This window comes from Pistacia vera, unplaced genomic scaffold (genome assembly GCF_008641045.1).
Source record: "Pistacia vera cultivar Batoury unplaced genomic scaffold, PisVer_v2 Contig896, whole genome shotgun sequence".
NCBI lineage: Eukaryota > Viridiplantae > Streptophyta > Magnoliopsida > Sapindales > Anacardiaceae > Pistacia > Pistacia vera.
In genome coordinates this window covers 64,394-136,482 of record NW_022196774.1, presented here as the reverse complement: position 1 = coordinate 136,482, position 72,089 = coordinate 64,394, and the positions used below count along the sequence as shown (strand labels likewise).

General features: G+C 38.0%; 4 protein-coding genes across 4 annotated transcripts; 3 read left to right on the top strand and 1 right to left on the bottom strand.

Moving 5' to 3' along the window:
• Positions 1–34,025: 34,025 nt before the first annotated feature.
• LOC116119551 (pentatricopeptide repeat-containing protein At4g14170-like) lies at positions 34,026–35,485 on the top strand. Its single transcript, XM_031405489.1, has one exon. The coding sequence runs from the start codon at positions 34,091–34,093 to the stop codon at positions 35,483–35,485; it is 1,395 nt and encodes a 464-aa protein (XP_031261349.1). The 5' UTR covers positions 34,026–34,090.
• A 10,623-nt stretch (positions 35,486–46,108) lies between these two features.
• Positions 46,109–49,469, top strand: LOC116119588. The gene is made up of 4 exons (XM_031405532.1): positions 46,109–46,265; positions 47,237–47,451; positions 47,525–47,641; positions 49,224–49,469. The coding sequence occupies exons 1-4, from the start codon at positions 46,157–46,159 to the stop codon at positions 49,299–49,301; spliced, it is 519 nt and encodes a 172-aa protein (XP_031261392.1). The 5' UTR covers positions 46,109–46,156; the 3' UTR covers positions 49,302–49,469.
• A 1,382-nt stretch (positions 49,470–50,851) lies between these two features.
• Positions 50,852–51,479, top strand: LOC116119550. Its single transcript, XM_031405488.1, has 2 exons — positions 50,852–51,223; positions 51,297–51,479. The coding sequence occupies exons 1-2, from the start codon at positions 50,900–50,902 to the stop codon at positions 51,477–51,479; spliced, it is 507 nt and encodes a 168-aa protein (XP_031261348.1). The 5' UTR covers positions 50,852–50,899.
• Positions 51,480–60,583: 9,104 nt separating this feature from the next.
• LOC116119549 (BAHD acyltransferase At5g47980-like) lies at positions 60,584–61,908 on the bottom strand. The gene has a single exon (XM_031405486.1). The coding sequence runs from the start codon at positions 61,906–61,908 to the stop codon at positions 60,598–60,600; it is 1,311 nt and encodes a 436-aa protein (XP_031261346.1). The 3' UTR covers positions 60,584–60,597.
• Positions 61,909–72,089: the final 10,181 nt, after the last annotated feature.

Sequence of the window (72,089 nt, the reverse complement as noted above, 5' to 3'; positions counted from 1 at the left end):
AAATTCAGTGGTGGCGCTCCACCGTCGTGACCCCGATGCTTCAGGCAGTGTGTCTGGTCGAGGGGAGAGTAGGAGAGTTGATCGTAGATGGGCTGCTAACTATCAACGAAAAGGAAAGAAGCCGCGCTATGAGCCCAGAAAGTCTTATGCTCCTGTTCCTCATCGTGAACGCAACAGAAATTAGTATACGCCTTTGAATGCATCGGTATCGGCTATCCTCGACAAATCAGAAGAAGCCAGCCTGCTCGGAGAGCCTGAGCCAATGAAAAATCCCCCGTTAGTGAGAAATAGTAAAAAGTATTGTCGCTTTCATCGGGACAATGGGCATCACACTGATGAGTGCTGAGATCTCAAGCAGGCAATCGAAGACCTCATCAAGAAAGGGTATTTCAAAGAGTATATTGATGATTCCACTCCCGCCCAAAAGAACAATCAAAGGGAACCGGGAAAGAACCGACGTGATCACCAAGGCATATGCAGCGTCAATATGATCTTTGGCGGACTGCACCTCGTAGGAAACTCGCGGGGTGCCTAGGAAAGATATGCTCACACAGCCGATCATGACCTAATTAGTGTAATGAGCACGATGCAGCGACTGTAAAAGATTCGCAGGGAAGAGGGAATTACCTTCTCCGAAAAGGATGCATCATCCCTACGACGACGCTCTTGTAATCACGCCCCTCATAGGGCGCCATAACATCCACAGAATGTTGGTGGATAACGAAAGTACTGTGACTATCTTATTCCAAACAGCTTTCAAAAGAATGAACTTGGACGAGGCCGACCTGAAGCCCACCTCGATCCCCTTATATGGTTTTACAGGGGACCACTTGATCCCCAAAGGAACGATCTTGCTTCCAGTCACGCTGGGTGACTTTGCGAAGTGACAAAGGTAACTGAATTCTTTGTAGTGGATTGCCCATCCGCTTTTAATGGTATCTTAGGGCGACCTCTGCTGAGAAACTTCAAAGCAGTCACTTCGATATACCATCTAAAGATGAAGTTCCCCACCTCGACGGAGATAGGGGAAGTTAGTGGGTCTCAGCGCGTAACTCACGACTGTTATGTGAAAGCAGTACAAATGGCGTGCAAAGGGAAAGGTATCTCACATGGTATTCCTCGACAGGTAATGGCGATCAGTCGGATCGAGCCAGAGCCTGGCCCAGTCGAGGATAATATAGATCCTCGTATTCAGGGATGCCCTTCCAGTGGGCTAGTTGAGGATCTAACTGAAGTATTGGTCGACCAGAGCGAACTGAGCAGAGTGTTAAAGATTGGGAGCAATCTTAACCCCCAGCTCGCTACCGAGCTGACCAATTACCTTAGAGAAAACATCAATGTGTTCGCACGCAGATATAGTCGGGATCAACCCGGATTTTATTTGCCATGAATTAAACATCGACAGCGAAGCCAAGCCGGTTCGCCAAAAAAGAAGAGCGATAGATCCGAAGCGATATACTACCTTAAAACTAGAGGTGGATAACCTCCTTTGAAACGGATCCATCCGAGAAGCGCTCTACCCGACCTGGGTTGCAAACCCGATTCTAGTAAAGAAGCCCAACGACAAATGGAAAACCTGTGTCGACATCACCGACCTCAACAAAGCATGCCCGAAAGATAGCTTTCCCCTGCCTAGAATTGACCACCTCGTGGGTGCTGCCTCGAGGCACGAGCTGCTAAGCTTTATGGATACGTACTTGGGATATAATCAAATTATGATAAACGCACTAGACGAAGAGCATACATCCTTTGTTACAGATCGGGGATTGTACTACTACAGAGTTATGCCCTTCGGCCTCAAGAACACTGGCACGACCTACCAGCGGTTGGTTAACCAGATGTTCTCCGAATAGATCAGAAAATCAATGGAGGTCTATGTAAATGACATGCTGGTCAAATCCCATTTCACTTCAAATCGCATAGCGCATCTTGCTGAGATGTTTGATATCCTCCAGCTATACAGAATGAAGCTAAACCCCCTCAAGTGCTCGTTTAGAGTATCCTCAGGAAAATTCCTAGAATACATGGTTAACCAACGGGGAATAGAGATCAACCCTGAGAAAATCCAAGCTCTCCTCAATATGGAAAGTTCGACCAGTAAAAAGCAAGTCATGAGCCTTAATGGGCGAATAGTAGCGCTAAGTCGCTTCATATCGAGGTTAACAGATCGCTGCTTGCCATTCTTCAATGTTCTGAAGCCAATAAAAAGTTCGAGTGGACTCCCAAGTGCGAACAGGCGTTCCAAAGTATTAAAGAACACCTCGGGAAGCCACCTCTCATGTCCAAGCCTCTCCCGCAAGAAATCCTCCTCCTGTATATGTCCATCTCTCAGTTCGCAGTTAGTGCAACCATAGTTTGGGAAGAGGACAAGGTCCAATGGCTAGTGTATTACGCGAGCAAGCTCTGTTAGATGCCGAGATGCGGTATCCGAAAATGGAACGGTTAGCCTATGCCCTACTGATCGCTTTCAAAAAATTGCGACCTTATTTTCACGCCCATATGATCCATGTAATGACTAATTACCCACTCAGGCAGGTCCTCCAGAAGCCAAAGGCGTCGGGTAAATTAGTTAAATGGGCCATGGAATTAAGTCAGTTCGATCTGAAGTACAGACCGAAACCAACTATCAAAGGGCAGGTTGTTGTCGACTTTATATCAGAATTCTCATATCTTCCGACGAGTGAGTCGGAAAAACAGCCTAGTGAAGTCATTCAGGAAATCGCTCAAAGCCTATCAACTTGGAGCCTCTACGTCGATGGATCATCGAATAGAAAAAGGGCCGGTGTAGGTCTTCTCCTCCTGAGTCCTGAAGGGGCTCGCATTCATGGCATTCTCTGGTTCGGGTTCAAGTCAACCAACAATGAGGCTAAGTATAAAGCTCTGCTTGCTGGACTACGGTTGGCCAGGGAAATGGGTGCAACCGCGATCAGCATCCACAGCGACTCCATGCTGGTCGTTAACCAGCTTTTGGGAGAATACCAAGCCAAAGAAGAAAATATGATCCGCTATTTGAAGAAAGCTAAGGCCGCACTCGAGCCATTCAAGTACTTCACGATCACTTAGATTCCTAGAGATAGCAACTCTGTGGCAGATACCTTGGCAAGGATAGCCTCATCATTGGACTCAGATGCACCGGATAACATTCATGTTCGATTCATCGAGACCCCCAGTATCAGCTCAATCGAACAGGCCGTGAATGTAAGACAATCAGATTCCTGGATAACCCCTATCATTCGGTACCTCAAGGATGGGACTAGAGGTGGAAAAAATGGGCCGGGTTAGGGGGGCCAACCCTAACCCGGCCCGTAAAAAAGAGGGCTCAAACCGGCCCGCCATTAAGGCGGGCCGGGTTGAGCCCAACCCGCCAGCAACCCCCGGGCGGGCCGGGTTACACAATGGTAACCCGGCGGCCCGCGGGTTGCTAATTTGTCCTCTTTGCAAGAGGCCCGCAACCCAGCGGGTTGCTGGCGGGTTGGCCCAAAAAAAAAAAAATTGTAAATCTTTTTTATTTTTTTTAATTACACTTTTACCCTTGAAATATAGCCGTTTTATAGCCGTTGGAGGGGTCTTTTTCGTCATTTTCTTTCCCTATTTTTTTCTATAAATTGGCCCTAAACTCTCATATTTTTCTCACAACTCAAATTCTCTCATTTTCTCATATTCTCTATTCTAATCTCTATTCTCTCAACTCTCAAGTCTCAATTATTCATTTATTCTCTTAATATTTTTGTTATCAATTTGCTCTTATTTTAATTTTTATTAGGTTTTGCAATTTTCAATTCATATTTCCAATTTCCATATTCCAAATCTCTTTCTTTAATTTTTATTTCTTCTACATCATTTTTTTTTTCAACTACAAGTCTACAATGGATAGATATTTCTCTCCCATCAATTTCAATGAGGAAGAAAACTATTATCCTAGTCCTAGTCCCGCTGATTTTACTATGAATGCAGGAGATTCAAATAGTCCCGCTGTCCCAATCCCAGTCTCAGAATCCGATACACCTCAAAATATGCCGTCGATTCCAACAGCGCCCGGTGGTTCTAGAAGTCGTCCTCGTAATCGTCGTCCTCGTCCAACTTCATCTCAAGCTGAGGCGGGATCATCAACTGCCGTCGAAAGCGAAAACAGACACACATCAGACGTTTGGGCGCATTTCGACAAGTTTTACGAGACAGAAAATGGCGTTCAAGTCAAGAAAGCAAGATGCAAATATTGTGCAAATGTTTATAAAGCTGATTCAGGTAATGGTACTAGTACTTTAAAAAGGCATGCTAATAAACATATTAATCAACATGGAAATAGAGAAAGCAATCAAACTCAAATAACTAATATGGGTACTACTTGGCGTTATAATTCTGATGTATATAGGGAACAGTTAGCTTTATATATTGCTGCATCTGATCAACCTATTAATATGGCAGAAGATAAATATTTTGAAAGATTTGTTCAAAATTCATTTTTTCCAGGATTTAAAAGTTATTCTAAAACTGCAACTAGAAATGATTTAATAAAATTGTTTAAAAAAATGAAATTAGAATTAAAAAATAAATTTCATACTTGTCATATTAGTGTGGCTTTAACTGCTGATATTTGGAGTGGTAGAGCTAAACAAGATTATATTTGTGTGACTAGTCATTATTTTGATAATGAATTTAAATTAAATAAATCTTTATTAGGATTTAGATTAATGGATGTGGATCATAGTGGTTTAGAAATCTATAATAAAATTATTGAAGTTTTAGAAGATTATGATATTATTGATAAAGTGATAAGTTTAACTTTAGATAATGCAAGTTCTAATAGTAAAGCTATAGAATTTTTTCAAAATAATTATCTTTTATATAATAATTTGAAGTTTTTTCACCAACGTTGTGCATGTCATGTTATTAATTTAATTGTGAAAAGTGGTATGAAAACAATTAAAAAAAATATTGATAGAATTAGGGAATCTTTAGCTTGGATTACTAGTAGTAATAAAAGAAATGCTGAATTTCAAGAAGCTTGTATAAAATCAAATATGTCTCCTAGAACTTTTGCATTAGATATGCCTGTTAGATGGAATAGTACTTATTTAATGCTTGATTCATGTTTACCTTATGCTAATATAATTAGTTATTTTGTAGCAAATAATAGAGGTCCTCATCATTTGGTAGAAAATGATTGGAAGATAGCTAAAGTATTTCATTCTTTTCTCAAATGTTTTTACCAAGCCACTTTACAACTTTCTGGTGTGTATTATCCTACTAGTCCATTGGTAATACATGCAATTATAAAAATTTCCGAGTTATTTACAAAAAACAAAGACAATGAAATTTTACATGCACCAATAAAGGCAATGGAAAATTTTTTTTTGAAATATTGGAAACCCGTTCCTTTTCTTTATTGTTTAGGTGCTATATTTGATCCTAGAATTAAATTAGCACGTTTAGAAAATGGTTTTGACAATTTAAGTGAAAATTTACAAACCGAATCATATGTCAATCAAATAGGAGAGGTAAAAAATAGTCTTTTCAAAGTATATTTCCAATATGAAAACAGGTATGGGAACCCGCAGTCGCAAAGAGGCGAAATATCCAGAGAAGCTGTAGCAGAAGAAACAAATGAAGACTTATTCTCTTGGAATGCACTGAATAGGCCGAAGAGGACCCGAGTCCGAAGCACAGCCTCCTCTTCAGAAGCACCACCACCAACAACAACAACAACTAATATGCTGTCCTCCATGGAGTCGCAGAGTAATGAACTTCAACAATATTTGGCAACCCCCGAAATGTTTTCAACAGGTCACTTTGATCTCTTAGAGTATTGGAGAGCCAGAAAATGTATTTTTCCGGTATTATCAAGACTTGCCTTGGATGTTTTCGCTGTTCCTGTCTCAACCGTCTCATCCGAACAAACATTTAGTGCAAGTGGAAGGATTTTAAATGAAAGGAGGACTAAACTTGCTCCAAAAATGATTGAAGTCCTCACATGTCTTCGAGATTGGGAACGATCGCGCCATCAAGATCAATACGAGGTTATCGACAATGCTTTAGTAGAATCATTTCAATTTTGTAATATAGATGATACAGATGAGGGAGGTCCTAGTGAACCACCCCCAATTTAGTTGTTTTGTAAAATGTAATTTGTAAATTAATTGTCAATTATTGCACTCTTTTTTCTTTACCAAGTTTTTCTCCCATTGGGTTTTTCTTGGTGAGGTTTTTAACGAGGCAATAATTGTTGTAATTTCTTATTTTATTTTTTGATAAATGAATAAGTCTAATTTTTCTTATATTACAATTTTATTGTATTAAAATTGAATTAATATTTGAAATGTTAACAAAAAAAAAAAATTGAATTGAATTGAATTATTGATATTTGAAAAGTTAACTAAAAACAATTATATTTATAATTATTTATTTGAATAGTTAAATTAAAAAAACAAAAAAAAAACAAAAAAAACACAAAAAAAAAAAGAAAATCGAGCTAACCCGGCCCAGACCGTGCCTAACCCGGCGTGTTAGGGCTGGCGGGCCGGGCTGGGCCAGCCACTCTCCCTAAATTGGCGGGGCGAGCGGGTTAAGCCCAGCCCGCCAAAGCATGTAACCCGCCGCAGGCCGGGCCGGGCCGGGCCGGGCGGGTTACTTTTCCACCTTTAGACGAGACCTTGCTTGACGATAAGGTCGAGGCAAGGACTTTGCGAACAAGATCTGCTCGTTATACCCTCATCAGAGACTAGCTGTATAGGCGAGGATTTAGCGCCCCCCTTCTCCGATGTGTAACCGGCGAAGAAGCAGATTAGGTCATGAGGGAAATACATGAAGGGATCTGCGGTAACCACACCGCCGTACGATCCCTCGCTAACAAAGTTGTTCGTCAAGGGTACTACTGGCCCCGAATCCAAGAAGACACCTATAACTTTGTCAAAAGGTGTGACAAGTGCTAGCGGTTCGCGAACATACAGCGAGCTCCTTCCCACCAGCTGATAACCATGACCAGCCCCTGGCCATTCTCCATGTGGGGAATTGATCTCATTGGTCCTATACCGGTCGGTAAAGGGGGAGTCAAGTATGTCGTGGTCGTAGTAGATTACTTCACCAAATGGGTAGAAGCCGAGCCACTAGCCGCAATCACGACCAAAAACTTAAAGACTTCGTTTTCAAAAACATTGTGTGCTGCTATGGGATTCCCTATACCCTCATCTCAAATAATGGTAAACAGTTCGACAACGAGGAGTTCAAGCAGTTTTGCGACAAGCTGGGTATTCATAAAAAATTGGCCTTAGTCGCAAGACCGTAAGCAAATGGTCAAGTTGAAGCTGTCAACAAAACCATTAAGCACACTCTGAAGGCCAAACTTGGCGCAGCCAAGGGGAATTGGGCCGACGACCTTCCCAAAGTCCTATAGGCATATAGGATAACTCCGAGAACCCCTACCTCAGAAATCCCTTTTTCGCTAGCATATGGCTGCGAAGCAATGATCCTTGTGGAGGTAGGAACCGGTTCTCTACAGAGGGACTTGTACAAGGAAGCCGACAATGAAGCGCTTATACGAGCAAGTCTGGACCTTGTTGAAGAACACCATAACAAGGCTCTGCTAAGAATAGTAGCCTATCAGCAACGCGCGAAAAGATTCTTCGATTCTAAGGTCAGACAAAGAGACTTTCAGGTCAGCGACCTTGTATTGAAGGAAGTTCTTCTCAGTACTCGAGAACCAAGTACGAGAGTTTTGGGACCGAACTGGGAGGGCCCATACCACATCGCCAAAGTGATAAGATCGGGGACTTACCAACTAAAAAGGTTAAATGGTTCCGTAGTACTGTGAGCTTGGAATGCTGAACACCTTCGACCTTACTATCAGTAATTCCGAACTCATTTCTTCCTTGTAAAGCATTTATTTTATAACCCTTGTAAATAACGGATGTAATTCTATTCTTTTGTAATCACTTTACATGTATAATTCTGTTCACATAGAATGTGTAATTATGTTCGCATAGACTTATTCTAGTTATAAAGTTACTATGCGATCTCATATGTACTGGAGGTTACCAAAAGTTAAGTACTCATAAAAAATTACCAAAAACGATCTTTATTTATTTGTAATAAAAGGGAATACATAATCAAGCAAGAGCGAAGACTACGAAGATGGATCACTGATCTTCGCTCCCGGGTCCCGGAGGGGTGACCTCGACATCCCCAGACTGGTCGCCGATTTCCTTTTTGGGTACCACCTCTGGAACGTACTCTGGATGTTCTTCCAAATTAGGTCCCCGAGCCATTTCCTCAGCCTCGGCCTTGGCCTACGCCAAAGCAGCCAGTTCGTCCCGGTACTCGCCAGGAAGATCGGACAAATCCATCTCAGGATTCGCCTGAAGAGCAAAAATGGACCTGATCGTCCAATCCGCAGCCCTGTTCTCCATCTCCACTTCCCGCTGTTGCATCTCCGCAGTTAGTGAGGCAATGCGACCCTGTGCAAAGTGGAGCGCGGCCTCAAGCTCTATTCACTGCTTTTCAGTAGCCTCCCACAGATTGCCCCTTTCCTGCTCAACTCGTACGACCCATTCGGAGGTATTCTGCAGCACTTGATCCTTCTCTCCAGCTTCCCTGGAAAGTCAAGTCACGGTCCGCTGGAGCTTCTTCACCTCCTCGCTGCGTTTGTCTAGCTCGACCTTTTGAAAGTCTATTGTACAACGAACAGCGTCCCATTCAGACATGTATTGGTCTGCCTAAGTGATGGACGAGTCTCTGTCTACTCGTGCGGCCTCCAACTCCTGCATAAGCTGCGTATTCTCCTCCCGTAGCTCGACCAACTTCTCAGAAAACCCCAGCTGGGCCTTCTGCTGAGACATGTGCAGGGAAAGCAAAGCCTGTACAATGAGTAAAAAGTTAGTCTACTTCCCTCAAAAAAGCAAACGAAGGTCCTCATTCAGGACAGCTCATTTACCTGGCTAAAGAGTTGGAACGATGTGGACAGCAGTTCGAACGACTTCGCGAGTCCACATTCCAACAACGTCAAGACCACCGGCTACAAATAGTCTGGGAGTTGGGCCAGTGAGTCTAGCACAGGCGCTCCAACGCCCTCGGCAGGTAGAGCTTGACCCGCGGGCTCTTTGCCTGGCCTTCTCCCGGGAACTATGGCTGCAGGTTACGTCGACTGACTGGTGGAAATGCCGGTCGCGCCTCTGAGCAGCTGAATGCTCGGTAAGGCTGCGACCTCTCAGGCTGAAAGCCTAAACCTTCCTCTTCGAACTTCGTTTCCTCGGTCCGAATTTGCCACCTCTTCTTAGGCCTCGAGGCCGAAGTCTTTTGCTTCTGACGAGCAGTCAAAGATGGAGGAACTTCCACAGGTCGGGTCAAGGTACCCGCCTGTGTCCCTCCAACCAGGGGACCACTAGGAGTAGCTCTAGCTGGTCCGATGATATGCCTCTAGGGAAAAGAGAATTGTCTTGATCGTGGCAACTTGGACACCCGAGAAGGCATGGTCGCTGCACGTGAACACCGTTAATAAAACAATTCGCTACAGGAAAAATTATAAAGGACAGTCTAGAAACTTACTTGGTGGGGACTCTAAGGCTGCGTACTCGTTGAAGAAGTCGTACCTCCGTAAGTTCTCAGTTGTCATGAGCAACCTCGCGTCGCGGCTCTCCTTGGACAGAAAACCGAATGAAACAATTATGTCCGAGTCCACGAGCAAGTTCAGACTGGTCGTTCTATTAACTGCCAGAAAACAAACAGCTCGTTAGCGAAGAACGGAAATCGAGTAAGTTCGGAAGGGAAGAGAACCTACTCGGATCCTGAAAGCAGTCGATGCCATCATAACGAAAGAAGAAAAATTTTGTGTCGTATGGCCCCACATTGCTCAGATAGCTATGTATCCCCGCTTGTATTGAGTTTCACCTGGACAAGTACCAAGAATCCTTGTCCTTGCTCTTTTTTAAGACATATGAGCAACCAAGCTCAATCGCAGTTAGCTCGCCGAGTCGGTTCTCCTGACACGCAATGTACATAGCAATGGCGATCATGTACGCATTCGGGGTGAGCTGCATTAGTGCTATCCCGAAGTGATCAAGGACTGACCTGGTGAAAGGGTGGAAGGGGATCAACCCCCCACCCTTGAAGATATCCTCCGAGATCGCGGCCATCCCACGTGGCAGATCTTGGGTAGTATGCACCCTATCGCGGAAAACCTCCACGCTGACAGCGAACTGGTTAACCACCCTTTGCAGCTCGTCGACAGTAAGCGCCGAGTAAATTTCTCGAGGGGGGCCCACAGGATCATCCTCTATGGGCGAGCTGGCTCCTTCATGGGGGTCTATTTTGCAATCTGTAAAAGTGACAAAATGTTACCATTCAGTCTTCGTACATTTTTGTACGATGACGTGGAGGAAATATTTTCCTCCCTAAACCCATAAAAACCCTAACAGTATACTTTAAAGAGCCACCACCAATGGCTCCAACCCAACGGAGAGTATTTCATCTCCAGTGAGCTACAGACAGACAGCTATCACATGATGACTGTCAAAAGCTAAAAACATTGAAGATAAGAGAAGAGAATCATCTTTACCTCTTGGGATGAGAAAGGTTGGCTCTTCTGTTCCAAATATCAAGCGAACACCACTCCGAAAGGCAAAGGATCAAGACTGGCAAAAGTTTCTTGCTTCCTGAAGAATGAAAATACTGTGACTTTGCCTGAAAAGCGCTTGGGGTTTTTATAGTGAAGGAAATGGCGCTTTGGTTTCCCAAAATCAAACGACGTTTGGGCGAAAAATGCATCTGACCGTTGATCGCGACCACATGTCACGAATCAACTAGGACAAGTTACCGTCATGCCTCAAGAAACCAGATCGTCACCCCCTTCCGTTGAAACGCTCAAGCGACGGCACGATTTTCCCCTCTCCGCATTTAATGCGCCCACAGCCACATTTAATGCTCTGATAAGGAATGTCGTTTCAGCATGGCTTGCATTTAATGCGCGTAGCTGGCACTTATTGCGCATAAGACACGTCTGTCAGGGCAAAGAACATTTCATTTAATGCGCCCGCTGCAAAAGGTGCAACGGATAACATCCGAAGAAATCGTTACCAGAAACACTCTTCATCGTCAGTCGCGATGTGACATGACTCTTCGAACTTCTCATCAGTCGTGAAGCGATGTGATTGGTCGACTCCATCTCACGTCAATCGCGAAGCGATGTGACGGACTACTAAGTGATGCGTGTTTCCTACAACATGCAATATGTAGCAAGTATACTAGTCGCACAAGTAATAGAGTGATGAGTGAGTATCGTTCCCACAAGGATAGTGTTACTAAGTGCCAAATTCTCTAGTTTAAGTCCTAATTGAAGCAACAATAAATTGGATTGATGGAAAATTAACAAACTAAATACAAATTAATAAAATATAAATGAATGATAATGAAATTAAAGCAAAACCCAACAACTTAACTAATTAAACAATGCTAACAAATGCTAGGGTGTTGATTTCACCTAGATACGCTAACCCAATTCATAGAATCTATTACCCAAGTTCTAATTCCTTGATTGAAAATCAAATTCCCTAAGTTGTAAAACATACCTTCTCAGGCTACATTTCCCTACTTATCCCTATTAAGCTTCCGCACCCATCAAAATGAAGATTAATAGTTCAAAGTCTTTTACGCTTTATGGAATTCTATCTAGATTTCATAGATCGCTAAACCTATCTCTAGCGTTTGCTTAATCTATGGTATTTATCCCAAGAGGCACAATCACAAATCACTTCTCAGTCTCATTATGAACAACACATATTTGAATGGTGATCAAGCATCCAAAAGTCATTAAGGAAAGAGATAAACACTCAATCATGAAATTAAAACTCAAAGTAAATCAATTCATATAAATTTGAATCATTATATCAAGATTACATCAAACCCTAGCTAAACAACTCAGTTCATACTCAAAAACGAATTAAAATAACAAAAACAAACTGAATCAAGATTCATCATTGAAAAACAAGCAAAAGATAGAGAAATCTTCTCTAATTTGAAGCCCAAATCTTCAATAATCTTCTCCTTCCATGAGCTGCCTCCCAAATGACGAACCAAGACTGTTTTCTCTTCCTTTTCGCTCTAATTTATACCTCTCTCACTTAAGGATGAAGCCCTAGCAAGCCAAAACGCATCGTTTTATTTTTACATCTGATGCAGGTTTTGCCGCGGCGAAGCTTTTTCCTCGCCGCGGTGAATAATTTCGGGCCAAATTTGAGTATGATAGAGTCTTAATCTGGAATAGTGTTAAACATATTAATTGTAGCCCTTTAAATTATCTTTCTGGTCGTTCAAGAATCAGCACAATCCAAGGTCTTCATCACAAGTTATGGCAGAAATACTAAAGAACGTCCAAAGACGTTTTTCTTCAGTTCCCAGCGTACTTTTTACAACTTCAAGCCAAGTTTTCACCCTTGTCCAGTCATAATTGGGAAAACCCAAAAACATGAAAGTTGTAGCTCTTCTTCTTAGCTTTCCAAAGCTTCTAAATTCAGGTCATTCCGAGTTTTCAAGCTCAAGTTACACAATTTACGCTCAAAACTGTCATTTATGCTCAAAATCATCGTTTAGGCCTGCAAAGACAAATTAATAGAATTAGGTAGCAATTATGGTCCAAATTGTATCAAAAGTATCCTAAATCCTATCAAAATTCAATGCAAAATCATAGTGTAAAATATGATTGTCACTAAGCGGCATGACCACTTGTCCTAAAAAGTTGCCAAGTGAGAGCAGGTCGGGATCATCACTGGTACTGGGTAACTGTGACCAGGTCGTTGATCCTGAGGTCGCGGATCATCCTAGGTCGCTTATGGGAAGATGTCCCTGCGATCTCTTTTACAATCACGTCGAATCAGCCGACATCTCTTCAGTCACATCAGATCAAGGCGTTTATAGTTTCCAAGGTTCGATTCTCAAACCTTAAAAACTAGGGGACTTCTACTATGCCTGAAAAACATAGGGCTGACGCAAGGCTCAGTCAGCATAAAAGGTCAAGAGCTTGAGTAGGCCCGTAGCCAGTTAGAAGCAGCCACGTCACGTGGTGACCTAAGTAGCCCACTCCTGTCAGTAAAGTGGATGCGCGCCAGGCCAACCAGAAGCCATAGTGATTCCATGTGTCCAATCCCTGCACCAAATCGCGTAAATCACTCTGGAAAGTGGGCAATGTGACATAAAGAAGGATTTGCACGGATAATCCCACCAACTCACAGATTTAGTAATAATAACATTAATCTATCCCACTATAAAGAGACATGGAAGACGCCATGTATGTGGGCCGTAGGGGGAAGATTTATTCGATAAGCCACTTGACCCACTTTTTTGGTGATCGTATAAGGACCATAAAATCTAGGGCTAAGCTTTTCATTGACTCTACGTGCCAAGGATTTGAGGCAATAGGGCTAAATTTTCAGATAAACGATGTCCCCGATATCATAATGGATTTCTCACCTGTGTCCATCAGCGTAACGCTTCATACTTTCCTGGGCTTTGGACAAGTTGGCCTTCAATTCTTCCAAAATGAGATTTCATTCCGTTAACTGCTGGTCAACCTCATTGATGGCAGAAGTGTTCTCATTGTATTTGAGGATGACGGGAGGGTCTCAACCATATAGGGCTTGGAAGGGGGTCATGCCTGAGGAGAAATTGTATGTGGTGTTAAACCAGTATTCTACCCATGCCAACCATTTGGGCCAGTCTTGTTGTTGGTGTCCTGCAAAATAGCGCAAGTAGGTTTCCACACAACGGTTGATGACCTCTGATTGTCCGTCGGTTTGTGGATGGTATGTTGTGCTCATGTGAAGCTGTGTTCCTGATTGTTTGAACATATCACCCCAAAAGATGCTCATGAATACCCGATCCCGATCCAAAACTATAGTGCGAGGGAACCCATGTAACCGGACTATCTCCCAGAGGACTATGTTAGCCACGTCCTTAGTAGTGTAAGGATGCCGCAAGGGAAGGAAGTGACTATACTTGGTGAGGCGGTCCACAACTACTAAAATAGTATCTACCTGATGAGATTTTGGAAGACCGACTATGAAGTTCATGGAAATGTCTTCCCAAACTTGGGAGGGGATAGGAAGTGGTTGTAACAATCCAGCAGGTTAGAGGGCTTCATACTTATTCTGTTGGCAGGTAGGGCAAGCTTTTACAAAATCTTGGATGGCGCATTTCATTCCTTCCCAGTATACTACGTTTGCTAGCCGTTTGTAGGTGCAGAAGAACCCGAAGTGACCCCCCAGAAGGGATGAATGAAATTCTTGTAGAAGTTGTTAGGTTTGAGGGCTAGACTGTAGGAGCACCAAGCGATCATCGTAGTATAGTTGATGGCCAATAAGCTTAAAATGCAGATGACTGTCAGGATCCAGAATCAAATATTAGCAAATTTTCCTCAACTTAGTGTCTTATCGAATAACCTCCTCCCATTCTTCTCTTTTGGAAAAGAAACAAACAGATAAGGCATGGTACTTTACTGGCTCCTCTCATCTGGATAAGGCATATGCCCCTTGTTTTCTAATCCTGGTTTATACTATATTTCATAACTGAGCCCTAGCAACTTGATAATCCATTTTTGTTGTTCCTCCCCGTGTAACCGCTGCTCATTCAAATAGTGTAGACTGTGTTGATCGGTCTAAATGATGAAATGTCTTCCCAGCAAATAGTGTCGCCATTTTTGTACGGCTAGTACAATGGCCATTAACTCCCTTTCATAAATTGATTTTAGCCTCGATCGTGTAGAGAGCCCCTGATTGAGGAATGCTAAGGGTCGACCCTCCTGCATAAGAACATCTTTGATTCCCTGTCCTAAGGCATCTGTCGCAATAACAAATGTCTTACCGAAGTTAGGCATGGCTAAGACTGGTACTATGGTCATGGCTCGTTTGAGTGCTTCAAAGGCTGTTTGAGATGATTCTGTCCATACGAAGGCGTCCTTGCAGAGAAGATTGGTCAAGGGTAGTGCGATTTTACCATATCCACAGACAAACTTTCTATAATAACCAGTCAGACCAAGAAAACCACAAAGTGCTTTGACGTCTTTCAGAACATGCCACTTCAGTATACACTCCACTTTAGAGGGGTCAACTGCAACACCTTGAGCGGAAATAAGATGGTCCAAATAGTCTAACTACACCTGGGCGAATTTGCATTTCTTCTTATTTACCACCAATTGATGTTTCAAAAGTACCTGAAAGGTGATTCAAAGGTGGTGTAAATGTGTTTCCATATCAGCGCTATAGATTAAAATATCATCAAAAAACACCAATATGAATTTCCGCAAGTAAGGTTTGAAGATGTCATTCATGAGCACTTGGAAGGTGGAAGGGACGTTTGATAACCTGAAGGGCATGACAAGGAACTCGCAGTGCCCTTCGTGACTTCGGAACGCGATTTTATGGGTGTTCCCCTCCCGAACTCTGATTTGATGGTATCTCGATTTGAGATCAAGTTTTGAAAATATGGTGGTTCCTCCCAGCTCATTGAACAATTCGTCTACGATTGGCATGGGAAACTTGTTCGGAATGGTGATCTTATTGAGTGCTCGGTAGTCAACGCAAAAACACCATCCTTCATCTTTCTTTTGTACTAATAAGAATGAGCTAGAGAACGGGCGGACCCTTGGTTTGATAATTCCAGAAGCCATCATTTCCTGCACTATTTTTTCTATTTCATTTTTCTGATAATACGAGCACCGGTAGGGTTGAATGTTGGGTACTGGCATGCCTTGTTCAATCCTGATGGTGTGGTCATTTGCCCTGGTTGGTGGGAGTCCCTACAGAGGTTCAAATAACACCAAATGGTCCTATAACAGTTGGTTAATGGGACTGTCTGCTTCTGTCTTGTCTTCTTCCTGTACTTGCAAGTTCCCAAACTCCACTAAATACCCTTCTCCTTTACTTTGCAGTGTCTTAATCATGCCCTTGAATGACACCATCATCTTACTCAGCAAGGGATCCCCGGCAAGAGTCACCATTCTGTGATCCATATTGAATTTCATGATGGATTTTTTCCAGTTTGTCATGGTTTCTCCCAATGTCTCTAACCGTGCAATTCCCAAAATCACGTCAACGCTGCTCATGTTGAAAGGAAAAAAAAATTTGAACCAGCGTGATATCCTATAGCCTTAGACTCACATCTCAGCACTCTCCCTAGCATCGTACATTAAACCCATCTCCTACTCGGACTCCGAAAGCTTTTGTTTGAACCACTAGAATTTTTAACCTTTCAACAATTTCTCTGTTGATGAAATTATGTGAGGCTCCACTGTCAATGAGCACAATGATCTCCTTATTCCCAATTTTCCCTTTCAATTTTAACATTTTCGGTCCCTGTATCCCAATTACAGAATTGATTGAGAGTTCAATTGTGCTTGGGGCTTCTTCTTTCGTTCGACTTCTTTGCTGCAATTATTTTGTTCACCTCTGGATCCTCCTCATTGATTATCAGCACCTGGAACATCTTATTGCTGCACTAGTGACAAAGAGAATACTTGGCATTGCACCGGAAACACAGCCATTTTTCCTTCTTCCGTTGGATCTCGGATTCGGTCATCCTTTTGTAAGGGTATTCTCGTTGGAAAAAACTCAGTTGGAAATTGATAGAAGACGATAAGTTGGGGGCTGACTGAATGTCGTTAGAGTTTCGTAGGAAATGGGATGGGTTTGGCATTGGTGCCAGGTCGGTTCAAGTGGGTTTGGTTTAGGGTTTTCGGGTCGGGTTAGTTGTGGGTAGGATTTAGGCCCAGTGTTTGGTGAAGCCCATTTTCCTTGGCGGCCTGGTCCAGATATGGCCTATTCCACTGCAGCATTTCTCTCTTCTACTCTTTGGGCTAAATGGGTCACTTGGATCAGAGAGTTGGGCCTGAATAGAATTTCGGGTTGTTACAAATGGATCTCCGCCTTGATCTCGGGTTTTAGTCCATTCAGGAACGCAACGGTAAGGACCTCCTCTCTTTCACTACCTGTTAAGGCTGCCACTTCTTTAAACCGACGGCAATACTCCAACACTATCCATGTTTGTCACATCGCCGTAAGTAATTCCAGTGGGCTAACCTCTTAACCTCTACTAAAGCACTAGCAAAGAGAAACCTTTAAATCTGCCCACGTCGTCATTGCTCCCCACGTTTCCATCCACTGATACCAATAGAGGGCCTCCCCCTCCATACATAGTGCCACCGCCGACACTCTCTGATCATCGGAGATTTGATTGATTGAAAAGTACCGCTCTGCATGAAAGATCCAGCCATGCAGGTCTTCTCCGATGAAAACCGGTAACTCCAGTTTTCAGCCCCCCCACTCGCGATGACCCCATGCTTCTCCGTTTTGGTGTATGGTGTCCTAGTGGGACTCACGTTTAGTTCGTCCAGCACCGTGGTCTCCTCTAGTGTCTTCCTGTCGTTCTGGTTTGTTTTGACCTTCCTTGCCTCTGTTCGAAGTCCCAGATAAGTTTCTCATTCGTTCCTCTTCTTCCTCGTCTTTTTTTCACATCCAGTTCTAGATGTCCATCAGTATTTCACCCATCAAGTTCATCGTTTTCGTTACTCTGGCCACATCTTTCTCAACATTGTCTATCTTGACCTCCATCCTTGTACCAACCATGCCTTACACTCACCGAGCTCTAATACCAATTGATTAACCCAACCACCAGATTTACGTTTGACAATGGAAAATAAGAGAAAATAAACATACACTCAACGAAACCACTCAACAAGAAACGGAAATAAAACTTATATTAAATGAAATGTGTTAACACTTGATTGAAAGTAATAAAGCAGAAACGAAATGTGTTTGTAACACTTGATTACAAACAATAAACAGAAATTAAAAAGGACTTGACACAATGCTGAACTTCAAGGGTCAGCTCCTCCTAATTACTCTCCACTAATTCTCCATGTTCAACACAGCCTACTGTTCCCCTTTTATCTTTGCTCCAGATTCCTTTCGTAACAAATTCCAAACACCCGTCATTCTTTCATTATGCCAACCAGCTGATTCGTAATAGACTCATAACAAATTGCTCACACCTGTCACGCTTCCATTGAGCCAGCCATCAGTCCTTCCTTGCTGCCATCTATCAACATTTTGTTGTGCCACTTTGCCACCTGTCCAGTCTTGCCTTTTCCCTTATGCTTTGTTCTGACAAACCATTTGGTAACCGGATGTCTATCAGATAGAAGCATTTCTATACATGTACTTGAGTATTTCTTACAACATTTTATTGGAACAAGAATTTGGGCTATAGTGTTGGTCTAAGGTGGTTGAGTTATGGTGATTGGGCTTACTTATTCTGTGGTTGCTTGATGTAAGGATTGAAGTTTGCAATTAAATTAATGGACCTGTAGAAAAAATCTCCTTTTAGCCCAATTTCCTCTGGTTTCCATAAAAGCCATACTAAGCAATAAATACCTTTTACAGCTTAGTCTGCTATAGTACCTCGACTAATCCCAGGTCCAATAGTAGCAAGTCGAACAACCAATCCAAGAGCTATAACAAAAGCGGCAAAAATCAATAGACTCATGCAAGTTCCTTGCACTAAAATAAAGAAATAATTAACAGTAATACTACACTCACAAACTGTTCTCACTAATTTTCTCTCACAAACGCAACGTGACGGCTCGTAATTGATTAGCTCACAATGAGTCACGTTTGACCAAATGCGAATTGACCAATTGTGAGCTATCACATCAGCGTTTGTGAGAGAAATTTGTAAGAAGTGTTTGTCTACTTATCTTTATTCAATAGTTAATGATACAATCGTCAAATGAATTTTTATTTTTTGTTCTCTCATTTCTTTTTTGAACCTTTTCTTGAACTCTTTAGTTCGCTAGTTGTCTTTATTTTATCCAGTCAATTTATAGTCAAAGAAAAAAGAAAAGAATTTCTATTGGAATGCTTGTCTAAATTAAGAATAGTAAGGATGTCTCAAGAACTTCTTCTTGGTTGAAAAAACCCTTTTGGAAGAGTCAAGTGACTGGTGTTATTTGTATTTCAAATATCAACATTTTTATTTATCCTTGAAATGTCTAAATACTCAAGAAGTAAAGCTTGGAACTCTATTTCCCAAATATTAGAGTATGTTCCAACAAAAAATTAAATAAAAAAAATTAAATCATATGTTTTATGAATAAATTATTTTATTTAGCATTCTAATTAAGGCCAAGGTTGATTTTTAACAGTATCTATGGTACTCCCTTCGCTGATTTTTGATAAAAACAAAAAAGGAAAAGTTTTAGGTCCTGTATATGAAGAAAATGCTGCATAATTTGGATTAATTAGAGACGACTTTAGTTTCTAAAACCCTAAGGGTTGGCCCGGCGGTTAAGAAGGTTTGCTCCCTTCATTAACTTCCTAGGTTTGAACCACCTTGTGGCTTACCCTTATAGGGTGTTCAATGAGATCTGGAGATTAATTGAGATGCGCGCAAGCTAGTCCGAACTCCCTAGTTATAAAAAAAAAAAAAAAAAATAGTTTCTAAATGGCCATGGAGCTGCAAAAAGTAGCATGCCTATCACAAAAAAATATTACTACAACACAATTTAGTTAATGCATAGTCAATAATCTTTCATTTGAAAGATGTCTACTGTGAACGATAAAATTTATAATTAAATTTGTAGGGACAAGATCTTGTGAGGTGAGCTATTAACAATCTTGATGGACCTGTGGAGGGTGCTCTTGCAATTGAGGGGGTTTTAGTAACTTCTGGATGTCTTGGGAATATGCCAAGAGCTTAGGGGTGAGAATACTAGAACTTTAAGGTGATTTCTGAATATCTAATGAGAGGGTTTGCCTCTGTTTATATAGTGAACCCGAGGGGTCCGAATTCTAGTAGGATTTTGAGTCCTACTTAGTAGGAGAGTTCTCCTTCTGGAAGGAGATTGGATTTCTGCCTTTATTAGTTCAGGCTTTTCTCTTTGGGTGAGATCTGGGATCTCGTCAAAAGAGGAAATTGACTAGGATTCTGATCCTTATTGTGGGCTAGTGTGGGCGAATGGGTCGAACCCAACTCAGCTTAACTTGTAGAGTAGCCCAACTCATTGAGCAGGCATTTCACAAGGCAGTTTAAGCATGGGCCCAATCGGAATTGGGCTAAAGCCTTTGGGTCGTGACATTATCATTTTGTTATTGGACCTCGTCATGTCCAATACAATTTTTAGCCCATACAGTTTGTCCTCCACTCTCTAAGTTAAAGGGTATTTAGCTTAGAGAGTAGATTCATTTACTTGTATTCAGGATACGGATAGGTCACTAGTCCTAGGAGGAGGACTCGATCGTTATGGGTGCCCTTGGGATACGGTCAACTCGGTTTAGTCTCAATGGTCAAACCGAACGGATCAGAGATCACAGGGATCTCGTCTAAGGTGACTCCAAAGAGTCACACTGATGTTCACCTGGTTCGGTGGTGTTTTGCGAGAGGATTGCATCGACTGAGCCGAACGGGATGCGACTAAATTTGGTTGATTTAAACAAGCGAGACCTTTTGTTATTGCTTCGATCATGGAATGACCATAGGTCATGAGGATGGAAAACAAGGGAATGATGATGCAACTCAGCAACTGTTCCCCTTTGGTGATTCGGGTGAACGTGATTGAGGACCCATACCGTTCTATCTTGGGTGTTGTGGAGAATCTATTGTTCAAAACCGAGCCAACTAAAGGTGTTGTTGGCTTCTCTAATTCGCATAGATATGGAGATGTGGGGCTTAACTTCCCAATGAGGCACTTTATCTTGTACATCTGAGTCGAGCCGAGTTGACATTGTGAGTGAGTTCTTAAGCAACGTGGCGAGCATGTCCACATGTCCCGCTTCGTGTGAACCACACGTGTGAGATGCAGGAGGTAGGAAATGAAAAGTTTCCGCCTTTTGGTTGCCAATGACGTTCTGCCACCTGTCTTTCGCAGACTAAGTCCCCTTAAATGTGACATCCCTTCGTTTTTTAGCTCAATTTTACCATTTGAGTCTGTTTCAAGAGAAAGAAAGCGTAGGTGACATTTTTCTCAGAAAAATCTGTTTTTCGACTACTTGTCACAGTAAATCTTCGCTTTTTTCGTCCATTTTCTTTGTTTTTTTTTTTTGTTTTCTTCGTGTTGGTGAGTGAAAAAAAAAGTGTTTTAGAGACCTATTTGGAGGGATTTGGGTTTATTTTGAGTTTGGGTTTTGAGTTTTTGGAAAAAAGTGGTTTTGTGGAGTTTTTTGGTTAGTTTCAAGAGGTGAAGTGGTTTCTAGATTTGTTGTGAAGAAAGGGACAAAGGCAAAGGGTTTTTTGGGGAAGGCTGAGTTGAGTTTGATTAAGCCGAGCCGAACGATGAGTGAGACTTAAGACTCTTTCGATAAATAGGTAGTGCCGAGCGATAGGTATGGTTTGGAGTTTATGAAGATCAGAGCCAAACAGTGATGTCTGGGGGAAACGAATACGAAAATGCACTAACCATGGTGGTACTGCCTGAAGGTGATGAGACGATTCTAACTGGAGGGGTGAACTTTACCTTTCTATGGGATATGTACCAAATGGCCATGGCATAAAGTTGAGCGAAGTTGGCTTAAGCAGCGAAAGTTTAGATAGTGAGTCTAAATCAAAAGGCACTGCCAACCCGGATCACGTAAATGGGAGCAAAGCTCCTTTGACCAGTGGTGGTCATAGGGACGAGCAAAGCCATCCCAAAGCTGGGATGTTAGCTGACAACCTGCCATTTAGGCTTGAGCCGGTGATGAAGCTTAGGTATCTTTACAAGAAACCTGGTTCTATAGAGATAAGGGTGCCAACTAGACACGAGAGAGTGGATTAGTCTATGCTAGGTTGGATCAGTATATATGAGCACAGCCTGGTAGAAATGATGCTTTTTCTTATCCCTCGGTTGGTGTGTGAAGTGTTAAGCAACTACGGCATTGCCCCGAGCCAACTAATACCAAACATGTGGCAACTACTCATGTCCATTGAGTGTCTATGTGCATGGCTCTGCATAGAATTCAGAGCTATAGATCTGCTTTATTGGTATTATTTGAAGGAGCATGACAAGGAGAGAGGTAGATACCTCTCTATGCTACGGCACGACCAGAAACATTTGGTGATAGAGTTGAAAACTTATGACAAGAAATGGAAGGACGGCTACTTCTTAGTGAAGGGTGACTTCGTTTTCAAGGAAGGTGGAGTCGAGGGCATTTCGTTCTTCTGGAAAATGACAAGTGAGAAGATTTTATATTTGCTAAGTGTTGGTATACTAAATCTCATTGTTTCTTTTTTTGCAAACTTGAACTACAATAAAGCGCTGCCAAGACTCCGTGCTGAAAAGAATAGTTAAGCTATCCTAGCTTTATTAGAAAAAGAGAGAAATTACCGCCAAGTGTTAGACGAGATGAATCTGCGAATGAGCCATTTGTGGGAGGACATCTCCAAGGTGCAACAAGGTACCTTACTTCTGCTTGGGACCATGTTGTTATACGTCCTATTGGTCCGGTATAGCAACCTTGTCGTATTTGTTAGATCTATTCGTCATCCGCTAACCACTGAGGAATTGTACTTTGCAGAAGAGAAGATGTTGAGCAAGTTCAAGGTTCTGACTGTCAAGGAGATCAAGGAGTGGCACCGAACTGAGTCAACTAAGAAGCGAAAGAGGATAGAATTGGGTGGAACTTCCTCGACAACAGTTGATGCAAGTCCAGGCCATACATCTTTACCTACTCAAAAGGCGGCGTCGACTCCAATGGTTGTGGTACCGGATGACGATAGTTTGAAGATCATCATCCCGTCTGATACTTCGACACTTCTTTTGTCGGAGCCATGTTGGACTCTTTCCCACTGCTAAAAGATGAGTGCCAGCTTGGGAGGATTGATCGACACTGTGCAAACGACCAAGTGGACAATGACTCGTCTCTTCCAGGTATATGAAAGTTTGCTTTGCTCCATCGTTTTTTGCTTTTATACTTGGTTTAATTTGTTGCCCTCTCCTTGGTTGCATGCTTTTTCGGGGGTGCCTACTTTGGAAGTTGGTCACCTCGCAAGAAAAGAGGAACAAGGATGTGGAGAGGCGAGTCAAGGAGTTGACTGATTCTAACTCTGAGTTGGAGGGGAATTTACGGCTCGGTCAGGAGAATGAGAAAGAGTCTGAAAAGGTTTGTGCGGATCTTACACACCAACTACAGAATGTCAGAGCCAAATGGGAGGTCAAAAGGGCCTCTTTAATCAGAAGGTTGGAGACTATCTCCATTAAGGCGGTTTTGAACACTTTCTCCGAGCTGATGGAGGAGTTCAAGGAAGGAAGGTAGGGTGAGTGGAAGCCGATGAAGACATTACAGAGTACAAGGCCTTTCTTGCCGAGCACGGACTTAGACCCAAGCTGGACGGTTGCAAAGATGGACTCATTACTTCTGAAACTCGAATCGGGGAGTTGGGTGATGGATTGAAGGAGATGATCGAGGGGGCAATCGCTCCAGGGGCTCAGCCAATTGGGGATGTTATCGGATTAAGTGACAATACGACTGAAGATGTTTTAGTTTAAGTTAAAACTAATTTTGATTTTGAGAGCACTGGATGGTAAAGAACGTAGCCCTTGGGGCTTTTTACTTTTCTTTTTATGATATGGGCTCAGCTCCATTATCTCCTTTCTTGATGTCTGGAATTTATTCTTTACTTGCAAAGTGTTGTGGATGTCTAACTGTTTGAGGTTTTTACTACATGTGAAGGGAATGCCCCCTATAGCCCTTGGGGCGTTTATTGTGAAATACTTAAACATTTTGTATGACTGAATAATACCTCGATTTATTGAATAGTGAAAAACAACATCAACTAGAGAAAAATTGTCTAACGAACTGGGGGGAGTGGACAGCCCCACCTTGTCCCCCATTGTAAAAAATTCCTAGGTGCTACGGGTGATAGAGATTAGCCGAATAGTTTCAGAAATGGTAGGCCTTCAAATGGATCGCATTCCAACTATTAGTGATGTTCTTGCCTTCCGGTGTTTGCAATTGATAGGCTCTTTTTTTGACAACCTTGGTGATTTTGTAAGGGTCTTCCCATGTGGGATCAAGTTTGCCGGTTCCTAATACTTGGCACAAAACCCAATCACTGACTTTGAAGATTCTGGTTCAAACATTCTTGTTGTAGTGCCGAGCCATCTTTTACTAGTAGACGGCTTCCCTCAGTTCATTAGCATCATTAAGGTTATGGCAGAGTTGCTACTCGTTGGTATTTTCATCTATCTACTAGAGTCGAGCCAAGGGAATCGCCACTTCTATTGGAATAACAACTTCCAAGCTATAAGCCAAGGAGAAAGGTGTTTCTCCTGTGGATGACCGCACTGTGATGTGGTAAGACTATAGTATCCTAGGGAGCTCATCTACCCAAGCTCCCTTCGCCTTTTGTAGTCTCTTCTTCAACGTTTGAAGGATGGTTTTGTTGGAGGACTTGGCTTATCCATTTGCCCGAGGATGGCGCGGCATGGAGAAGCTTAACTTGATCCCCCCACATTTTGCAGAAATCTTGGAAGCTGGAGTTGATGAATTGGGAGCCATTATCGGTGACTATCTCTTTTGGCAAGCTGAACTGACAGATGACATTCTTCCACACAAGACTCTTTACTTCACGATCCCTGACTTGAGCGAAGGCTTCTGCCTCTATCCACTTGGTGAAGTAGTTAATAATCACGAGCATGTATACCCTTTGGCCCAGTGCAATTGGCAACTTGCCTATAATATTCGTCCCCTACTTCATGAATGGCCAAGTTGTGAGGATAGAGCTAAGCCGTTCAAGAGAGAGGTGTGATACCTTGGCGAAGCATTGGCAAATGTCACACTTCTTAGAAAACTTAGTTGAGTTGGAGCGCATGGTGGGGAAGTAGTAGTCGGCTATCAATGCTCTATTGGCGAGGCTGCGTCCCCCAGCATGATTGTCGCACTTGCCTTCATGGAGTTTTGCGAACACGCATTTTGCCTCCTCAAGGGTGATGCATTTGAGGTATGGTCTTGGAAACAATCTTCTAAGTAGGCGGTCCTCATGGATGGTGAACCGTGCTACTTTAGCTTTCAATCGCTGTGCCTCATTCTTGTCTACTGGGATTTTGTTGCTTTTTAGGTAATGAAGGATGAGTGTCATTCATGACTCATCTAGGCCAACTAGTGCAACTTTGGTCGAGCTAGCAGTGATTGTTGATGCTTGTAGATGTACTGGAGGGATCGTTGTAGGGTGCTAGATCTTCAGAGCCGAATCGAGATTTGCAAGAGCATCTGCATAGGAATTTTTGGTCCTTTAGACCTAGGTAATTGTGATCTCTTTGAATGATGATAGGAGCTCTTTGGCCAAGTTTAGATACGAAGTCATCTTGGTGTCCCGTGCTTGATATGAGCCTTAGACTTGGTTCACCACTAGCTATGAGTCGGATTTGACTTCTAACTTTTTGATCCCCATTCCTTTTGCAAGTGAGAGTCCAGGGATCAGCACCTCGTATTCGGCCTCGTTATTGGTTGCATTGAAGTCGCACCATATGGCTTATTACAAAATATCTCCTTCTGGGGAGATGAGGACCACTCCTAATCCGCTACTATTGATGTTGGTTGAGCTATCCACATAGAACCCACTTGGAGGGTGCATGATTTGTCAAACATAGGAGCTCCCTCTCCGCCTGAATAGAAGTGCTAGATGCAAAGTCGACAATGAAGTCAACTAGCACTTGAGACTTGATTACGATACGAGGTTGAAAGGAGACATCAAACTCGCTTAGTTCAACTGCCCATTGAATGAGCCGACCCGAGAGATTCGGCTTGTGGAGTATCTTCTTGAAGGGATAGGAGGTCAAGACTATGATCAAGTGGCATTGAAAGTATGTCATGGCTCCTGTGTGGCTGTGATTAGAGCAAGTTCCAGTTTTTCAATTTGATTGTATCGTGTGTCTGCGTCGAAAAAGGACCTGTTGGTGTAGTAGACTGGCAACTGCTTTCCTTTTTCCTCTCGGATCAGCATGACCGATATGGCGAATTCGGATACTACCAAATAAATGAAGAGTTGTTCCCCTGTCTTCAGCTTGGAAAGTAAAGGAGGCAATGTTAAGTATCGTTTCAGATGAATCAATGTCTCTTCGCATGCTAGAGTCCATTCAAACTTCTTTGATTTCCTAAAGGCGGCAAAAAAGAAATGGCATTTCTCCGCTGACTTGGAGATGAACCAACTCAACGCGGCTACTCTCCCTATGAGGTGCTGCACATCTTTTATGCAAGTGGGGGATGGGATGCCCAAGACTATCCTGATCTGATCTGGATTGGCCTTGATGTCGTGCTGTGTCACCATGTAACCTAGGAACTTGCCGGATGAGATGCTGAATAAGCACTTGGCTGGGTTCAACTTCACATTGTATTTTCACAGCACCTCAAAAGCTTGCTGAATGTGGTCAAGGTGATACTTGGTGATCAGAGACTTTACCAGCATATCATCAATGTATACTTCCATGGAGTCCTCTAGCAAGTTAGAGAACACTTTATTCACAAGTCACTGATAGGTGGCACCAGTATTCTTTAGACTAAACGACATCACTTTGTAGTAGTAGGTGCCTCATTCAGTAATGAAGGCGTTTTTTTCCTGGTCGTCCGGGTGTATCAATATCTGGTTGTAGCCTGAGAAGCATCCATGAAGCTTAATAGCTCATGCCCGATAGTGACATCTACTAACATGTCTATGTGGGGAAGTGGGAAGGAGTTCTTGGGGCAAGCTTTGTTTAGGTTGGTAAAGTCAATGCAGACTCTCCACTTCCTATTCTTCTTCTTGACTACTACTACATTTGCCAACCAATCCAGGTAATGGACTTCCCAAACTGAGTCGTTGCTAAGTACTTTTTCCACCTCCTCATTGATCACCTTATTTCTCTCAAGAGCAAACCTTCTTTTCTTCTTCTTTTCTATCTTATAGGGGGGAAGGGGGGGTAGTCCGAATCTGCATTCAATCGGTGCATCATAGCTTCGGGGCTAATCCTCATCATGTCAGAGTGAGACCAAGCAAAGCAATCTTGGTTTTTCTTGAGGAAATTGATAAGCTTTCTTTGGTTGTTAGGGGAAAGTTGGGCTTCAACTTGTGTCTTTCAGTTTGGAAAGTCTAGGTGAATTTGGATCTCATCTAGCTCTACCATAGCTAGTTGGTTCGGCTTTACACTTCAAATTAGATAGGTTTGTAATTGCTACATGGTGCCTCGCTTTATCTTGAAGGCATTCTAGTAACAATCTCTAAAGGCCTTATAATCTCCCTTTATCTCTTTGATGCCTCACTTGGTGGGGAATCGGATAGTCTGGTAGAAAGTGGAAGGGGTAGCCCAAATGCCATGAATCCACGGTTAGCCAAGGATCATGTTGTAAGGGGAGAAGGTGTCTAATATCATGAAGGTGGTCTAATGGTTGATTCTTTCGGCTTAGACTGGCAAAGTAATCTCCTTAATGGTGTACTTTTTCTTTGAGTTGAATCCTATGAGGAGAGTTGGACGACGATTGATACTAGACTCATCTAGTCCCATCACCTTGAATGCTTCAAGGAACATGATGTTTGCTAAGAGTCGGGGTCTACCAAGTTTCTCCTGACAGTGATGTTAACGATTTGGGGAGTAATCACGAGTGCGTCGTGGTGGGGATCAAAAGCATCATTGCTTCGTTTTCCACGAACTCTATGGTCAAGTTGGTGGCTTTCTATAATATCGGTCTAGAGTTGTGGGTTAGTCGCGGCTCGAGCATGTCGCTTTGCTAATCATTAGTAGTTTACCCTACTTGCTTCTGATCCGTCTGAAATAACACCACACATTCTATCAGTCGATGGAGCTTTTGGTGGGGGAGTAACTTGGCGATCGCTGTTTGCCACAGTGTTTTTCCCTTTATCTGTCAAATATTCACGGAGGTGATCCCTTTTTAGATGTTCGGCTACTTCAAGGTAAAGGGCGATATAGTCGGCGATAACGTGGCCGTGGTCCCCATGAAATTCACACCATTTGGTGGTTCTTACTTCGCTCTAGGGTGTTTCAATTTCGCCAGCCATCTAACTACATTCCCCATCTCCTTCATCACTGTTACTACTTCCACCAGCTCGATGTTTAGGTTGTAATTGGGTCTCTTATATCTAGGCGGTGTGTTGGAGTTACCCTCGCTATGCTGAGTCGGATGGCATTCTAATTGTCGCATGTTGTCACGTACCAAAACTCTTCTTATTGGATACGGCTCAGTTAGTCTTATGTCATGGCGTCTATCAAGGCGACGGAAGCAGCGATCATCACAGGCGTTCTACTTGGTCTGTGAACTTCGTCTTCCTCCCACCTTATTTCAATCCAAGTGCGGGCCAGCATATCTTCCATGATGTTGCAGTTGTACTTGGTGAGTTCCTTATACAACTTACTATCTAGAATGAGGCCTTTCCTAAAGGCATCAACCACGGTCTCTTGGTTACAGTATGGAATCGAGACCTTCTCGCGGTTGAAGCGTCTCACATAGTCTCGAAGCGGCTCATTGTGGTGTTACCGAATTCGATAGAGATTGCCAGATAGTTTTTCCAGTTTTTTGCTGCTAGTAAATTGCTCCACGAAAGTGTCCGTGAGCTGAGAAAATGACGCAATAGAGTGATTGGGGAGGTTAGTGTACCACTGGAATGTTGGTCTTCCTAGACTAGAGCCAAAGCTTTTACATATGCATGCCTCACAAAGATCTCTGGGTATGGCAGCAACGAACATTCTTTACTTGTAAAAGGCTATATGGTCATCTGGGTCGGTGGTTCCATCATACAGCTTCATGTTGAGGAAGGTGAATTTGTGGGGCATATCTACTAGGGCAATGTTGTCTACAAACGGTGACTCGGTGTAGCTTTGTGGTTAGCTCTTTTTTAGGGGTGCTGGTACGTTTGGGATGCGCTAGATCATGGCCTCCATCTCGGCTAACCTCTTAGTAAGTGTTTGTTCAAGGGGTGTGGGCACAGGAGCATAGAGGTTGTTTAGGAATTAGGGTAACACTCTGGAATTGACATGTATCGTCGAGCCATGTGGGAAGCTTTGCTAGGCTATGTTAGGTTCCATGTTCATGGGATGTGTTTGGTGGGCAAAAGTGGCATTCAGCCGGGGGTAAGGTGGCTTGTGTAAGTGTTTTGGAGGCCGAGTGGGTGATGGGTGGAGTGGTGATGAATTGGGTCGGCTCGGCCATTGGTATAGTTGTTGTTGGGGCCGCAGCATGAGGGTGATTGGCTGAAACGCCATTATCCGGGGTCAGGAAGAGTTGTCTAGGTTGAATGGGATGCCAAAAGAAAGATACATGATGCTAGTTAAGAGACTAGTCTAAAGAGTAAAACTGGGTTACCTTATCTTGGAGTGCTTGATTCTCCATAAAGATGGCAACACTCTGAGCCTCCAAGGCCTGATGTTTGTTGTTGTTTTCCTTTACCAATGCAGTGAGAGCTGCAATCTATGCCGCAACATCAGGCACCGAAGTATCAGTGTCATTGGTCATGGTAACCGAATAGGGAAGAGGAGAAGCAACTTAAGCAAGTCGTTTTAGGTCGAAAAATTGCTAGGGCGCCACGGTGGGCGCCAAATTATGAACAATTAAATTTGTAGAGACAAGATCTTGTGAGGTGAGCCACTGACAATCTTGATGGACCTGCGGAGTGTGCACTTACGGTTGAGGGAGATTTTATAATTTATGGATGTCGTCTGAATATGCCAAGAGCTTGGGGGTGAGAATACTAGAACTTTGGGATGATTTCTAAATATCTAATGAAAAGGTTTCCCTCTGTTTATGTAGTGAACCTAAGGGGTCCGAATCCTAGTAGGATTTTGAGTCTTACTTATTAGGAGAGTTCTCCTTTTGGAAGGAGATTGGATTTCTTGCCTTTATCGGTTCAGGCTTTCCTCTTTGGGTGAGATTTGTGATCTCGTCAGAAAAGGAAATTGACTGGGATTCTGATCCTTATTGTGAACCGTTGTGGGCGAATGGGCCGAACCCAGTCCAACTTAACTCGTAGAGTAGCCCAACTCATTAAGCAGGCATTTCACAAGATAGTTTAAGCGTGGGCCTAAACGAAATTGGACTAAGGCCTTTGGACCGTGACATTGTCATCTTGTTATTGGACCTCATAAGGTCTAATATAATTTTTGGCCCATACATCTACTAAGTGTTAGAATAGATGCCCTAGAGCCAATCAATTATTGTAGAATTGTCCTTTTGTAATAATGTTCATTAATCTATAAAAGGCATTTTATTCTATATCGCGTAAATCATTATTATTGCAATATGTATTGATATATGTCCTTAGAATAGTACAACCATGACAAGGGTATCAAGTGTTTCAAATCTTGATGGTGAGAACCCTACGAGCACATATGGTGGCCATTCTAGAAACGTCTATAGCCTGAGTATTATTCTGAAGTAAGGGCACAAATAATACGGTAAGGCTATCATAGTGTTGAACGACCCTGTCGAGAGGCAGTGACTGATCTCACTTGTCAAGGTTGTTTGGTGACAACCTGGTGCAACACATGGGTGCTTGCTATAGGCGGATATACCACAGCAAGTTCACTAGACTGACCTACCAGAGGATTCTATATGGATGGTAACCCTAGTGTCTATGGAACAAATCCGCTAACGAATGGTGGTGCATGTGATCCTAAGACTTGAGATCACCGGAGCGCCTTGTGTACCGATTGGTGCAGTTTGATACTAGCCTAACGCAATTCTATTCAGAGCTGTCAATATAGTGGTGATTGGCTGCATCAAGGAGTGTACCAAGACTATGGTGGACAGACAGAGGATTCATCATTCCCGGGTACGGGAGAAGTTATCTCACAGCGCAATTCAGTATATGGCAATGATACTAAAACTGTGGCCATAGTGGGATTGAGTTGTTGCTTTATCTGGATTATAATACAGGTGATTGTTCCAGAAACTGAATACATAATATCGAGAGTAACCGAAGGTTGACACTATTTCTATGACTTCGTCTCGTCGAGATAACATATGATGAAAGGATCGAATTGTACGGTAACCATATCGTTGACAGGTAGCTACTTTGCTAAATCCGAATCTATCGGGTGGCCATGATGCCTTGCTAGGGGTCAATCTTGGTCTGTGTATTAGTGAGACGATTAATTGGTGTTAATAGCGATACTATACACTACCGGTATGATGAGGAGCCTATAGGTCACACACATAGAAGATAATTTAAGAGCCAAGAAGAAAGAATAGCGTTTTCGTCTTTTTAGGCGAAAGGGTATTTTGATAATTTCACAGTGCAATTAAATTTGCTGAGGTCGTAGCCTTTATTTAATTTATTAGAAAAATTAAATAAGTGAAATTACGTTTAAATATGTGTTCGCATATATTTAATTAAATCATCATTATTGTTAAATGTTAATATATAGATTAAATATATATTAATTGATTTTAATTGAGATAATGATGAAATAAAATAAATATCTAATGGGAGTGTTTGATAACATGGGGTGTTTGCGTTGGAGTCCAAGTCTATTCCGTATGGGAATAGGGTAACTAAGTTTTCAATATAAAAGAAAGGTTATTTGTAAAATGGGAGAGTTAATCATTATTTACATTTTCTTTGAAAAACAAAGACACAGCCCCATACATCTCTCCCATGGCAGATTTGTTTTCGATTGAAAACAAAACATTTCTTTTCTTCTTTAATCTTAAAGCTAAAGAGGATCTAACAAATCCTTCTTTAGTTCTTTGTGATTGTCTTCGTGTGGACTACATTGATTCAATCCTACATTTGGGTCGGTAGCAAAACTTCAAGATAATTGGAGGACCCCAAACGTGCTATGGTTTCTAAACTCAAGAATAATTTTTCTGTAGATTTCTACTTGTATAAACTGTAAAATTATACCTTGATCTTGGCTCTATGGGAACGATCCTTGTATTATTATTTTTGTTTTCTGCTAAGTACATCCCGTATCCTAACACTAAGAGAATCTGAAACTTAAAAACCTAACTAAAACTCTATTTGATAATCATGTGAGATGTGACAGTTTTATTGTTTATTAGGTTGACAATAATAAATGCCATTTTGGATTACAATTAATTAGATATTATAAACAGTTTCATTTCAATAAATAGAGTTCAATATTGAAGTCAATTTTACTGCTAATGATCACATTACTATTGCTTGGTGTGAGAAAATAAAGACTCGGGCGCCCATGCATTTCTTATATAACCATTTTCTAGAATTAACATTATTACTGTCATTTGTAATCCTACAAATAATTCTCTTACATCTTCATGTGTGGGCAGTGAACTATACATCAATCACAATGGAATATGAATCATAAGAGGAAGAATTTGAACAATTATGGAACAAGCTTGCTCGATGGAAAATCAATGGAGTGGTAACTTGATGACTGAAGGATCGAACTAGGTTTGTTTTGGTTATCTCCTATGTAGCAGGCAAGTTCAAGATGTCATGAATTTGTTTTCTTGTCGCATTTTCTCTATCTGAGCTTACTGAAACCACGCAATTTTGCCTCTGAACGTTGTATCATCCTGGAAAAACTTGACAAACCTAGAAATTTCTTGCATACCTATGTCTGTACTTCTTAAAGGTCGTAACCTCACTTTCCTTACCAATTTCTGATAAATGTTTCAGTGCCTTTTTCTTTATAATAGGCAAGCAATTTTCTATTTGTAGTTTCGAATTTCAACAACTATTTATTGTCTTAAAGTGACTTTTGTTCGTGGAAGAGAGGAAGAAGGTATTCAAAGACAGTCGAAAGACTCGATTAATATATACAGACTTAATGGTTGTTTTATGCATTCCACTACAATCTTTCTTCTTTCTTCAGTACAGGTTTTCATGTTTAAACAGAAAGCATCGCAACTATTAATCTTTAACGTGAAGAACTGATTTACTATGTGAGCTCCATATGCTAAGAATTTATAATTTCTGTCAGTGATCACCAGAGGGAGTGTTCAAGGGAAAGCAATGACAGAAACTTCATGAGGCAGTACTTGCAACAAAACCCAATTGGCCTAATGAAATAAGTGTTGAATCTTTGGTTTTCAACTTTTGTTGGCTGAGCTAGCCTCTGATCTGTATCCTTGCTTTTGAATAGAACAACTATTATTTATAACAGCCCAATTAGATTATGTATTTCTACCCTTTTGTAGTATTGCCATCATCATTTCATTTGTAATTCTACAATGATAGTTGCATGCATTTTCATATGTTACAGTATAGCTTTTGGCATCAAATGTTCATGCCTCATGGAATGTGAGTTGATGAAGACAAGAGTTCAACATAGTTAATGGTTCAAGCATGGTAATGGGGACTCGTAGAAGATATAAATTAAAGCAACTTATGATGAGTTGTGAGATCTAAATTTCATATATTTTTAGTTGTTTGAGATAGTAGTTCCAGGGTACTGGCTTACATATCTTGGAAAATATCTTTCTATTAATGCGCATTTGCTTTCCAGAATCAAGTAAATTTTTATTTATATTTTTTTTTTTTTTTAATAATAGATGCATATTTTTATACAAGGTAAACAAGTGAAAAACTTAAATTAGGTTTTCACTCTTCTATACTCCAAAGTCCAAACTTCAACTTCAAATCTCTCAATTTTCGAGTTCAAACTGCTTTACATCTTATTCCAACTCTTCAAATTGATCATTTTGAGCTCTCTAATTGCTATGTTTTCGGAATCAACTTCACTTATATAACTATTCTAATTGTTTTTGAAATATTATTTTTAGATAAATATGTTGAAAACTTTTTCAATTTTTTTGTATTTTTCAAAAGAAATTTTAAATGATGACAATTTAAGTATTGAATTAGATAATAATAATGATGTTACGTGTTACATACCTCAACTAACCTCTCTAAGATTTATTAAACTTCTTATAAGCCTATTATCTTAAGGGTATGTAATAGGTGATCCAAGATAATTTGAAGTAATAAAATGAACAAACATTGTTTGCCACCATGCCAATTCCTCCGGGTTTGAACCAGCAATTAAAATGCAATAATATCCTTGGCAAATGAAATTTCAAATAATCTAATAAGTTGAGCCATGCAATTATTGACCAAAGAAAAACAAATTCAACATGGATGATTAGTGTTTCAATCTCTTCCCCGAGTATCATCCATGCATAGAACCAAATCCAACCTCATTTCCTACTACTTTTCACTTCTTCATTCTTCCCCTCACCTTTCACATCTCCGCCACCTCCATGCTCGCTTGCTTCGTACCTCTCTTTACAACAATGTCATCCTAACTACCAAGCTCGTTTTGATGTACTCTAAACACCACCAACTCCATTCTCACTCTCTCTCCCTCTTCTTTCACATGCCCCACAGGAACATCTTCTCTTGGAATATAATTCTCCGCGAGTTTTCTCGCTCTAATTTCCCCCACAAATCCCTTCAATTGTTTCACCATATGTGGGAACAATCAAATGTTCGACCCGATGACTTCACTCTCCCGCTTGTTTTAAGAGCATGTGCCATTTTAGGAGACCTAAAACTCGGCCTTTCGGTTCATGGGTTGTGTCACAAATTGGGTTTCGAAAGGAGTTTGTTTGTTGCTTCTGCTTTGGTCTTTTTCTATGTTACTTTTGGGAGGATTTTTTACGCGAGAGAAGTGTTCGATGAAATGCCTGATAAAGATTCGGTTCTTTGGACTGCCATGTTGGCTGGGTATGCTCAACATGCGGAACCCATTTTGGCTTTACAAGTTTTCCGGGAGATGGTTGGTTCAGAAGTTGAGCTCGATGACGTGGTTATGGTGAGCTTGCTTCTGGCGTGTACTCAATCGGGATGGTTGAAACATGGGAAGAGTGTTCATGCTTGGTGTTTGAGGAGGTTCTCTTTAGGATTGGGATTGAATTTAGGCAATGCTGTGATTGATATGTATGTAAAATGTTCGAAATTATGTTATGGGAATATAGTTTTTGATAATATGGATGAAAAAGATGTGATTTCTTGGAGCTCTTTGATTTTGGGGTACGGATTGAGTGGAAGTGTAAATATTGCTTTGGAGCTCTTTCATCGGATGCTTGAGGAAGGGTTTAAACCCAATGGTGTTACATTTCTTGGTGTTCTGTCTGCGTGTGCTCATGGTGGTTTGGTGGAGAGAGCGCGTTTGTATTTCAAAATGATGGAAGATTTAGATGTGAAGGCAGACTTGAAACACTATGCCAGTATGGTTGATTGCTTAGCAAGGGCGGGGCTTTTGAAGGAGGCTGAAAGGTTTATTGAAGAAATGCCGGTGGAACCTGATGCAGTTTTGCTTGGTGCTATTCTTGGTGGGTGTCGAGTTCATAATGATATTGTGATTGGAGAACGCATTGCCAGGAAATTAATAAGGTTGCAGCCAGAGAAAGCTGGATATTACATACTCTTATCAAACATGTATGCAGCCGCGGGGAGATTTGATGAGGCTGAGAAAGTGAGGATCGTGATGAAAGAAAGAAATGTCTCTAAGGCGCCTGGTTGTAGTTTGATTGAATCAAAAAATAGTTTCGTTTTTCCCACAAGATAGTGAAGCTCAAGATGGTTCTCCTGAAAATGAGATAAAGATGATGAGAAAAAAATTATTATGTCTTGATGGAAAATAGAGACTAGAGAGCAAATTTGCTTAGAAATCATGTAAAATTGACATTGGAGATCTCCATTTGCTTAGGTGGAAAGGAAGTAGAGAGTCAATTTGCTTTTTGATGATGACAATAATCTTGAAGGTAGCAGAAAAGAAACTTTGGAGGCAAATGCGGCAGAGCTCTTGGATAAGGTTTGATGGATTTTGATGTTACAACAGTGGCTCTTGAAAAAGAGGTGAAGATAGTGAGGAAAATTTTATTCTCCCTTTGGTGGAAAACAGACTGCAGAGGAATCTGATCTTGAATGTCTTCATTTGCTTTGGTGGAAAGGAACTACATGGTTAATTTGCTTTTTGATGATGATGAAAATAATATTTAAGGTGCTCCATTTGCATTGGTGGAAAAGAAACTGAGAAAATGCACCAAAGCTCTTGGTCATGGATGAGTTTATGGGTTATGTTAGCGGCACAATCAGCACGTAGAGGCGGCCATTTATGTAAAAATAATTTCGCTTGTATGGTCCAGGGTAATTGTTTTATGTTTTCCAAATGTTGCAGAATTTGGCAGCAACTCCAATTTTGAACTCAGAATTACTAAGTAAAGAAGGGGGATTATCAAAAGAAATCTCAAGAAAAGTGGAGATCTTATCTCTATTTGATTAGGAAAAATAACTAATTTTTTTGTTCCCGGTGTTCTTGAAAAAATTATATAAATCAAGTTTATAAAATAGAGACAGCAAGTCACAGAAGAGGGTAAGGAGATCTCTTTTTGATAAAGTTTGAAATATACCCCAATTATTAATACATGATATAGCAAAAACCATATATAAAATGATATTTTTAATCTACATAACATTTTAATCTAATAGTCGTAATTAGGTCGACCGTGCAAAAAAAAAATTTAAGATCTAAATTCAATTAGAAAAATTATCACTTTCTGTTAATGTTAACGACAAATCACTGATAGCATCCCTTAATTGAAAATTTTGTAACTTATGTATTGAAGTATTCAGTTAAATAGTTTAAGTAAGAACTGTGGTTAGTGAACCAAACTTTACTTAACCACTTTACTCTTTACAAAAGAACGAATGTAAGAGTAAAAGAGAGAGAAATTTGCCTTTACGTTGTAATATCTTTTCTCCAAATTTCTGTTCCTTACTTTGTAACATTATGTTATAAAAAGTTTGTATCCTAATTAATAATATCCATTCTCTCTCTCTCTTTCTTTCGAATTCTTCTCTCCTATTTTTTCCTTTTCCTCTTTATAGTGTTAATAACATTTTCATCCCTGAGGTTTGGAGAAAGCATCATTTTGGTCCAACAAAATCTGAAAAAGTTTGTATAGTCCCTATCAGATTGCTACAATTAGGGGATTATAATTAAAACGTCCATTATACCCCCATTTGTCTTCTTAGTTATTACGAAGAAAAAAATAGAATAGAAAAATAAAAATTTAGAGATTTGTATAATAAAATTACAATGAAATATAATTTAGAATAATACTAAACCAACAATCCTCTCTCATAAACTTTCTCTCATAATCTTGACATGGCAGCTCGCAATTGATCAGTTCACAATAAGTCCCGTATGAGTCCCACTAATTAATTGCAAGTTGTCATGTGTTGTAAGAAAAAATTTATGAAAGAAAGTTGTTAGTATAATATTACTCTATAATTTATAAACAATTAAAAAAATTTCATAACTAAAATTAAAGATTTAACATAAAAATCCATACCTTCAAAAACAAAACCAAAAATTATCATATAAAATTTTACTGTCCTTTTTCCTTTTTTTTTTTTTAACTATATTAATAATTTAAAATTAAAATGTTTCTTTCTTTAATTTCATTATTTTTCTTAAGAATGTAAAATGACAACCATACCCTTATATTGTTTAATTTTCTCTAATTGTGGTAGCCTGACACTACAGTAGGGGTGAGCACGGGTAGCGGATAGAACCGGAACCTGCCTGGAACCAACACTGTGTACGTAAGTTCCGATTCCATTTTTTTGAAATCGAAACCGGAACTTGGAAAAAAGAACTACAGTGGGTACCTGGCTTGGAACCTACATTGGGTACCCGATTTGGAACCTATTTTGGAATCTAGGCTAAAATGAAATATTTGTGAAGAATGGGGGGTCTATGTAATTTTACATATAAAAAAATGGAAAAAGTTAAATTTTTACAATAACCTAATTAAATAAATATACAATAATACTTATTATATATAAACTACACCATATAAAAAGCTTTAATAAATTAATATTAAAGTTTTGATTAATTAAGTGTATAATTGGATTAGGACCAATTAAAAGTGTTTTAATGTTATTAAAAGAATTATTTTTAATGAAATAGTATATTTGATTAAATAATAATATAATATTTAATTATTTACTTCAATTATCAAGTTTTAAGTATAAATTAATAATTAATTAATTATATATGATAAATTAATAAACATTAATAAAATACTAGTTAAATGATTACTTAATCAATTATAACATTACATTATAGTTAAGTGATTACTTAATTAATTATAAGTTTATAACATTACATTAGTAATTTAGTACATTATTTAATTAAATAATTATAAATTTAATTAATTATAACATTATATTATAGATTTATAGTATAATTACTTAATTAATTATAACATTACATTATAAACAAATGATTACTTAATTAAATGATTATAAATTTAATTAACTATAATATTACATTAAATATTTATAATATAATTACTTAATTCATTATAACATTACATTATAGTATGATCACATAATTAATTATAATATTAACTTTATGTCCTCCCTCTTTCTCCTAATTTAGTTCATATAATAAACCACATAAATCATTTTTGTCTGTGATTTTTTTATTTTATGACGTGGTCTCAATGTCATTTTTGTCTGTGATTTTTTATTTTATGACCTGACCTCAATGTCATTTTATATATACTTACTTTTCTGTCTTTCGTCACTCTACCTAATTAATTACTTAGCCAATTCTCTCTACTAATAAAAAATGTTATGCTGCAACTTACACTCTTTTTTAATAGATATAAAAATTAATAATTTATATAGTTATAAATTAATAATCTACTTAATAATTATTATTATCTTTTCCTAGTTTTAATAAATTTGGAATGTTTATGTTACACTATTTCACAAATTTATCCTTTAATTAATGACAATGACGTGATATAATTAAAAAAAATAATTAGGTTATAATTCGATTTGAATCATTCATTGAATTTTGACCATGACAATCTAGTATTAAGAGCAAGCAGAGTTGTTTACTATTTAATTTTTTTTTTTTTTAGAAAAAAAAGATTAATATAACTTTAATTTGATAAAATCTCAATGGGAAAGATTAATGTTTTCTTTACTTTTATAAAAAAATAAAAAATACTATATATACAAACTTCTCATATAAATTCACTTATACAAACTGTTATGTTTTAATGTGATGAGAGAATTTTAAATTAGAGATAAATTTAACAAATTAGAAAAAAAATGATGTCAAACACATAGAGTTGCTATATAAGTTTATAAAAAATAGTTCGCTTTGGATATTTAACATCACTTTTTGATAAATTATTTCGGTTATCAAAATGGGTGTTTGTCTGAGCTTATGAAAATTAGCTTATAATCAACAAGTACTTATTATAAGCATTTAAAATTTTAAGCAATTATGTGTTTGGTTAAAGTACTTATAAGTGACTGATAAGTAGTTGACGTGTTTGATAAAATGTGGCTTATAAGTACATTTTATTATAAAATGACTAAAAATGGTACTACATTAAACAAGGATATAATATGAAATTTTAAAATTAAACAAGGATAATGTGGTAATATACTTGGTCAAACTAGTTTATAAGCAGAGTGCTTATAAGAAAAAAAAAAAAAAAAGTATCTCATTCCCAACCTATTTTTTTTTTTTTTTTTTTTTTTTTTTTGCTTATAAGCTCAACTAAACTCAAAAAAGTTATAAAAATAAATCATTTTAATTTTAGAATTATAGCTAGTTTGCTTATAAACTTAGACAAACACCCCGAGCGACGCTGTTAGTTTTTAAAATCTGAAGATGTTGACGTATATATTCACTAACCTACAGGTCTCAAAAACTTTGCAGTAACTGTCAAAAAGTTGGGTTATATTTGTTATGGCAAGAAGGTAGAATCAAATTAAATGAATTATGTCCATTTTTTTCTCCATTCCATGAAGTTGATCCATTTCTCATTCAGTCATGGTAAAAAATAAATCGGATTGATTTTTCATTATAAAATACTGTGTGAAACCTTTATTATTATTATTTTTTCCTATTTCTCTATCCCATGTGTACAACATTTGAATTAATAGCTACCCAAAAGAAAAAAAACAGTTGAACTAACAGAATTTTTTTTTTTTTTTTGCTGTATTTAGTGAATCGTATATTCAATTTAATCCTTCGGTACCTCAAGGAAAATCCCAAATTGGATCTTAATTGACTGGTTAGTGTCAGCTTATGCTTATCCATTCGGTTATGCACTCTTCAAATGAGAATCCTTTTTGAAAGATCTTCGCTTTCGTGCTTTGGTGGGTTTTCAAGATCCTTTCGACAGCATATATTGTGTTGAAGGAAAAATCTATATGATCATATGATCTACAGTCCGATTGATTGATAAAGTGCTAGTAGAGCAATGAAAAGGGGAAAATATACATATGTATACAAAAAATAGTTCTTTTTATTATATCAGTCTCTTTTCTATTAGTATTAGATCAATTAGTTAGTGATCCCGACTCATTTATTTTACTTATGAGATTGATTAAATGAATCGCAACCCTATTTTTTTTTTTTTTTTTTTTGAAGTTTAAGTACATATGAAGAGGTTTTTTCACGTAAAAATTTTCTTACGGTTTCCTTATGAATTAAATGTTATTTTCAATACATTTGCTTAAGGTTTTGCTTCTCATAAATTTATTCAAATAGAAAAGTATTGTGTTATTGTATTATTTCTTTTCAACTACTTGATATTGTATTATTTCTTTTACACAAGGTTTGTGATTTTTTAAAAGTTTTCACTAGTTGATTGACAAATAATGGCGGAGCCATGAAGGCCCCTGGGCAAAAAGCTTGGGCTCGCCACTGCTCATATAACCATTATACTTGCATCCATGTCTATATGTATTAAAATGACTTAACATGTAAAATACATATCATAATTAAATCAAAATAGAAAACAAACTTTTATCACATAAAACATAACTTAATTATAATAAAAACAATATATAATTTAATCTGATACATTCAGGTTTATTTAAGCATTACGTTTGGTTGAATTTTTTAATTATGACAATAAATAGTTATTTTGTTAGTCAGATCTAGGGGTGAGGGGTACCCTGCATTTTTCGGGGGAATTGGAACCGGAACCGCATAGTGTAGGTTCCAAAAAAAAAAGGAACCGGAACTGAAACCGCATAGTGCAGGTTCTTAAATTCAAAGAACCGAAACCTAAAATACAGGTTCCGGTTCCTTTCCTGGGTATGCTGTAAAAAATCAACTATCCCCCTATTAGTTTAAAAAAATGACAAAAATACCTTAAAAGTTTACAAATACACCCCTAACAAAAATTTGATTACTCATTCATTTGTGTCCAATGTGACTCATAAATCCTCTAACCTCTAGGCAACACTTGAATTCAATCGATTCATCACAATTCACATAAAATTCTTCAATCAAAACCAAAACACAAACAATTAATTAAATTAATTAAACAATCATACTATAAATCTATAATTTAATATTATAATTAATTAAATTTCTAAGTATTTAATTAAGTATCGTACTAATGTTTATAAAAGAATATTATAATTAATTAAGTAATCATACTATAAATCTATAATGTAATGTTATAATTAATTAAAATTTTAATTATTTAATTATAATGCAATGTTTTAATTAATTAAAATTTTAATCATTTAATTAAGTATTGTACTAATGTTTATAATAGAATGTTATAATTAATTAAGTAATCATTTAATTAAGTAACCATACTATAAATTTATAATGTAATGCTAAAATTAATTAAATTTTTAATCATTTAATTAGGTATTGTGCTAATGTAGTAAATTACTAATGTTTATAATATAATGTCATAATTAATTAAATAATCATTTTATTATGTAATGTTATAATTAATTATGTGATCATACTATAATGTAATGTTATAATGAATTAAGTAATCATACTATAAATCTTTAATATAATATTATAATTAATTAATTTATAATTATTTAATTAAGTATTGTATTAATGTTTATAATGGAATGTTATAATTAATTAAGTAATCATTTTTTTATAATATAATGTTATAATTAATTAAGTAATCATACTATAAATTTATAATATAATGTTATAATTAATTAAATTTCTAATCATTGAATTAAGTATTGTACTAATGTAGTAAATTACTAATGTTTATAATATAATTTCATAATTAGTTAAGTAATTATTTCATTATATAATGTTATAATTAATTATGTGATCATACTATAATGTAATGTTATAATGAATTAAGTAATCATATTATAAATATTTAATGTAATATTATAATTAATTAAATTTTTAATCGTTTAATTAAGTATTGTACTAATGTTTATAATGAAATTTTGTAATTAATTAAGTAATCATTTAACTATAATATAATGTTATAATTAATTAAGTAATCATTTAATTAGTAATGTATTAATGTTTATCAATTTATTTTATATAATTAATTAATTACTAATTAATTGCAGATATACTTAGAACTTGATAATTGAAGTAAATAACTAAATATTATATTATTATTCAATCAAATATACTATTCTATTAAAATATAATTCTTTTAATAACATTAAAATACTTTTAATTGGTTTTAATTCCAATTATACAATTAATTAATCAAAACTTTAATATTAATATATTATAATATATTAAATTTTTTATATGGTGTACTTTATATGTAATGAGTATAATTGTATTTAATTAGGTTATTGTAAAAATTTAACTTTTTCCATTTTAATTTTTTATATGTAAATTTACATAGACCCCCCATTTTTCACAGATATTTCATTTCAACCTAGGTTCTAAAACAGGGTACTCACTGCAGGTTCCAAGCCAGGTACCCGTTGTAGGTTCTTTTTTTAAGATTCCGGTTCCGGTTCCTCCACATATAGGAACCGGAACCGGAATCGCACAGTGTCGGTTCCAAAAAAATAGAATCGGAACCTACCCGCATAGTGTCAGTTCCAGTTCTACCCAGAAGTTCCGGTTCTACTCACTACCCGTGCTCACCCCTAGACTTAGATCATGTCATTGTATCAAATATCAAAGTATTGAATTACACAAATAAAAATTATTGTGCAATTAAATTGTTGATATTGAGCTAATTAATTATATTGTGACACATGAGTGCGCTTTCTTCTTGAGTAGGAATTTTATTAATTGGTGGAAGCATTAAATAAAAAAAAGGCTGAAATTTAGAAAGAAATAAATGGTCATATAAAAAATATATAGACTATAATACAAGAAAATAAATTACAGTAAAGAAACTAAAGTAAATAAAGAAGCTTCACACTGCAAATAAAAATAAATGCAAGCATGTTCAAATATAAATGGGCATGCAACAATTAATTAAATTGAAATTTAAAGGATAATAAAACCTTGGGTTTTTTACATAGTAAAACCCATGTGTTTGCTCTTTTTGTAGTGAACATCTACCGGTTTGGAAAATGCAATCCTAACTCTTGTGTGTTTGATCTTTTACTGGTTTTAAAAATGTGATTCTAACCGTTGTGTGTTTAGCCCTTTTTCTTATAGTGAGCACATTCTAGTTTCAGAAATATTATCAATTTAATCTTCAAATTTATCAACAATTTCATTAATTTAACATTTAAAAAAAATATTAACCTCTCAAAGTTGTTGATGGATTTTAGATATTAGACTAATTGAATTTGGGTGAATATCCTTTATCTAATGAGATTTACCTTCACAAAATTAAAAAAAAATTATGGAGCGATGCTTGAGGGTTGACACATCATTGTTTCTCTTAATACTTTCCTATGCATTTTATTTTTCTTTTTTCATGCATTTATTTTTTCCATTATATATAATTTTAGTTGAGAGATAAAGACTCATTAAATCCCTTGTCTAGCTGTCATTTTTTTTCTTCAGTTAATCAAATTTTCTCATACTTGCTAAAAAAACAATGTTAAAGATAATTGTATGTTAAGCCTTTATATATAAATTCTATAACTCTCAAATTTAATGAATTGATGGTAAATTTAAACAAATAATATTAGAAGTTTGCTAAAAACTTCTGCAAAGTCATTGCATTTGTTAAACCCACAGGAATCTCTCAAGACTCAAAGGAATTTAATCAAGGCTTACACTTTGCAAAGAAGTTGACCCAGAAAAGAAATCCGGTGGAAATATGAAAAATTGTTGTTATTAAAAAGCACTTCTTGAAGAGAAATCAACCTAGCAAGAGTTGGGATAGGCCCACTCTGTTCGTTCTTCATCACCTCAAGTATAGTCAGTGAAGTTAAGTTCCTAAGGTGTGGTGGGAGAGTTCCTTTCAGGCCTAGAGAACCGATTTAAATCTTGGTGATCTGATTCTCTCTTCCATCACTACACTCTGCTTTTTTACATTGTTTGTTTAGAGACGGTATTTTCTAAGAAAATGTGAACAGAATGTAGAAAAAATTTAGAGAGGGAATTTTCCATGAGAAAATATAAGGGAAAATAAAAAAAAGGGAAAAGGAAAAAGAAATAGAAGAAGAGGAAGAAGAGATGGGAGGGAGAAGATAGAGGAGATAAAAGAGCGGAGAATTTTTTTTTTAGAAAATCAATGATAAAGGAAAAAGAAAAATAATAGTTTTTATTTTCTTATATATGCAAAACGGAGAGAAGATGGAGGGAGAAGAAGAAGAGAAGGAAAAGAAAGAGAGAAGACTAAAGAGAGAGGGCAGGTGATGTGTGAAAACCAATGTTTTAAAACTTAGCCCAGCCCGGCCGGTTTAACCAGTTCAATTGGGACCCGGAAGCTTCAACGGGTTGGGTTTATATTTTTCCTATTCACCCAAAACCCTAGGATTTAGGAGGATGATCGGTGGACAATTGATGGCCGAGATGTTGGGGCTTTTGAAGAGAAAGTGACGGTGAATACAATAGTGGTGACAAAGTCGATTTCCGGTGAGTAAATCAACTAGAAATCGACAAAACTTGCAGTGGCAACAACCGGCTTTTGCCAAAGATTGGCGAGGCTAACGGGGATGAGATGAGGTGGGTTTTGGTCGGGAGGAAGAGGGGAGTAATTTCTAGGTGATGGGGAGAGTTGTCAACACCGACGTCGATGAGATCTGGCCTGGAATGCCGATGCCAGCGTCGGTGAGATCTGGCCGAAGTCGAACTTATTTCGGCCAGATCTTGTGTATATTTTAAGGGGAATGGGCTCAAGGGATGATTGGAGTTGCATCTGGGGTGTCACCACTGCCAACCAGTAGTCAGCCGATTTGTATTTGGGGTTTGTTTGCTAAATTTCAAACATATAAGGACTTAACAATTATTAGGGGTATGTAATTATTAGGGGTATATTTGCTGAATTTTAGAAGTTTTTGTCAACCGGTTTGACCATCGGTCAAACTGGTCAACCTGAGACCCGACAACTTTGCCAGCTTTCACCCCGAGTTGGGTTTTAAAACATTGGTGAAAATTGGTGCCTTTGTACAAAGATTCTCTGTAAGAGTCTTTGTACCTCTAGCATTTCTCATAATACATTGATTGTACAGGGTAGTTGATGATGAAAATGGGTTTTGCGTTTTTACTATAACATAAGACAAATTAAGTTAAATGATTTTAATATAAAATGGAGTTAAAAGTCTTGTATTCGATTTTAACTCAATTAAATCCTTTTTACATATTTAATACAAAACACTATAAATATAGAATTATAGACTGATGTCTACATTAAAAAAAAAAAAAAAATTGTGAAACCCATTTATAGATGTTTTATTATATTGAAAAACAAAATTTTAATTAATCTTTATAATACTAAAAATTTGTAAAAAATTATCTTTTAATGTTTCCTAAAATTTGGAGCCTTTTCACATTTGAAAATCTTTTTTTTTGTAAAATCATATAAAAATGAATAAGCGTTAATGCATAATTCCTGTGAGATTTCATTATATAAATATCTGCACCAGGTTTTGGAATTAACAAAAATTCTTCTATCATAAGTGAGTCATCAAACTTTTCGGTTTAAAATAAATGAAAAAAGGGTATTTATGTCAATATTCTTATGATTTAGCAATAAAAATTCCTTGGAGACTTCATCAAATAACAAAACTACCCTTAAAAGTTTAACGGCTTATCAACAATATGGAGAGTTTTGTTTTGTTATATATGAAGTCATAGCTCATAGGGGGATGTTTGTTGTTAAACTAAACCTTGGGGTTCAATAGAATAGTTGCATTGGCAACCCGGTGTTAAAACTTGTAACCTTATCTTTAAACCTGGCCGTATCCACGAATCAAACACACTCAATATAAAATTTGTGTAGCTTCTGCTCAACATTAAATCTGAAGATAGAATTTCAAGATGAGGCTCCAGGCTATTCACAGCTCTTATCCGTCCATGTTCCTGCTGTTTTCACGCTTGAACACGGCCTCTCTTTGCAGCTCTACGGCCATGAACTTCACCGTTAACGAAGCTTTGTTAAAACTCAGCAGCAGACAACAAATTTTGATGAGAAGCACTTGCTGTGGTGCGAGGAGGAGAGTGAGATATGAAGAAGATGAAGAGGAATATGGGTACAAGGAGGAGATCGCAATGCTGGAAATTTATTCTCAGTCGGCAAGAGGAGAAGCGCTTCTTGTGAAAGCTCTTGTGGATGAGCAGGAGGTAGAAGTGCTTATTTTCAGGGTGAGTCCATTTTGATCATAGTTTTTCTAATTCTGATTTTTTCAGCATATAATTTAATTATGTAAAATTTCAGGGATTCTCTTCTAGCTTGAGTGGTAGGACTTCACCAGATCCATCAAGAAGTGTGGTTCCAGCAAGAGCAGTGATAAAATCTATAGACAGAATCAAAGGGCCTTTTGATCCTTCTAATGTTGAGTACATTGAGAAAGACATTCAATGGGAGGCCTTTAAGCCACGTCTTCCTCCTCTTTCATAAATTACAATATATATATCTGTTTAATCTTTCAAGCTCTTTGATTATTCTCTTTTAAACTTTCAAGTTTCTTTTATTAATCGCTTCATCATTCATCATGTTTGGCTCTAATGTTTATTTAAGTTTTTATTTGTGTTCTTTGTTTTTTTAAATTTTTGTTCATCACCTAATCTGGTTCCAGTGCGGCACTGCCGCTGTTACCTAGTTAAGTGTTAATCTTACTTCTTAATATGATTTCAGTGCGGCTCTGCCGCCGTTGTCTTATTAAGTTGTAAGATTATTTAAATTAATGTTTATTTAAATTTTAAGTTTATTTAAGTTTTTATTTAATCTCTGCATATCTCATCTTTGTGTGCAACGATCCTGTGTTCCCTCTGGTATCAAAGCCAAGGAGATCATAGAGTCAATTCTAAAACTTTCTCTTTCACTCTCTTTTGATGTAAACCTCTCAAAGCTCTCCAAAAAGAAAGCTTTCATTGTAAGTTCAATTTCTTTCAATAACNAAGCTTTGTTAAAACTCAGCAGCAGACAACAAATTTTGATGAGAAGCACTTGCTGTGGTGCGAGGAGGAGAGTGAGATATGAAGAAGATGAAGAGGAATATGGGTACAAGGAGGAGATCGCAATGCTGGAAATTTATTCTCAGTCGGCAAGAGGAGAAGCGCTTCTTGTGAAAGCTCTTGTGGATGAGCAGGAGGTAGAAGTGCTTATTTTCAGGGTGAGTCCATTTTGATCATAGTTTTTCTAATTCTGATTTTTTCAGCATATAATTTAATTATGTAAAATTTCAGGGATTCTCTTCTAGCTTGAGTGGTAGGACTTCACCAGATCCATCAAGAAGTGTGGTTCCAGCAAGAGCAGTGATAAAATCTATAGACAGAATCAAAGGGCCTTTTGATCCTTCTAATGTTGAGTACATTGAGAAAGACATTCAATGGGAGGCCTTTAAGTCCCGTCTTCCTCCTCTTTCATAAATTACAATATATATATCTGTTTAATCTTTCAAGCTCTTTGATTATTCTCTTTTAAACTTTCAAGTTTCTTTTATTAATCGCTTCATCATTCATCATGTTTGGCTCTAATGTTTATTTAAGTTTTTATTTGTGTTCTTTGTTTTTTTAAATTTTTGTTCATCACCTAATCTGGTTCCAGTGCGGCACTGCCGCTGTTACCTAGTTAAGTGTTAATCTTACTTCTTAATATGATTTCAGTGCGGCTCTGCCGCCGTTGTCTTATTAAGTTGTAAGATTATTTAAATTAATGTTTATTTAAATTTTAAGTTTATTTAAGTTTTTATTTAATCTCTGCATATCTCATCTTTGTGTGCAACGATCCTGTGTTCCCTCTGGTATCAAAGCCAAGGAGATCATAGAGTCAATTCTAAAACTTTCTCTTTCACTCTCTTTTGATGTAAACCTCTCAAAGCTCTCCAAAAAGAAAGCTTTCATTGTAAGTTCAATTTCTTTCAATAACCATTCAATGTTTAATCTTTCAAGTTCTTTGATTATTCTCTTTCAAACTTTCAAGTTCTAGTTCTTTTATTAATCTCTTCATCATTCATCATGTTTGGTTCTAATGTTTATTTAAGTTTTTATTTGTGTTCTTTGTTTCGTTAAATTTTTGTTCATCACTTAATCTGATTCCAGTGCGGCACTGCCGCCGTTACTTAGTTAAGTGTTAATCTCACTACTTAATATGATTTCAATGCAGCTCTGCCGCCATTGTCTTATTAAGTTGTAAGATTATTTAAATTAATGTTTATTTAAATTTTAAGTTTAGTTAAGTTTTATTTAATCTCTACATATCTCCTCTTTGTGTGCAACAATCCTGTGTTATCCCTGGCTCTGATACCAGAGGGAACACATGATCATTACACACAAAGGGAACACAGGATCATTGCACACAAAGAGGAGATATGCAGAGATTAAATAAAACTTAAATAAACTTAAAATTTAAATAAACATTAATTTAAATAATCTTACAACTTAATAAGACAACGATGGCAGAGCCACACTGAAATTATATTAAGAAGTGACATTAACACTTAATTAGGTAACGGCGACAGTGCCGCACTGGAACCAGATTAAGCGATGAACAAAAAATTAAAGAAACAAAGAACACAAATAAAAACTTAAATAAACATTAAAACCAAATATGATGAATGATGAAAAGATTAATAAAAGAACTAGAACTTGAAAGTTTAAAAGAGAATAATCAAAGAACTTGAAAGATTAAACATTGAATGATTATTGAAAGAAATTGAACTTACAATGAAAGCTTTCTTTTTGGAGAGCTTTGAGAGGTTTACATCAAAAGAGAGTGAAAGAGAAAGTTTTAGAATTGGCTTTGTAAAAGCTTGGTTCACATTGCACAAGTCCTCCTAATTTATAGAAACCTTATCTCACTATAGCATCACATGAATACTATTGAGTGAATATTTTAATAATTTTTTTTATTTTTTTTAAAGAGCATTAAATGTCTCTTTTGCAGGGAATCTCTGACTCTTCAATATTATGCCAGATATTCGCTGAAGCTGATGTCGGTTTTTTGGCCAGTCTTCTTTTTTAGAGAAGCGGTAATTTCGAACTGTTTGGAATAAGTTAGATGATTCCATAACAATCATCTTCATTGCTCTGGGCGAGATTGACCGAGGCACTAGAGCTTCGGTAAGATTCTTCTCCATCTTCTTCTTCTGCTTCCTCTTCTTCATCTTGGAGTTGTGAAAGAATAGTCTTGAGGTGGTATTNAGTATCCTTAGCAGGAGCCAAGATAAAACAAGAACTTAAAGACCACCTCAAGACTATTCTTTCACAACTCCAAGATGAAGAAAAAGAAGCAGAAGAAGAAAAAGAAGAAGAATCTTAACAAAGCTCTAGTGCCTCGGTCAATCTCGCCCAGAGCAATGAAGATGACTGTTATGGAATCATCTAACTTATTCCAAACAGTTCGAAATTACCGCTTCTCTAAAAAAGAAGACTGGCCAAAAAACCGACATCAACTTCAGCGAATATCTGGCATAATATTAAAGAGTCAGAGATTCTCTGCAAAAGAGACATTTAATGTTCCTTAAAAAAATAAAAAATAAAATTATTAAAATATTCACTCAATAGTATTCATGTGATGCTATAGTGAGATAAGGTTTCCATAAATTAGGAGGACTTGTGCAATGTGAACCAAGCTTTACAAAGCCAATTCTAAAACTTTCTCTTTCACTCTCTTTTGATGTAAACCTCTCAAAGCTCTCTAAAAAGAAAGCTTTCATTGTAAGTTCAATTTCTTTCAATAATCATTCAATGTTTAATCTTTCAAATTCTTTGATTATTCTCTTTTAAACTTTCAAGTTCTAGTTCTTTTATTAATCTCTTCATCATTCATCATGTTTGGTTCTAATGTTTATTTAAGTTTTTATTTGTAATGTTTATTTAAGTTTTTATTTGTGTCCTTTGTTTCTTTAAATTTTTGTTCATCACTTAATCTGGTTCCAATGCGGCACTGCCGCCGTTACCTAGTTAAGTGTTAATCTTACTTCTTAATATGATTTCAGTGCGGCTCTGTCGCCATTGTCTTATTAGGTTGTAAGATTATTTTAATTAATGTTTATTTAAATTTTAAGTTTTATTTAATCTCTGCATATCTCCTCTTTATGNAATGTTTCCTAAAATTTGGAGCCTTTTCACATTTGAAAATCTTTTTTTTTGTAAAATCATATAAAAATGAATAAGCGTTAATGCATAATTCCTGTGAGATTTCATTATATAAATATCTGCACCAGGTTTTGGAATTAACAAAAATTCTTCTATCATAAGTGAGTCATCAAACTTTTCGGTTTAAAATAAATGAAAAAAGGGTATTTATGTCAATATTCTTATGATTTAGCAATAAAAATTCCTTGGAGACTTCATCAAATAACAAAACTACCCTTAAAAGTTTAACGGCTTATCAACAATATGGAGAGTTTTGTTTTGTTATATATGAAGTCATAGCTCATAGGGGGATGTTTGTTGTTAAACTAAACCTTGGGGTTCAATAGAATAGTTGCATTGGCAACCCGGTGTTAAAACTTGTAACCTTATCTTTAAACCTGGCCGTATCCACGAATCAAACACACTCAATATAAAATTTGTGTAGCTTCTGCTCAACATTAAATCTGAAGATAGAATTTCAAGATGAGGCTCCAGGCTATTCACAGCTCTTATCCGTCCATGTTCCTGCTGTTTTCACGCTTGAACACGGCCTCTCTTTGCAGCTCTACGGCCATGAACTTCACCGTTAACGAAGCTTTGTTAAAACTCAGCAGCAGACAACAAATTTTGATGAGAAGCACTTGCTGTGGTGCGAGGAGGAGAGTGAGATATGAAGAAGATGAAGAGGAATATGGGTACAAGGAGGAGATCGCAATGCTGGAAATTTATTCTCAGTCGGCAAGAGGAGAAGCGCTTCTTGTGAAAGCTCTTGTGGATGAGCAGGAGGTAGAAGTGCTTATTTTCAGGGTGAGTCCATTTTGATCATAGTTTTTCTAATTCTGATTTTTTCAGCATATAATTTAATTATGTAAAATTTCAGGGATTCTCTTCTAGCTTGAGTGGTAGGACTTCACCAGATCCATCAAGAAGTGTGGTTCCAGCAAGAGCAGTGATAAAATCTATAGACAGAATCAAAGGGCCTTTTGATCCTTCTAATGTTGAGTACATTGAGAAAGACATTCAATGGGAGGCCTTTAAGCCACGTCTTCCTCCTCTTTCATAAATTACAATATATATTAATTAATATTTTGTATATCATTTAATTATTAATCAATATTCTTTCTCTTCAATTGAACTTTAAATTAATAGTTTCCAAATTTAAGCTTACAAGCCAAACCTTGAAATAAATTGTAATGAGCTTTACAGATTCCTGTTAATAAATTGTCTGATAATGAGCTTTAAACACAAACATATAAAAGTGTTGGCTGTTCAGCTCCCAAGATCAATTGATAGTTTGTTAGTGAGAAAGTGAGGTTCAGATTAGCATTTTTAATGCCTATTGTGTGATTGAGTGCAAAGGATAAATAAACAGATGAGTAGAGGAAGAAATCTTGATAAAGATTAAGTTTTACTTACTAATTTCTTCTTGATTGACTTTTTGCTTGACTTTTTAGGGTTTTATGAGTGCGTTTGGGATTTTCTCTTTTAATTTTTATTAATACAAGTATAAAGAAATCTTACAAAATTTTTTTTATATAAAATGATGTGTCAAAAAATGTACGAAAGAGTGAATACAAAAAGTCAAATTTATTATATTCACCTTTCTATTTATTTTCTGTCACATCACTTTGTATAGAAATCTTTGTAAGATTTATTTGTATGTGTAGTATTACTATTTAATTTTTAAACTATGATGATAAAATTGTTTGGTAACTAGCTTTCAAAACTGATTAAGTTTTAAATTGATTATATTACAATAAGTTTTATAAAAAGATTCTAAAGGATAATAATAAAAATCAATTTATTTTTAAAGCTGATCTTGGATGTGTGAAACATAAATATATACCCTTTGACAATATATAAAATTATTTATTTTATAAAAAAATATTAAATTATATTACTGTTAGTGCCAACATCAAACTATCACTTCCAATGCCGCTGAAACACCGCTAGTGATCACTTGGGTGGGTTGCACGTTCGATGACACTATCAGTGTCACCGGAATCGACATCAACCAATCTACACAACTCATATTCGACATATCATTAAACTGTAGGTGAATGACAAATATATTTTATTTGCCCGTGGTCAAAGGCTGTATCGGATGCTGGCAAAATAATTTGGGTTGTGTAGATCGGCAGATGCCGATTTCGATGACATCGTATGTCTTTTGGAATACTATTTAATAAAGAATACAATTGTAAATAGGAATATAATTTAGAAGTCCTATTAGGAATTGAAATATGAATCTCATTAAAATAGAATATCTCATATCCTACCTATAAATACAGGGGTGAGATCCAATTCAAGGTTATGAGAGAATGTGAGAACACAAGGTATTTGATGTAAGAGTTATTAAACACCATGGGGAGAGTGTCTTAGAAATTAGAATCATTTCCACTCTAGGTACTGGGTTGAGTGTGGTTAGAAACTAGGATTGTTTCTTCTCTATTTTACGCACCGAGTTTATATATCATGTTCATGAAACTATAGTGAATTTTTCTGATCCGTAGGTGTAGACGGGCTATGCTGAACTACGTAAATATCCTGTCTCTTTATATATTATTTATCTTAAATATATGTTTTTTGCTATGCGATCTCCTAACAAGTGGTATTAGAGCTCCAAGTTGCGACCTGGGAGATGAGTTCTTTCGAGATGGTGGATGCACATAAAAGACAGACTACAAGTCTACAATAGGTTTAAGTTGTAGGTGGAGTGATTCTTAAATCTTGGCGACAAAATTTGGCATGGTTACTAAGCGACTTGGTTGCTAGCAAAATTGGACATGGTTACTCTATGACTTGGATGTCGTGATGGTGGCGTTATCTTCGTCATTGAAAGAGTTTGTCAACTCTTTATGAAGCATAGCAGAATGATTATGGATAGGTGTTACACAAAGTTCTTTGATGATCATAAAACAACCAAAATATCAATCACCAATGAGCATATACATAAAGCACACAAGGAGATACATGGTTCGATTAAAAATACTTTTAGCCTACATCCATGGGACCTGATCCAGGTTGAAGCTAATCCAATATAACACAAACCATTACAAGACAATCCAGAGTTGAATTTAGATACAATAAAGTAAAACTTCCTATTCTTTGATACGCTAAACTTCACCCTCTGATTGCTTCAAAGTTTTTTCACGATCAGCTTCCTCTAAGAATCCTCTTGGACAGCTTGAGCTCCCCTCAAGTTTCAATGGTTGAAGCTTCCCTTCAAGTCCTTGGCTTAACTCTCTTTAAGCACATAAACAACGAGGAACCAAGTTCTTACACTCAAAGATCAACAAGTGATTGATAAAGGTAAATCACAAACAAAGAGAACCTAAAAAAATGTACTCTGAATATTTCATATCATCAATGGAAGTTTGGAATATCAGGTTTGAAAAGAAACACAAGGAAGAAGATGACCAATTTATATAATTGCACTTCCTCATATCCACTGTACAAGCTAGTTTTCAATAAGGACACTTGGATCGCTCTTTTGAAAGAGTAACACCTGTAAAGTGACAAAGCAATGCAAATATCATGCATAAAAATAAAACTTGATAATCAAGAAAGAAATGTGCCACCTGTACTGGGAAATGAAATGTTTGCACATAAGAAAAATGTGTCCATATATTTTGTTCAATCACAATCAAAGAAAACAAAGAATATGCGTGCACATTCACAGGATATTACCACCTGCGCAAACCAACAAAGAATTCACAATTGTAATTAAGTACAAATACACACACAAAGTTCATAAGTCGACGATAAGACTTTACAACCATGTTCATTGCTATGATAGAAAACTCTCACGTCTATCTTTGTGATGGAAAACTCACCAAGGTGAAGATTTTTGGGATATTTGTGACTCGCTTTCCTATTTGTTCCTATGTGAAATTGTATATTTTTAAGAAAACTATTTAATAAAGAATATAATTGCAAATAGGAATTGAATTTAGGAATCCTATTAAGAATTGATATATGAATCCTATTAGAAATAGAATATCCCATATCCTATATATAAATATAAGGGTGAGAATCAATTCAATGTTATGAGACAATGTGAGAACACAGGGTATTTAATGTAAGAGTTATTAAACACCATGGTGAGAGTGTTTTAGAACTGGGATAATTTCCACTCAGGTACTGGGTTGAGCATGGTTAGAAACTAGGATTGTTTTCGCTCTATTTTATGTACTGAGTTTATGGTATTGTGTACTCTTGTATATCGTATTTATGAAACTATAGTGGATTTTTCTCATCCGTAAGTATAAGTGGTGTTGAGTGAAACTTTAAACAGTGTCGTATTGTGTCTGATGATACGCTGTCGTTTTGGAGTTAACTCAAATGACTAATCTCAGCTGTCGAATCCAACCTGATCTAACGGCTCTAACTAGCCCAGCAAGTCAAAGTATATAAAGCCAAAGATCTCAGGAAATCAATAGTGAATGAAATCTCTCTCTTGCGATTGCAACTGAGTTAGGGTTCTTGTGTGTTACTCTTAATCAAATCGTGTAATCAGGTCACAATATTTGGGGATATTGTGGGTAAAAGGATTAGGCTGTTCTTCTGGTGCAGGCATACTATTTTCGAGTTTGCTTCATTGTGATTACATGGAGATTTGAGGGTTTGTTGTAACGGTGTGAGAGTTGGGTAATTTCAGGTGTGATTGGTTTGTATTTATTATACATTGATCCTTATAGTGCAGTGAGTTCCAATTTGCTTGGAGCTCAACGTGGATGTAGTTTATTCCATCGGAATAAGCGAACCACGGTAAAATCTTTCTTGTTCTTGATTGTTTAGTCTTGTGATTGTGTGCTGGTGTGTTTGTGAGTGATAATAGTTAGGATTGAGTTTGGTTTAATCCCAACAATGGTATCAGAGCGAGATTATGGTTTTTCGATTTGTCTTGAGTGATTTGTGAAGCCAAGGGTTTGTTCAAATTGGGGGTTTCTTTATAATCAGTCAAATTAGTGTCTTAGGGCTTGGAAAACCTTAGATTGTCCTGTCAATTTCTTGAAATTAGTTCAAATTCGATCCTAAACAGATTAGGGTTTCTGTGTCAACCATAAATCCTAATAGTAACCCTACACTATGACTACTACGCGAGTTGAAATCACCCAATTCGATGGGAAAATTGATTTCAATAGTTGGAAGAAAAAAATGAAGGCTTTGTTATCACATAACAAGATAGCAATTGCACTAGAAAAGGATGCAACCAAATGGTCAGAGGAAAAACTGAAAAAGAAAGCAGAGGTGGACGAGGAGGCATACAACCTGATCATCATGAATCTCTTCGACAGTGTTTTGAGAAAGGTAAACGGTTTTGAAACTCCAATTGCCATATGGAGTAAACTCGAATCTCTTTATGCTTTACAATCTGCCCCTAATTTAGCCTACTTAAAAGCTGTATTCTTTGCATATAAAATGGATAGTTCTAGGATCATTGATGAAAATCTTGACGAGTTCTTGAAAATGACCCAAGTGTTAGAGGGTACAGATCAAGAACTCGGGGATTCTAGCTTAGCCATGATTGTATTAAATTCATTGACCGAAGAGTACCAAGTTGTAAAGAATGCTCTTCAATACACTGGTACTGTCCCAAGTTTAGACCTAATAGTCTCAAGATTAAAAGCTAGAGAATTAGAAATTAAAATACAGAGAAGAACTGGTAGTAACTTGTTTGTTAAAGGAAAAGGTGATGGGCAATACTGCCTAGCCAGATAATGGCTCTAGAAATAAGAAAAGGGGAAAACAAAACCGTAAGGCCAAGGGAGAAACCCGAAAGTGTTTCTTCTGTAATAAGGCTGGCCATTTAAAAAAGAATTATTATGCCTGGCTTAAGAAACAGAAACGAGGGATCACTGAAAGCAACCTAGCAACCTCTAAGTCCAATATAGAAGAATCTGAAGTTCTAACAATATCTAAAATAGAAAATATAAATGATTGGGTGTTAGATTCTGGGTGCTCATTTCATATGAGCCCCAATAAAGAATGGTTTCAGGACTTTGAGGAGAATAGGTTAGAAACTGTGTATATGGGTAATAATAATGCTTGTAAAGTCCAAGGAATAGGTAATGTAACCCTAAGGCTAGACATTGGAAAAACTGTCAAGTTAACTAAGGTTAGGTACATTCTAGAATTAAAGAGAAATCTAATTTCATTAGGTACGTTAGATGAATCTGGATGTTGTTACAAAGTTGAAAATGGGTGCCTTAATGTAAATAAAAATAGCAGTGTGTTGCTTAATGGTGTAAAAAGAAATGGATTGTATATCCTGTGTGGGAATTATTACTCTGATTTAAATTATGCGTTGTTTTCCACTAACCTAAATGCTACAGAAAAATGGCACTTAAGGCTAGGTCACATGAGCCAGAAGGGCCTAGACATCCTCCACAAGCAGGGTCTATTTGGTAAGGATCCCATTGAACCCCTTGAGTTTTGTGAGACTTGTATCATGGGTAAGCAACACAGGCTGAGTTTCCAAAAGGAACTCACTTGGCTGCCAACTGTTTAGAATATTTGCATGTTGACTTGTGGAGACCTAAAAAGGTTAAATCACATAGGGGTAGTAGTTATTTTCTATCCATAGTAGATGATTTTAGTACGAAGGTGTGGGTTTTCTTGCTTAGGACTAAGGATAAAGCCTTGAGTAAGTTTAAGAGTTGGAAGGTTCTTGTAGAAAACCAAATTGACAAAAAGGTTAAAACCCTTAGAACCGACAATGGCCTAGAGTTCTGTAACCTGGAATTTAACTCTTATTACACTGAACAAGGTATCCTAAGACATAGAACAGTTAAAAAAACCCCTTAATAGAATGGGATTGCTGAAAGGATGAATAAGACCCTTTTAGAGAAGGTTAGACGCCTCCTCTTTACCTCCTGTCTACCAAAATCTTTTTGGGAAGAAGCTTTTAACACTGCAGCCCACTTGATTAATAGAAGCCCCTCAAGTGCAATAAATTTTTTGTGCCCTAAAGAAAGATAGAGCAATAGGAAACCTAACCTAGGATACCTGAGGACCTTTGGGTGTGCTGCCTATGTGCACACCAATGAAGGGAAGTTAGAACCTAGGTCTCTTAGGTGTGTATTCTTAGGTTATCAAGAGGGAACCAAAGGGTATAGACTTTGGGAAATGAGTGCCCCTGGGGTTAGGATAATAATCAGTAGGGATGTAATCTTTAACGAGAAGTTATTTCCTTGCAAAACTACTAACCCTGGTGCAGGTTCAGTAAGCAGCCATCCTATAAATTAGGATCAACCTGAGAGAGTCCAAATTGAGGTGGAGCCTACTGCATGTCAACCTGACTTGGAGTAACTGGAAGCTAGAGCCAATGGATTAGACTTAGACCCTGAGTTGGAAAAGGAACAAGCTGTAGAACCTGATGAACACCATCCTAACCCCTTAGCACAATATCAGCTAGCAAGGGATAAAAGTAGGAAAGAGATCAAGCCACCAACCAGATATTCTTATGCTGATCTGATCTACATAGCCCTGGTGGTAGGGGCTCAAGTCCAGATGACAGAACCAGACTGCTGTGAAGAAGCAGTCAGATCCAAAGATAGAGAAAAATGGCAAGCTGCAATGGAGGAAGAGATGTTGTCGCTAAAGGTAAATGGAACCTGGTCTTTGGTTCCAAATCCCAAAGACCAGAAATTGGTTGAGTGCAGATGGTTATTCAAGCTTAAGGAAGGTATAAACTCTTTTGACCCTTCTAGGTATAAGGCTAGTTGGTAGCTAAAGACTACACACAGCGGGAAGGAATAGATTTCAATGAAATATTCTCCCCCATTGTGAAATACAAGACCATTAGGATCATGTTAGCCATTGTTGCCCATAAAGACCTAGAATTAGAACAACTGGATGTTAAGACTGCCTTTTTGCATGGGAACTTGGATGAGAGGATTTACATGAGACAGCCTATTGGTTTTGTAGATAGGAACCTGCCTAATCATGTGTGTCTCTTTCATAAATTACTATACGGACTGAAACAGTCCCCTAGGCAATGGTATAAACGTTTTTGATGTATTCATACTCAGCATTGGTTTCAATAGAAGTAAGTATCATAGCAGCTTTTATTATGCACTCTCTGATAACATGCCATTATATTTGTTGTTGTATGTGGATGACATGCTCTTAATTTGCAAGTCTAAGTCTAGGATAGAAGAGCTAAAGAGAAAGCTAAACTCTGAATTTGATATGAAAGACTTAGGACATGCAAAAAGGATTTTAGGCATGATCATAGATAGAAATAGGAAGCATAATGAACTAAAAGTGCACCAGACTTCCTACTTACAAAAACTGGTGTCTAAATTTGGCATGGTAGGTTCTAAAGTAGTGACTGTACCCTTGGCTGGACATTTTATATTAAGTAAGACACAATGCCCCAAAACAGATGCAGATTTAATTAAAATGGAAAATATCTCCTATGCTAATGTAATTGGGTCTGTCATGTATGCCATGATTAGCACCAGACCAGACCTCTCCTTTTCAGTCTCTCTCTTAAGTAGATTCATGTCAAATCCTGGTTTTGAACATTGACTTGCTCTCAAAGGGTTGCTTAGGTATATTAATAGCTCATAGGATGTTGGCTTGGAATATGGAAAAAGATTTGACTCACTTAATCTTGTAGGTTTTGTAGATTCTGATTTTGTAGGTGACAAGGATTCAAGGAAGTCAACTACTGCATATTTGTTCACCTTGGGAGGAAACTGTGTATGCTGGAAATCCCAGTTCCAGCCAATTGTTGCCCTGTCCACCACAGAAGCAGAATATGTGGCTGTTACAGACGTGTTCAAAGAAGCTCTTTGGCTCTAAGGATTACTATTAGAAGTAGAGCTGCTTGATGGTGCAGTCACTGTCTATTCAGATAGTCAAAGTGTCATCCACTTGTGCAAGAACCCAATGCATCACGAACGGACCAAACATGTTGATACTAAATACCACTTTGTGAGGGAGCTAGTGGAGAAAGGTGTGATCAGCCTGAAAAAGGTACCAACTGAAGACAACCCTGCTGATATGGGAACAAAGGTGGTTACTCCAGCCAAGTTCAAGCACTGCTTGAACTGACTGCATGTCAAATGACTTGCAGCAATCGAGCTAGGATAAGTAATTTGTGATGAAACTGCACTGGTAAGGTTTTTTGGTTTTCTTGATTTGGTGATGTGTTAAAGCTTCAAAGTGGAGATTGTTGAGTGAAGCTTTAAACGGTGTCGTATTGTGTTTGATGATACGCTGTCGTTTTGGAGTTAACTCAAATGACTAATCTCAGCCGTCAGATCCAGCCTGATCTAACGGCTCTAACCAGCCCAGCAAGTAAAGTATATAAAGCCAAAGATCTCAGGAAATCAATAGTGAATGAAATCTCTCTCTCGCGATTGCAACTGAGTTAGGGTTCTTGTGTGTTACTCTTAATTAAATCGTGTAATCAGGTCACAGTATTTGGGGATATTGTGGGTAGAAGGATTAGGCTGTTCTTCTGGTGTAGGCATACTGTTTTTGGGTTTGCTTCATTGTGATTACAGGGAGATTTGAGGGTTTGTTGTAATAGTGTGAGAGTTGGGTAATTTCAGGTGTGATTGGTTTGTATTTCTAATACTGTGATCCTTATAGTGCAGTGAGTCCCAATTTGCTTGGAGCTCAACGTGGATGTAGTTTATTACATCAAAATAAGCAAACCACGGTAAAATCTTCCGTGTTCTTGATTGTTTAGTCTTGTGATTGTGTGCTGGTGTGTTTGTGAGTGATAATAGTTAGGATTGAGTTTGATTTAATCCCAACATCTAGGTTACGTTGAACTATATAAATATTGTGTTTCTTTGTGTATTGTGATTTTATTTATATATTATTTATCTTAAATATATATTTTATTTATATATTATTTATCTTAAATATATATTTTCTGATGAGCAATCTCTTAACATGCCAGATGTGCCACCTAGGTGGTGGCCGGTGGTGTTTTGTTGGTGCTGAAAATGACAGCCCGGCGACGACACTAATAGTAACAGTAAATCTTTTTAAAATTTATTTCTCAAAATTGAATAGACATCAACAAGAAGGAAGCAACCTTATGTCATTATTCTTTTCCCATTGGGAAGTTCAGGTACAGAAATCACACAATTTATTCCATGAAAGGCAAAGCTAGCTAGAAGTTCACATGCATTTCTTCATCACAATCCATCTCTTTAGTTCAGTACACTGGGATTAACAGCAGCAAATTCAAGCAATTCTTTCTCAAGTTCAAATAAGGCCATCTCTTCTTTGTTCAGTGTCACAAATGCTTCTACTCCTTCACCATCTTTTGTATCCATCAGCACAACAAAATTTGGAATCATCAGATTTGGCACAGTAGCCCATGCTGGTTTTCCCCACCCAAAATCAGCTTCATAAAACCCAAATCTACACCAACTCGTGCACATAAAATGGTCTATATCATCTCTTACTCCGAAGTTTTCAATCCCACACATGCTCATCCATGCCCTTTTCTTTTCATTTATAGTTTCCATAGCATTTTTGCGAAATTCTTTTAATTCCTTGCTCAGTTTGGTAACCAAATCTTGCAAGTCTATCTCCTTCTCAGTTGAATGAGAAGGAAAGAACACCCCCACCACGTTCCCGATAGCGTTTTCTGGGAGAGAAGGTACAGTCATTTTACGTAAATTGACATAGATGCTCATCACAGATAGCCTTGGAAACCCCTTGGTTGATCTTGAAACATTGTCAAGACATTTCCAGATTAGCGCGGAAACGGCTTCAAACCGGGTCGGTTGCAGCACAATTGGACTGGCAGCTTTTGCCTTGAGTTGAGCAATCTTTGATGATTCAATCACATACCTCTTTGTAATTACAGACTCGTCTCGAGTCACCTTCATACTTGGAGGAATGTATGAATCTAATGGATGAAAACTTGATGATGCTGCATTGAACTCAGGAAATTTCACTGAATCTTTAGACCCTGAAAGAGCTATAGAAGACCAGCTCTTTACAACTGTGCTTAGCGTGGTTCCGTCTGTAATTTTATGCGAAAAGCACAAACCAAGAACCATTCCACCGCATTCGAAAAAGCTAGCTTGAACAAACACTATACGCCCGGTTTCAGCATCCGTGGATTCTATCTCAGTTGGAAGGAAAGTTCTTAAAATCGAACCATCAGGCCGTTTAAGAATGTCTGCTAAAGTTCCATCGACTCGACCTTGGATATATTCAGCTCCATTATCATTGCATTCAACGGTTGTTTGGTCTTTGATTATGCCTGCAAGAGGGTAAAACTCAGCCAGCAATTTTGATAAAGATGTTTTCAGATGTTGAGATCTTTCGGCAGCCTCTACCACATGGGAATCACTATCATTTTCTGGAAGGTAGAAAAGCAGCAATGGCACATAGGCTGCTGGAGCAGTCTGGTCTAAAAAGGAAAGCTTGAAATTTCTGAGGTTTTGAGGAGTTGAAGAAGATGGTTTGATGATTTCTCTTGAAACAATCTCAATCTTTATAGCCATCTTGCTCTTATTAATTACTTGTATTTCTGTGTCTCATGCACCTTAACTATTTATAGAGCTTGAAGAGACTTAATTATGCACTAATTTTAATCAATTCCAATTTCCATGTAATGTAATTTACATGCATTAATCGGAAAAAAGATGAAAACTTTTTAGCCTTGATCTTTGACATGAAGTACTGATTTACCTGTAATTCTGTCGGGATATAGATATATCTAGATATTATTTTTATATCCTTCATGTAAGTGTCTGTCAACTGTGAACTAACAATAAAGAATTATTTGCTCTAATTGAAGCTATATACAATATAACATCTCTATCTTTATCTCTATAGTTATAATGTTTGGGATCAACTAAATCTATTACTATGAGACGATTATAACTTAATAGAGACGTAATTACAAAAATTGTTATTTTGGTTCAAGAATTACTTTTTTATTTCTTATTTTATAATTAATGTTTTAGTAATACAAATAAATTGAGTGATCAAATTCAACAACTTTATTACACTAATCAAATAGATTTTAATGTCTTTTTCAATCATCCAAATAAGCAATAAATCGTATATGTTTTAACTGAATAAGAAATCTTTACTGGAATTAGACAAGAAGAGAAAGCAGATAATCATGAGGATGATAGTACGAAAATACCAAAAGTTGCCAATAAGCTCTAAACATGCTTGAGAAACTAGAAATATTTTGGCTTCAACAAGAAGGTGTCAATGCTCGCAAGTTATTATGTACCCACAAGATAAAAAATGTGAAAATAACTTTAAAGTATAAATCATTGTCCCAAATAACTTTAGATAAATATCTTATTTTATGTTAAACCTTTAACGTAAGATAACATATATTTTTTGTAATATACATATAATTATTACTATGTAGAGGCAAGTTCCTTAATATGAGATTTAGAAAAATTATAATTTATTATAATGTGAAAATTATTTTTATTTATAATTGGCCTAAGTTGGGATCAGAAATTTTTATATTTCTATATAAAGTATCACTATAAAGAGGTTCTATTGTATATGAAACTTTTTAAATGCTTTTTTTTTTTTTTTTTCATTTCTATGCATTTTGTTTTTTTGCATGCATATATCTCTTTCCATTTGATTTTGTACTTATATGATAGCTATTTTGAGGTATACAAATTAGGTTTTGTTAGAATTTGAGGTGGGCCTGATTCCTCACACAATAAGACCTTGTTGAATGGGAGGATTACCACCTCTTATAACCTAATAGGCTTGAGCGTGCCTAGTCGATGTGGGACTCCAACACTCCCCCTCACAGTCAAGCCCATATGTTGGGTCATGTCTGTTATTGGAGGTAGTTGCGGACTCTAACTCCTCACCCGCTAGTCAAGTGCTCAGCTCAACTAAACCTGGGCTCTGATACCATGTTAGAATTTGAGGTGGGCCTGACTCCTCACCCAATAAAGTTCTTCTCATTTTCAATTTTTATTCAAATATTTAAAAAAATAACAAAGAATTAAATATTCTAATGACATCAAATTTAATTACGAGTCTATTTTTCTTTTTTCATTTTCTGAAGTTATGTGTATACAACATTTCATCAACAGTTTATATATAGTTAATGTATTTTGGAATTAAATGATAAAACTTAAATCTAATTTAATCATTTTATTGTATTAGTTTACATATATTAAGATTGTATTCTTATGTGAATCTTGAGTATCTATTTTTTGTTATTTTTGAAAATATTGAAAACTGTTGGAAAAGGTGAAAAATGCAAATACATTGATATATTTATTTGAAGACGTATTTTAAAACGTGAAAAATGAAAATATGTTAAAGTATATTTATCTGAAAACATAAAAAAATACAAAATACAAAGATACAAAATTATTTCCATTCACGAATAAAACCCTTTAGAATTACCATTTGTTTTGTTCATTCCAAACAGTTCGTTTCAAAAATACAATTTTGTGCGGAAAATATTGATTTATTTTTATTTTTTAAAAAAATGGAAAACAATGAAGAGAGAATATATAATTATTTATTCAAAATATTCTTAAGTTTATGTTAATCGTGGGTTCCATTACCTTTTTCGTTCCAAAGATTTCTCACATTTTGGATAGAAAGTTTTAAAGAATGCCCAACAACGCTTATTTCACAGATTACTAGAAAAATAGAAGAAAACGCGAAATTCATAAACGAAGGGAAAATTGTAAAAGAATATGGGGGTTGAGTTGAGCATCAATGCATAGGAGATAATCGTAGATTAATCTGCTACCAGCCTACTGTAAGACCCTTACAAAGGGCAAGGGCAGGCGTGTGGCTTTCATCCTTAGCCATAGCCTCGCCAAGACAACACACGGGTGTGTGCTGAACAAGGATGGCTGAGATCAGTCGTGGGGTGTTTGAGTGTTGGGACGCCAAACACTTTACTGATGAGATGGCTTGCGGGTGTGGGCACTTGCAAGTTGTAACATGGGCGTGTGGGCATGTTTTAACATGGGCGTGTGTGCTCATGAGCAGGCTAGACAGTGGCACACGAGCTAGGACGTGTGCAAGCATGTAAGACAACCAACGAGTGGCTAAGTTCATGCATGAGACAGAAAGATACATGCATGAGGTGCATGTGAGTGTGCACTAGATGATGAAAACAATCAGACAAGGCCGCATGGTTGCTGGACCAAGGCTGTGGGGCAGTTATATGTGTCCAGGTTCATTTGTATGTAAACCAACTGTCATGTAACTGCTGATAAGATTGTAAAACTGTTATGTAACTACTGTGCCATTTGTATATAAGGCTGGCAGATTGCACATTCGTGATATAGAGAGTGAGAGGGCAAGGGTTATGTGTTTGTAAGCCTTGTTGTAACTTGAGTGCGAATCTGTGAGTGAGGATCAGATTGTAAACAGTGGGAAAATGCTGTGTGTGTGCTTGAGTTGTCCTTGTATTCGAAAATATAATATAAGGTTGGGAATTTCCTGTATATATTGTGCATTGACTCTCTTTAGCCTCTGTTGTCTTGTGTTTGTGATTTGTAACAGGGGGAACGCACAACTTGAGGTAGGCTTACAAGTGCTCGATGTGCTTGTGCCGTGCAGTGCCTAGAGGCGAAAATAGGCCCTATGACAGTGGTATCAGAGCCCGGTTTTAACCAGGTTCGTTCTTGTATTTACTTACTGTTGTTTCATGCCAAAAAAGGTTGACATGGACGCTATGAGGGAACGATTGACGCGGTTAGAGGAGATGCTGGGTGAGACTCAAGATGGCCAGGGTATGACCATCAATGAGAGACTTGATCAGGTTGATCAAAGTTTCGAAATTCTCCATAAGCAATTTATGGAAATGGTGGACCAAACCAATAGGAGATTGGAGGCCATAGAGGATGACAATGCCTTGCTGAAACATCCCCTCCCTTGTAGTCTTGATGGGGGAAGTACAGCCAAGATAAGAGTGCCTGAACCAAAGGCTTTTCAGGGTGCTAGAAACGCCAAGGAGTTGGAAAATTTCTTGTGGGATATGGAGCAGTACTTTGAGGCAGCGAAAGTCCCTAATGCGGAGAAAGTTTCGATCACAAGCATGTATTTGGCTGGTGATGCGAAATTGTGGTGGCGCACAAGGCTGGCAGATGATGTGAGTGCGGGTAGGCCCAAGGTTGATACTTGGGAGAAATTAAAGAAGGAATTGAAAGATCAATTCTTGCCGGGGAACACATCCTGGAATGCTAGAGACCGCATGAAGAAACTCCAACAAAAGGGTACTGTGAGGGAGTATGTCAAGGAGTTTAGTTCCTTGTTGTTAGACATACAAAATATGTCCGAGGAGGACAAATTGTTTAACTTTATGTCAGGTTTGCAAGGCTGGGCGCAAGTGGAATTGCGAAGGCAGAAGGTGCATGATCTGCCTAGTGCTATTGCTGCAGCAGATGGGTTGATTGATTTTAAATATAGTAAGGAGAGAGACCCTGTTGTTGCAGCGAAAGCCAAAAAGAAGGACAACCGGGAATTTAAGGGAAGCAAGAAAAAGGACTTCCACTTTCAGAAGAGAAATTCTGCTACTGAAAAGGGGAAGGCTGTTGCTACCAGTAGTTTTTCTAAGGAAAACAAGGAGGGAAAAACTATGTCTGGTTGTTTCATATGTGGAGGGCCACATAGGGCAAGGGATTGCCCAAAGAGAGAGAAGCTGAATGCTTTGATGGGTGAAGAGGGAGAGTCTAGTGGTGAGCAAGTCACTATGAATCTGATGCAGTTGATGAATGCTATGAGGGCAGAAGCGGATTCAAAGCAAAACAAGGGTGATACTTATCTTGGAGTTGTAACCAAGGGTGCTGCTCGAAATGCTCTACTGTTTGTGCAGTTGAAAGTGAGGGATAGCCAAGTTAAAGCTTTGCTAGACACAAGAGCAACTCATAACTTTGTGGTAGATTGGGTTGTTTCCAAGTTGGGGCTAGCACTTTCCAAGAGTCCTACAACGGTGAAGGCTGTGAATTCAAGTGCACGTGGGGTGACTGGAATAACTTACAATGTGCAGGTTGGTGTGGGCTACTGGACGGGTAAAATTCATTTAACTGTTGTTCCTTTAGACGATTTTGATGTTATTCTGGGAATAGATTTTTTTAAAGTAGCCAAGGTGTCAGTGGTGCCTTACTTGAATGGCGTGATGATAAATCATGAATCAAGTCCTTGTTTTGTACCTTGCTGTTCACTTGGAGTGAGTAGCAAACTAGGATAAGCTAAGCTTACTACTATTTCAGCCATGGCAGTAAAGCGTGGGCTGAAGAAAGGGCAAGAAACGTATTTGGCAGCGTTGATAGAAATCAAACCTGATAAGAAGGTTGAAGTGCCAAATGCAGTGGCAGAATTGTTAGAAGATTTTGCTGATGTTATGCCACGGGAGTTGCCCAAAGAACTCCCTCCAAGACGAGCAATTGATCACAAGATTGAGTTGGAACCAGGGGCGTTCCCACCTGCTCGTCCACCTTACAGAATGTCACCCACGGAGTTGAAAGAACTCCGAAAACAACTTGATGATTTACTTGATGCAGGTGCAGTGAGACTGTCAAAGGCTCCGTATGGTGCTCCTGTGTTGTTTCAGAAAAAAGCAAGATTGTTCCCTTCGGATGTGTGTGGATTATAGGGCATTGAATAAGGTGACAATTCAGAACAAGTATCCTGTTCCCCTTGTTCAAGACCTCCTGGATGGGCTGAGTGGAGCTTCGGTTTTCACTAAGTTGGACTTGCGATCAGGATATTGGCAAGTCAGAATTGCGGCAGGAGATGAGCCAAAAACCACTTGTGTGACCAGGTATGGGTCTTATGAATTCTTAGTCATGCCATTTGGCTTGACAAATGCACCGGCTACATTTTGCAATTTAATGAATGATGTACTGTATGAATTCTTGGATGAGTTTGTGGTGGTATATTTGGATGATATTGTGATATATAGTCAGAATTTGGATGAGCATTTGATTCATATAAGAAGGGTACTAACGCGGTTGAGAGAACATCAATTGTATGTGAAAATGGAGAAGTGTGAGTTTGCTAAACAAGAGATAATGTTCTTGGGGCACTTGGTGAGTAAGGGCCAAGTGAGGATGGATCCTAAGAAGGTGCAGGCAATTGTAGAGTGGGTGGCTCCTACAAAAGTCCCGGAGTTGAGATCTTTCTTAGGATTAGCAAACTATTACCACAAGTTTATTGCGGGATACTCAAAGAAGGCCGCACCGTTGACAGATATATTGAAAAAGGGGCAAAAATAGGAGTGGACAAAATCATGTTCAAAAGCTTTCGAAAAGTTGAAGGAAGCCATTGCCTCTGAACAGGTGTTGAGATTGCCAAGTTTTGAGTTACCATTCGAAGTACATACAGATGCTTCGGAGAAAGCTATCGGTGGGGTGTTGGTCCAGGAGGGACATCCCATTGCATTTGAGAGCTGAAAGTTGAATGGGGCAGAGCAGAGGTATTCCGCACATGAGAAAGAAATGGTGGCTGTTGTTCATTGTTTGCAGGTGTGGAGAGTTTACTTGCTGGGCACAAAGTTTGTCGTGTTGACAGACAATGTCGCCAACACCTTCTTCAAAACACAGAAGAAGTTGTCCCCAAAACAGGCCCGGTGGCAAGAGCTTTTGGCTGAGTACGAATTTGCATGGCAACACAAGCCAGAAAGGCACAATCAGGTTGTTGATGCGTTGAGCAGGAAACAGGTGGTTGATGCTCTATATTCAATAACTCGGGTTGAATCTGACATGTTAAACAGGTTGCGAGGGGCGGCCGAACAGGATGCTGAGTATAAGGACTTGGTGACACAAGTTCAGGATGGTACTATACGGCGTTACTGGTTAGAGGATGGGTTATTGTATGCCAAAGGAGATAGGCTGTTTGTTTCAAGTAAGGGTGGATTGAGATGGGTATTGCTAAAAGAAGTCCACGATTCACCTTGGGCTGGACATCCTGGTAAGGAGAGAACTTTGGCATTATTGACACGGGATTACTATTGGCCTAGAATGGAAGCCGATATTGAGTCCTATGTGAAAACTTGTTTAGTGTGTCAACTGGATAAGACAGAAAGGAGAAAGGTAGCAGGGTTGTTGCAACCTCTACCTATTCCGGAGAGGCCTTGGGTGTCAGCCTCTTTTGACTTCATCGGTGGGTTCCCAAAGGTAGAAGGTATGTCTTCTGTCCTTGTTGTTATGGATAGAATTTCGAAATATGCAGTTTTTATAGCAACACCAGAAGCTTGTTCAGCAGAGACAGCTGCTGCCTTGTTTTATAAAAATGTGGTGAAATATTTCGGAGCACCAGTAGACTTGGTTAGTGATCGGGATGCACGGTTTACTGGAAGGTTTTGGATTACTCTATTCAATATGATGGGGACCGAACTGAAGTTTTCTATAGCTAATCATCCACAAACGGATGGTCAGACTGAACGGGTGAATGTATTGCTAGAGGAGTATCTTCGGCATTATGTGACAGCTAGTTAACGAAATTGGCTAGAGTTGTTGGATTCTGCACAGTTTTGCTACAATTTGCACAAGTCATCTTCGACCGAACTGAGTCCTTTTGAGTTGGTGTTGGGACAACAACCTTTGACCCCAATTGAGATTGCTAGACAGCCAGCAAAGGGGAAATTTCCTGCTGTTGACAAGGTGGCTAGGGACAAACAGGAGATAATTGACCAGGCTCAAGACAGCTTGCGGAAGGCAAGCAAGAGGATGAAAAAGTATGCTGATGCTAAGAGGAGGCCGTTAGAGTTTGATGTGGGTGACCAGGTACTACTCAAGCTCACTCCTCAGATTTGGAAGAAAATCAACAGCAAACGGGTGCATAGGGCATTGGTTCCAAAGTATGATGGACCGTTTGAAGTTGTAAGTAGAGTGGGTGCTGTTGCTTACAAGTTGAAATTACCTGAGCAGATCAAGGTACATCCCACATTCCATGTGAGCTTCTTGAAACCTTTCCATGCAGATAAAGATGATTCTTCAAGAACCCAAGCTAAGAGAGCTCCTCCCATGATCAGAAAACAGTTTGATGATGAAATTGAGAAAATTTTAGATCACAGGAGGATAGGTCAGCATAAGAAGAATCGCCGAATTGAATATTTGGTGAAGTGGAAGAGGGGGAAAGACAGCGAGGTTTCATGGGAAAGGGACATAGATCTGTGGCAGTTTGAGAATGTTGTGCAAGAGTACATTTCCACCATTCCGACGAGGACGTTGGACTCTTCTGGTGGGGGTGGTTTGTAAAACCCTTACAAAGGGCAAAGGCAGGCGTGTGGCTTTCATACTTAGCCACAGCCTCGCCAAGACAACACACGGGTGTGTGCTGAACAAGGATGGCTGAGATCAGGTGTAGGGTGTTTGAGTGTTGGGATGCCAAACACTTTACTGATGAGATGGCTTGCGGGTGTGGGCACTTGCAAGTTGTAACATGGGCGTGTGGGCATGTTTTAACATGGGCGTGTGTGCTCATGAGCAGGCTAGACAGTGGCACACGAGCTAGGACGTGTGCAAGCATGAAAGACAACCAACAAGTGGATAAGTTCATGCATGAGACAGAAAGATACATGCATAAGGTGCATGTGAGTGTGCACTAGATGATGAAAACAATCAGACAAGGCAGCATGGTTGATGGACCAAGGCTGTGGGGCAGTTATATGTGTCCAGGTTCATTTGTATGTAAACCAACTGTCATGTAACTGCTGATAAGATTGTAAAACTGTTATGTAACTACTGTGCCATTTGTATATAAGGCTGGCAGATTGCACATTCGTGATATAGAGAGTGAGAGGGCAAGGGTTATGTGTTTGTAAGCCTTGTTGTAACTTATGTGCGAATCTGTGAGTGAGGATCAGATTGTAAACAGTGGGAAAACGCTGTGTGTGTGCTTGAGTTGTCCCTGTATTCGGAAATATAATATAAGGTTGGGAATTTCCCGTATATATTGTGCATTGACTCTCTTTAGCCTCTGTTGTCTTGTGTTTGTGATTTGTAACAGGGGGAACGCACAACTTGAGGTAGGCTTACAAGTGCTCGGTGTGCTTGTGCCGTGCAGTGCCTAGAGGCGAAAATAGGCCCTGTGACACCTACCATCATTGAATTGAATTTATTAATTATCATTATCACTAACCGGTTATCCCTGCTGGAAGGCACTGTGCACATTATAAAGTTATAAACATATCATATTCGAAATTAACTTTATCGCAAAGGTCAAAAATCAATCCGCGTGCTTCCCAATTACAGCACAAATTAAAAATTAAAAATTGTCATCTTCTTCTGCTGCTCCTATTTTGGCAAGTGATATATTTACTATTTTACATGAGATCAATGTTCCCAAACAATAACCCAGTTAGGCGACTGTGTTCTAGGCTGAACGGTTAAACCAATTCGACTGACGGGTCAGATCGATGATATCATCATAATGATGTCAGTATGATAACATCATTTTTTTCTATAAAAAACTTAAAAACTTTCTTTACACTTTCTTCATTATCATTAACACTTAAAAGCCTAAATAAATTTATTCAATCACATTAATTAATTTCTTTGATGAAATCCACCAAACCCACAAATTAATCAATCCATTTCTTCAATGAAACCCACAAATCGATTAACCAAAATCAGTCTCTTCATCATTCTTAAGTCTTAACACCAACGCTTCTGATCAGTTTCTGTAAGACATTACACAAAATATAAAGCTCCAGGTTCACCATCAACTTCTTTATTTTTCTGGTCAGATGATGAAGTTTCAGAATTTCTCTTTCTAGTATTTGTAGTCTTGTTCTTACAATCAGCCTTGAAATGTCCAATCTTTCCACACTTCCAACGCTTTGTTCCTAACTTATCTCTACGCTTGGATCTCCCTTTGGACTTACCCCTATCACCAGCTTTTTTGTTTCTATCGGTAGTACACCCTCTAACAACTAAAGCTTCTTTGGACGAATTATCCATAAATTGTCGTCTAGTTTCCTCAGACATTAAAGTCGCAACAACACTCTCAAATGACAGAGAATTATATCCACTACCAATAGCAACAATCAAGTTATCCCAAGAATCCGACAGTGAACACAGCAAAGTAATTGTTTTATCACCATCACTAAAATTCATACGCACTAATAGCTACTACCCTATAAGCGTATTAAATGCATTCAAGTGTGTCCAAAATGAATCACCCTGTCTCATCTGCAAATTGTAAATTCTTTTTCATAGAAACAGTTTATTAATGGGAGACTTACTCTGATAAAGAGATCTTAGCTTGTCCTAGAGATCTTTTGTGAATTGTTCACCCGAGACATTCACCAACATAGAGTCCACAAGACACATTCTGATTAAGCCTCGGGCCTTCCGATCTTGTCAATCCCATTTTGTTATCTTTGATGAGGATTCCTTATCTGCAGATGTTGCAGTTTTATCGGCAGAAGATGAAGATTCTACCACCGTTGGTTTTAGATCTTCAATAACATGCCACAAATCTTTGTCCACAAGCAGATTCTCCATCTTTAGTTTCCATAATTCAAAATTTTGCCCTCCGAACTTCTTAATTTCCAAACATGCTTGACCAGTAGGCATCCCTCTAGAAAAGAAGTGATCCGTTCTCAATCAAGGAAAGAATCCCAGCCACAAATAGTTGGCTCTGCTACCAAAATGTTGAAAAATAATGCCAAAACACACACAATAGTGAAGCAGACAAGTAAATAAGACAATCAATTTAT

What these genes read in the sequence shown, in the direction of transcription:
- LOC116119551 (XM_031405489.1), top strand. Translation starts at nt 34,091, where the DNA reads ATGCATAGAACCAAATCCAACCTCATTTCCTACTACTTTTCACTTCTT.
- LOC116119588 (XM_031405532.1), top strand. Translation starts at nt 46,157, where the DNA reads ATGAGGCTCCAGGCTATTCACAGCTCTTATCCGTCCATGTTCCTGCTG. An exon ending in TAGAAGTGCTTATTTTCAGG is followed by an intron (nt 47,452 to 47,524) that starts GTGAGTCCATTT and finishes GTAAAATTTCAG; the next exon opens with GGATTCTCTTCTAGCTTGAG. An exon ending in GGCCTTTTGATCCTTCTAAT is followed by an intron (nt 47,642 to 49,223) that starts GTTGAGTACATT and finishes TCTCTTTTGCAG; the next exon opens with GGAATCTCTGACTCTTCAAT.
- LOC116119550 (XM_031405488.1), top strand. Translation starts at nt 50,900, where the DNA reads ATGAGGCTCCAGGCTATTCACAGCTCTTATCCGTCCATGTTCCTGCTG. An exon ending in TAGAAGTGCTTATTTTCAGG is followed by an intron (nt 51,224 to 51,296) that starts GTGAGTCCATTT and finishes GTAAAATTTCAG; the next exon opens with GGATTCTCTTCTAGCTTGAG.
- LOC116119549 (XM_031405486.1), bottom strand. Translation starts at nt 61,908, where the DNA reads ATGGCTATAAAGATTGAGATTGTTTCAAGAGAAATCATCAAACCATCT.